Source organism: Malus domestica, chromosome 05, assembly GCF_042453785.1.
Source record: "Malus domestica chromosome 05, GDT2T_hap1".
NCBI lineage: Eukaryota > Viridiplantae > Streptophyta > Magnoliopsida > Rosales > Rosaceae > Malus > Malus domestica.
This window is the reverse complement of record NC_091665.1, coordinates 33,829,230-33,901,318: the sequence shown is the minus strand read 5'-3', so window position 1 is coordinate 33,901,318 and position 72,089 is coordinate 33,829,230. Positions and strand designations below refer to the sequence as shown.

The 72,089-nt window shown below is 37.8% G+C and overlaps 3 protein-coding genes and 3 long non-coding RNA genes across 13 annotated transcripts; 4 read left to right on the top strand and 2 right to left on the bottom strand.

The window, feature by feature from the left end:
- Nucleotides 1–30,349: 30,349 nt before the first annotated feature.
- Nucleotides 30,350–32,355, bottom strand: LOC103445769 (uncharacterized). The gene has a single exon (XM_008384807.4). It carries the CDS (start codon nt 31,905–31,907, stop codon nt 30,648–30,650), a length of 1,260 nt encoding a protein of 419 aa, XP_008383029.2. The 5' UTR covers nt 31,908–32,355; the 3' UTR covers nt 30,350–30,647.
- A 4,614-nt stretch (nt 32,356–36,969) lies between these two features.
- LOC108173448 (uncharacterized) lies at nt 36,970–38,077 on the top strand. Of its 2 annotated transcripts, XR_003773529.2 has the most exons (4): nt 36,970–37,096; nt 37,507–37,568; nt 37,686–37,814; nt 37,941–38,077. It is a non-coding gene; the product is annotated as an uncharacterized lncRNA (long non-coding RNA). The 2 variants fall into 2 exon arrangements; XR_011580671.1 differs by lacking the exon at nt 36,970–37,096 and having other exon boundaries at nt 37,433–37,568.
- A 6,154-nt stretch (nt 38,078–44,231) lies between these two features.
- On the bottom strand, nt 44,232–45,406 carry LOC114824933 (uncharacterized). Its single transcript, XR_011580670.1, has 2 exons — nt 44,786–45,406; nt 44,232–44,691 (listed from the first exon to the last, which is right to left on the bottom strand). It is a non-coding gene; the product is annotated as an uncharacterized lncRNA (long non-coding RNA).
- Nucleotides 45,407–46,288: 882 nt separating this feature from the next.
- LOC103436188 (uncharacterized) lies at nt 46,289–53,152 on the top strand. Of its 5 annotated transcripts, none has more exons than XM_008374614.4 (13): nt 46,289–46,723; nt 46,851–46,946; nt 47,044–47,127; nt 47,413–47,487; nt 47,697–47,777; nt 48,051–48,190; nt 48,634–48,834; nt 49,649–49,823; nt 50,200–50,283; nt 50,478–50,679; nt 50,806–51,008; nt 52,001–52,210; nt 52,905–53,152. In XM_008374614.4, exons 1-12 carry the CDS (start codon nt 46,595–46,597, stop codon nt 52,193–52,195), a joined length of 1,665 nt encoding a protein of 554 aa, XP_008372836.2. In that variant the 5' UTR covers nt 46,289–46,594; the 3' UTR covers nt 52,196–52,210; nt 52,905–53,152. The 5 variants fall into 5 exon arrangements, 4 of the variants coding, with proteins under 4 accessions (XP_008372836.2, XP_008372834.2, XP_008372833.2 ...); XM_008374612.4 differs by lacking the exon at nt 52,905–53,152 and adding an exon at nt 52,552–52,832; XM_008374611.4 differs by lacking the exon at nt 52,905–53,152 and adding an exon at nt 52,459–52,832.
- A 1,103-nt stretch (nt 53,153–54,255) lies between these two features.
- LOC103436187 (uncharacterized) lies at nt 54,256–57,212 on the top strand. 3 transcript variants are annotated; one of them, XR_011580668.1, is made up of 6 exons: nt 54,256–54,398; nt 55,227–55,316; nt 55,432–55,576; nt 55,778–55,904; nt 56,016–56,043; nt 56,983–57,212. It is a non-coding gene; the product is annotated as an uncharacterized lncRNA (long non-coding RNA). The 3 variants fall into 3 exon arrangements; XR_011580669.1 differs by lacking the exon at nt 56,983–57,212 and adding an exon at nt 54,563–54,624 and having other exon boundaries at nt 54,268–54,398; nt 56,016–56,286; XR_011580667.1 differs by lacking the exon at nt 56,983–57,212 and having other exon boundaries at nt 56,016–56,286.
- A 1,173-nt stretch (nt 57,213–58,385) lies between these two features.
- LOC139187455 (uncharacterized) lies at nt 58,386–60,275 on the top strand. Its single transcript, XM_070821892.1, has one exon. It carries the CDS (start codon nt 58,386–58,388, stop codon nt 60,273–60,275), a length of 1,890 nt encoding a protein of 629 aa, XP_070677993.1.
- The last annotated feature ends 11,814 nt before the right edge of the window (nt 60,276–72,089 follow it).

Sequence of the window (72,089 nt, the reverse complement as noted above, 5' to 3'; positions counted from 1 at the left end):
GTTCTCTCTCTATCTCTCTCTCTCTCAACAGTTACAGTCTCACCATAACCAGACTGGAAAAAAAAGGGATTTCAAATCAATCTTCTCTCAGGAAGCCGCAAGAGGCCCTACCTTTACCTGGAGGCATCTGTGAGGCCAGAAACCCCTGAGTTTTAAGCCCCACCCTCTCTCTCCCTCTCTCTCTCCTGTGTGTTATTGTTCTCAATCTTTCCCCCCAATACAGTCAAAACAGCTACTGCAGCTTTCCCTACTCATTTGTCCAGATTACAAAAACAGAAGAATCCAACATACATAACGAAATGGAATGCAACAATGCCATCAGATCATTACCCATTACTCTCCAGTCCCCCCCCCCCCCCCCCCCTCTTCTTTTTCCTCATGCATAGCAACTACATACGCTTTAGGGGAATTCCTAGTGTGATATTAGGGTTTAATCAAAAGATTGAAATCATACGATTCATCATTTCCCAATATCGCTCGTATCAAATATTAAATTAGTCTTTAAAAAGTTAGATGATTTTTAGCGTAATTAGACAGTTTTTGATATCGTCATTAAACCACATCGCATGATGAAAACAAAACGCACGAAAACATAATTGCTAATTGCGTATAGAGGTCAATGAGGTGAGCTTCAATACTAAACAGTGCACCCCCTGATTTGTCGGTGCCCTAGGAAAAAATTTCAGTTGTTTAGAGTCAGCAGCAAAGCACAAACCGTCGAACGAGAGATTTTTCGATATGACGGGAACACGGAATGGTGCATCATTATGTCATTATATAAATAGTGGGATATATATGTGTTGACTCTAAAAACTACCAAACCTACGTGGTACGCATGCCGAGTAATTAATAAGCTAACTACGTCATTCAGTTGTGTGCAGGCGTGCCAACTCGACGGCCGAGCCCAGCCAGTGAGTAAAATGAGTTGATGTTACGTTGGGCACGCTGTTGGCTTCTGAATCTCGCGACTGCGGCCGAGGAAGGAACACGTCTCGGCCTTCGAGTTCTAGAGCTTGAAGACAAGGCTGCTAGGCTCTCAGGGTGCCAAATGTAGTAACCTGGTAACACCTCACTTCGCCGAGAAGGCTGATGAGATGACCTCTGCCAATAAGGATTTGAAAATCCTTCTCGACCAAGACTTGGATAGATAACCAGTCGACCTCGTCTCAGTGCTGTTTATCCAAACTGAAGGTGTTTCACGGCCGGCTGATTCTACAGCAACAGTGTTGTTTATCCAAATTGAAGGTGTTCGCCGGTTGCCTTCACAATGCTGTTTATCTAAACTGAAGATGCATTTGCGAAAGAGAAAATAAAAATCTCAAGGTTGTTGAGAGGTTTCGCGTAGAGCGAGAGTTTGTGCAGGGCAGTTTGTGTGTTGAGTTTGAGAGAGCTTTCAATGTGCCACTGCCTCTGTATTTATAGGGACGAAGTACTTGCTTGGCGCGGCCTAGACGATAAGTAGAGCATTCCAATTGCACCCAAAGACTTCGTAATGGAATATTTTGATGACCACATGCAAATCCAAACGACAAATAGGGACTCTACATGCTAACCCTATTTTATTCCAACTTTGACTTATCTTTATCCCATCATAAGCCTTCTTATCACATCATAGCCTAGCCAAAAAGTAATCATTATCCTCCGTCACAATTAAACTCATCCATGCATGCATCCTGATAGTCTAGATGAATTTCAAGTTCAATTTTGACTAATTATCCCCATATTTTAAATGGACAATAATCAGTTTGCAGCATACCACTTGAATCCATCAATCGACCAAACCGATCCCATCCACACCTTCACACGCTAATCGTGCCGTTATGTTTCCAGCTTGGAGATATATATCTCATCTTTCATAATAAATTATTATTAAAAGATAATTATGATAAAAATCATAACTTTAAAAACCATAACATTATCTTTTAATAATAACAAAATGACTTTTATTTCTTGATCCGACAGTTGGGAGCTGTGCTCACTCAACGGCCTCGATTACATGGGCCGATAATGTAAATTTGGGTCCAAACATAGCCCCCCAGTTTCCTTGAGCTTCGGCTTGTAGGCCGAATGGTTAAGGAAATTTATGCTTGTATTTGAACTTTTGCAGCTGCCAAATAACTCCACCGAATACATACTGATTCGGCAAAAAGCATACTTGATCTCTCATGAATCAAAATCTATGGTGGAGTATCCCAAACCTTTGGTCGAAGCCTTCAAACCAAATGCAATATTTGATGTTATTGGTGACATTTGGATAAACCATGTCTTTTACAAAATATCCCCACCAAGCTAGCATGGGTGAAACAGTGCCAAGGTCATCGAACATGATCCAGTGTCGGTTGAAGTGATTTGTCGGAGTGGCATGCTTCACGGCTATGCGTACTTGCCAACCTGGTGCCTTCTATCTCACAAGCATTATTTTATTTCAACACCATCGAAACTAAGTTGTAACCACTGAGAACCAACAAAACAAACTGCTTGAAGTGTCTCCACAACCAGTCGAAGTCATATCAATAACTCCACTGAATACACCAACCGAGTGGCTATACACCAGCCAAATACGCTAATCGAAGGGCAAGTGAAAACTCAGCGTTCGATGGTGTAATTTTGGTCCACTTCATGCACTGTCCATCGAATGTACTGCAACATCTTGCCAAGTGGGCCGTCTGCCGAGGAAGAAAAGTGGCAATAAACTTAAGAAAATAATTCTGCTCTTCCTTATGGTCATGCACCGAAGACTATGACCACTGGGCTCGGCCTAAAGAACACCCCATGTTCCCTGCCATAGCCTGATAGCTCTTGAAATAATCCTTGAATCATTTTATGACATGACTTGACTTGAAAGCAAATCATGACTCCTCACTAGCCTGGTAACAAATCGTGATTCCTCACACCTCATGTCTATAGGCTGGCTTACTACCTATTTATGTACGTGTTTTTATATACATATTCCCCACTTAAATCATCATCAGCATCATTCTTTATTTCACAAGCAATGGCTGAATGAGTCACATCAAATTTCTTTGCTTACCTACCCTAAGAAAGGATGCAGCATGGCGCTGAATGGCCATCAAAAAGTGGCCTACCTTTTAGATATTATAAAAGGGAACTTTAACGAAAAACCCCTGTTCACTTTAACGAAAAATTACATTTTTACACTAAAAAGTCAATCCTAGTACTATTTACTTTATCCTTTATTTTGTCCTTATCGTTAAAACTCAAAGTTTTCAAGCTCTTTTCATTAGTTTTCCTATTATAAAATAAAGAGCAGAAAGCTGAGAAAATTGAGGGCCGAGACAAACCATTCTTGGCAACTCGGCCCATCACCAATCAAAGTTAACGATACAGCCGAGACAAACCATTCTTGACAGCTCGGCCTGTCATCAATCAATGTCAGCAATGCAACAATCATGGAAGTACACAGTACACAAATACTTTTTCATGTAAGCTATATAAATATATATATATATATATATATATATATTTCCTGTGGGCCGAATGATCTTATGGTAACCTGTGCCAGGCACCAGCTTATGCAAGCCGAGCTTAGCAAACAGTTGGCTATATATACCCACCAGGCAAATAGTTGGGTAGCATATACTCTTATCCACCAAGCTACGTGCATGCATTGAATAGTTCGGCATAATATATCTTTTGGCCGAGACCAATTTGCATGCCATGATACAACTCCTGCTTTAACATCGCAATTGCAAAAAATGTTGGTCATGTTATGCATGTCTATTTTTTTCTTTTTCCCCAAGTTCCTCCACCATATAATGATACAGCTGCTATGCACATAGGTTTGAGCATCATTTGCATTGGTTCGTCACCGAGGGGTCATATGCGCCAACAGATGACTTCCAAGCCTGGTTAAATAATCTCTCGGCAATACCTTAATTGATTGCCAACTCATGGCCTGGCAAATGAAGCCCACATTTTCCTCCTGATCTAACCGACTTCTTCTTGACTCATGGCCTAAGCATCACATCTTCGCAGTAGAACACAATGAAATACATGCTAATATATCTCATGTCTTCTTAGCAAATCTAGGCTTGTCTGCCCCCTATTTTCTTTACATCGGCTTTGCATAGCCGAATGTTTAAGAAAATAATTTATTCTTATTGTTATTATTATTTTTATTATTATTATTATATTTTTTTTAGCAAACGGAAATAAAAGTGGCCAAACCATGAGGAGGAGGCCAACGATGCTTTATTCCGAGCGAAGATCTTTTTGTATTGAGCCGAATAAGAAATGATCTCCAAATGTTTTCAACTTGGCGAAATATTCGGTATCTTCGTCTGCCAACTGCATTGGATAATTATTAAGCCCCCCAAGCATCATAATTTTGCTTTTAACTCGAATAACTTAGCTAAATGGGATTTCTCCATATCAGCTTTATCGCCAATAATCATATCAACTATCATGGTTTCGACGTCTAAGACCATGTCTTGGCCTTGTTAGTCATCGGAGTACTCATTTGACGAATCATTTTCTAAGTCGATTTTTGGCTCATAAACTTGACCTTTTTCTTTTAGGCCAACCAAACTTTCAGTCTCGACCCAAAAAATAGGTGGCCTATGTTTTTCTTCATCCGTCTTGACAATTTTCCTAGGCCAAATTTTGATTGTGGCTAGAATGGAAAATTGCTCCTATCTTCTAGACAACTTCTCAAGGAGTTTTGCTTTCTTCTTGTAGCAATTCTTTACTTGGTGCCAAATCTTGTCCAATGGAACCTGATTGAGATCTTGATCTATCATGTGAACTTCGTAGTTTTAGCATTGTGTCCCATCGAGCATGCCAAAATATTGACCCTAAAAACTACCAAACCTACGTGGTGCGCAGGCTGAGTAATTAATAAGCTAACTACGTCTTTCGGTTGTGTACGGGGCGTGCCAACTCGATGGTCGAGCCTGGCCGATGAGTAAAATGAGTTGATGTTACGTTGGGCGTGCTGTTGACTTCTGAATCTCGAGACTGCGACCGAGGAAGGAACACGTCTCGGTATTCGGGTTCTAGAGTATAAAGACAAGGGTGCTAGTTCTGCGAAGTTCAATATCAAATTTGGCTCCCAAGGTGCCGAATGTAGTAACCTGGTAACACCTCACTTCGTCGAAAAAGCTAATGAGATGACCTTTGCCAATAAAAATTTGAAAATCCTTCTCGACCGAGACTTGGATATATAACCATTTGTCGCAGTACTGTTTATCCAAACTGAAGATATTCGCCAGTTGCCTTCATAATGTTGTTTATCCAAACTGAAGATGTGTTGGTGAAAGAGAAAATAAAAATCTCAAGGTTGTTGAGAGGTTTCGCGTAGAGCGAGAGTTTGCGCAGGGTAGTTTGTGTGTTGAGTTGGAGAGAGCTTTTAATGTGCCACTGCCTCTATATTTATAGGGACGATGTACTTGCTTAGTGCAGCCTGGACGATAAGCAGAGCATTCCAATTGCACCCAAAGACTTCGTAATGGAATATTTTGATTACCACATGCAAATCCGAACGCCAAATAGGGACTCTGCATGCTAACCCTATTTTATTCCAACTTTGACCTATCTTTATCCCATCAAAAGCCTTCCGATCTCATCATAGCTTAGCCAAAAAGTAATCATTATCCTCCATCATAATTAAACTCATCCATGCATGCATCCTGATTGCTGTCTAGATGAATTTCACAATTTTGACTAATTATCCCCATATTTTAAATGGACAATAATAAGTTTGCAGCCCGTGTAATCGAGGTCGTTGAGGGAGCATAGCTCCCAACTGTCGGATCAAGAAAGAAAGGTCATTTTGTTATATTAAAAGATAATGTTATGATTTTTATCATAATTATCTTTTAATAATTATTTATTATGAAAGATGAGCCAAACAATATGTTAAAAAGTTAATAACTTAAAAAATATTTTTTTTCACCACTTATATAAAAACACGTAATGTACCACTCATGTTTGAATCACAATGAAAATTTTCTCTTGTCTAACCCAAGGCCATGATGTGTCATGCAAGCGCGACCAACCATGAGGCTAGGGAGAGGGTCGGTGAAAAAAAAAATTCATTGTATATCAAGTGTCATAATATAAGTAGTTGAATATTTAACAAAAAGAAACTCAATTACATGTACTATGACACTTGGTGTACCAGACTATATTCTCAGTACATTGATACTCTAACTTTAGATCTAGTCTCCGCAAGTGACCCTCTATCACAATAGTGGAGGGGAATGATGCTCTTGTATCATGGTGTGAATGCAAATTGTGTCGCCTCTCTAATCTAACAAATCTAACATATCTATCGTATGACCAAAAAAATAAAATAAAATAAACTTAGATCTAGTCCTGCAGGCTTTGGAATTGCTACAAATTTTTGGGCATTAGTAAATGAATTGCCCTAAATAATGGAATAGAATTCTCTTCTCTCTCATTACCATTTTTTTCTATCCCCTACTCTCACATTCTTCTTTTTGTCTTATTCTTTATATAAAAAATTCAAAACAAGATGTAGACGTGGCATAATCGCAACCGTTTAAATAGGAGGGAATGAAAGGAGAGAGAGATTAGGAGGGGATCCTACTCCCTAAGGCTCATTCCAACCTTGACCTAAAACCTAAAATTCCCTTCCCCCCCCCCCCCGGCCCCAAAACCCAACCCAACTCAACCCATGGCCTAAAACTAACCTTAAACCTAAAACTTCTCCAGGGGCCAAATACCGGCCCAAGTTTAGGCCACAAATTGGAGTGGACCCCACAAGGTGAGACTGAAACCGGGGTTGTGAAGCCCACACCCCAAAACCCAGTCGCCCACGCGCTGCACGTGGGGTTATCCCTCCGAGTGTCAGCCATTTATGTAGCCCAACGGCTACTTTTTTCGATCCAACGACTAGATTTAAATGGGCCGTTGGTTAATCCAACGGTCCAGGTTCAAATTATTATTTTTTAGTTTTATATTTATATATTTATTGAATCTAACGGCTTATATCGAATATAATCAAATCTAACGGTTCAAAATTAAATCCAACAGCTAAAATAATTTTAAAAAATTATTTAACTCAAAATTCACACAAAAACTCTATAGATACCTATGTATTTATTCAAACATCCACACAAAACTCACTTTTCTCCTACAATTCTTCCAATTTTTCTTTCTACCATTTCTTCTCATTTCCAAATTTTTCAAGATGGCAAAAGAGCATGTTAATCGTAATTGGACATTTGACGAAGATATTGCTTTATATTTGGCATGGTTTATTAAATGTCGTTTGTATTAATAAGTTTATGTGGTTTATCATGATTTTCCTGTATTGATTTAGTAATTTTTCAAAATTTATCAGAATTTAAATATTTTTAGGTTAAAATGTTCATAAAATTAATTTAGGATAGTCTACATATTTTTTTTTTAAAGTTAATTTAAAAAAAAACCGAAATTCATTCTTTAATAATCTGGGGCTAAAATTTTAAGCTAGAAGAGATAAAACAGAAAAACTGTTTATGAGTTAAATATATGTATGTTTTAGGCCAAGGTTGAGATGGTTTAAATAATACAATGGGACCTTTTTTTTGTCCGAAAATAATTGAGGACTGTGCGCCCCTAAACCCTAAAGTTTTGATCCTCTTCCCGTCTTCCCCCAACAGTGTAGCACATTCATAGGGTGGACAGATCATGCTCTAAAAATGGAGGTCATTATTATCTTCTTTGTTTTTCAGAAAAATTTATGGGACTGCCGCAATTGAGGGCTTCTTCCAAGACATGATAAACTAAAATATTAAAAAGTTCTCCATAATCCATGATGAACTTTGATCAGGAAATCTAAAAACTCTGAAATCTCAGCCTTCAGAGGCATCATGCCAGGAAAAGAACCCATAGCCCTCTGTTTTGAAGAAAACTTATATTCGACAGGACGTCAGGTATCTTCACCATTATGGCGTGCGAGCAAATTAAAACACATAACGTTTAGTAGTAGCTTAATATACCGCAATTTTAAACTACTCGTAAGTTTCTCATCCCGCTTTGGTTCTTTTAATAGCTTTTGCAATGTCTCAACAGCAACTTAACTACAAGGGTGATCTCTGAGTTCGCCCGCTCCTCCTCCTCCACCTCTCTCTCTCTCTCTCTCTCTCTCTCTCTCTCTCTCTCTCTACCCTATTCACTTTATCTGCACAGCACTCTGACTTCACCAAAGGTTCCTCATCTGAACCCATTTTTAATACCAGAGAAAATAAAAACCAACAACAACAACAACAACAACAAAATCTTTTCCCACTAAGTGGGGTCGGCTATATGAATCCTAGAACGCCATTGCGTTCGGTTTTGTGTCATGTCCTCCGTTAGATCCAAGTACTCAAGTCTTTTCTTAGGGTCTCTTCCAAAGTTTTCCTAGGTCTTCCTCTACCCCTTCAGCCCTGAACATCTGTCCCGTAGTCACATTTTCGAACCGGAGCGTCAGTAGGCCTTCTTTGCACATGTCCAAACCACCGAAACCGATTTTCTCTCATATTTCCTTCAATTTTGGCCACTCCTACTTTACCTCGGATATCATCATTCCCAATCTTATCCTTTCTCGTGTGCCCATACATCCCACGAAGCATCCTCATCTCCGCTACACCCATTTTGTGTACGTGTTGATGCTTCACCGCCCAACATTCTGTGCCATACAACATCGCTGGCCTTATTGCCGTCCTATAAAATTTTACCTTGAGCTTCAGTGGCTTACGACGGTCACACAACACGCCGGATGCACTCTTACACTTCATCCATCCAGCTTGTATTCTATGGTTGAGATCTCCATCTAATTCTCCGTTCTCTTGCAAGATAGATCCTAGGTAGCGAAAATGGTCACTTTTTGTGATCTTCGCTAGATTGCTCCGGTCATTAGTTGGATAAGTATATAAATGGATAGAGATAGGAAAGCAAACACAAGATGTACGTGGTTCACCCAGATTGACTACGTCCACGGAATAGAGGAGTTCTCATTAATTGTGAAGGGTTTAAAAAGTACATAGGTTCAAGCTCTCCTTTAGTGAGTACAAGTGAATGATTTAGTACAAATGACATTAGGAAATATTGTGGGAGAATGATCTCGTAGCCACGAAACTTTTAAGTACCGGAGTGTGGTATCGTCTTGACTTGCCTTATCTGTCTCATAGGTAGATATGGCATCTTCTTTGGAAGTACTCTTCCTCCATCCAGGGGTGATATCTGTAACTGGTGGAGATGCACAAGGTAATGTATCAATTTCACTTGAAGCTTACTTGTAGTTTCATGCTTGGTCAAGCGCGATACAAACCATGTAGTAGGAGTCCCCCAAGTCGCCGAGCTAGGGGATCTGCTGAAAGAGGTGACAGACAAGGTAAGCAATCAGAGCTCCGGCTGATTGTTCACATTCTCCCTATCTTGCAGGCAGCATGAAGGATAAAGAGAAGAAAAATGAGAAGAGATGATATGGGATACTTTTGCTTTTGAAGAAGTAACTTTCCACAGGCTTATTCTTGAACTGGGCTGGAGGGTTTTCTGGTTTCCTCCAGAGTATAAGGTCGACTGAAGAATTTGAGGGTCAAAACAAGTCCATCAAATCTAGAGTACGTTCGACCCTGCTGATATGGGATACTTTTGCTTTTGACAGAGTAGTGGATGTATTGGCACGTGTGCTGTTACGCTTGTCTCCACATGCTTCATTGTATCCTTCTCACTTGCCCTATCTGTTCCTCAGGCAGATGCGGTATCTTCCCTGGAAGCATAAGATGTTGAAGATGAGTACTCGAGAGCAATGCCAGGTAAGTAATCAGGTAAGGGGTTCCAGGCAGTCAGTTCCTGGCTGGAAGCTTGATTCCAAGTGCTGACTGATTGCTCTCTTTCTCCTTGTCTTGCAGGTAAGAACAAGGCCAAAGGAAAAGACAGGGAAAAAGCATGATATGGGATACTCTTGCTTTTAACCCTGATGATATGAGATATTCTTGCTCTAGTATAACTTGTTTACAGAGGTATTATCGGGGGGAAAGAAAGCTGAATATTTCGAAAGGCTTCGTTGGGAGTGCCCTCTCAGATAAGAGAAAGGGTTGAGCATTTTTGCTGGTCTGCCTGTCCATTAGGGATGGAGGTCGACATATATAGGAGTCTCCCTAACATCAAGTAATAATGTTATTCTTTTACCCTGTTTGGTCATAGCACGGTAGTGGGAGCTGCCAGCTTCACATGTTTTAACTCTGTCAGAGCACTTTGAAAAAGTGGTCTGTGGTATCTGGAAAGCTGATGTTGCGTGTGAAGATTACAGACAGGCTTTATCCAAGGAGATCCAGCTCTTGAAGTTGGGAAAGTGGTGCCTCTTCGGTTTTCGAACAAGCAATCCTGTCGGGGATCTGGCTCTCGAGATTCGGAGAACGATGCATCTTCGATTTTTGAGAAAGCAATCCTGCTGGGGGTCTGGCTCTCGAGATTCGGAGAGCGGTGTCTCTTCGATTTTTGAGAAAGTAATCATGTTGGAAGTCTGGCTCTCGAGATTCGGAAGGCTGTGCCTCTTCGATTTTGGAGCAAGCAATCTTGTTGGGAGTGTTTTCTCGAATGTGAGTAAAGGTTGGGCATGTTTGCTAGTCTACCTTGCCACAAAGCACAGAGGTTGACACACAGGGACTTTCCAATTATCCAGCAGTGGTACTGTTCCTTTACCCTCTCTTCGATTTTTGAGAAAGTAATCATGTTGGGAGTCTGGCTCTCGAGATTCGGAGGGCGGTGCCTCTTCGATTTTGGAGCAAGCAATCTTGTTGGGAGTGTTTTCTCGAATGTGAGTAAAGGTTGGGCATGTTTGCTAGTCTACCTTGCCACGAAGCACAAAGGTTGACTCACAGGGACTTTCCAATTATCCAGCAGTGGTACTGTTCCTTTACCCTCTCTTCGATTTTTGAGAAAGTAATCATGTTGGGAGTCTGGCTCTCGAGATTCGGAGGGCGGTGCCTCTTCGATTTTGGAGCAAGCAATCTTGTTGGGAGTGTTTTCTCCAATGTGAGTAAAGGTTGGGTATGTTTGCTAGTCTACCTTGCCACGAAGCACAGAGGTTGACACACCGGGACATTCCAATTATCCAGCAGTGGTACTGTTCCTTTACCCTTGTGGGTAATAATATGGAAGCTAGACCTTCAAAATTTATGTGTCTAAACTTTGTTAGTGTTGTTTCTTTGCAATTCTTTTACCCTTCTTGGTCAGAGCGATGTAGTGGGAGCTGCAAACTTCACATGTCTCAACTTTGTCAGAGAACTTTGGCAAAGTTATATGTGGTACCCATGAGCTACTATTGCGTGTGGGAAGTGGGTGATTGAACAGTACGATTCATGTGCTTTCTACTTCGCCAGAAATCTTCGACAGAATGCCCATAATTTCCGCAAAGCTGAGTGTGCATGTGACAGGTGCTGACAAGGCTAGAAAAGTAGGTGCCTCTTCGATTTCTGAGATCGGCCCTCATGGTCTCTGAGCAGCCCAGCTTTTGAGAAAGCAAGCCTCTTCGATTTCTGAGATCGGCCCTCGTGGTCTCTGAGCAGCCCAGCTTTTGAGAAAGCAAACCTCTTCGATTTCTGAGATCGGCCTTCGTGGTCTTTGAGCAGCCCAGCTTTTGAGAAAGCAAACGCCTCTTCGATTTCTGAGATCGACCCTCGTGGTTTCTGAGCAGCCCAGCTTTTGAGAAAGCAAACGCCTCTTCGATTTCTGAGCAGGCGCCTCTTCGATTTTTGAAGCTTCGTCGAGTGCAAATTTTTATAGGGGCTGACATTAAGTTCCAAAGCACACTTGAAGATCCACTAGTAGAAGCTCCATTCTTGCACTTCTAAGATCTTGATTTGTCCGACCTCTTCTCTCTTCAACACCTTTGAAAATGTCTGGCCCCTCCGACCGTCGTTTTGACTTGAACCTTGTTGAAGAGGCAGCCCCGCCTTCTCCAGACAACATATGGCGCCCATCCTTCGTCTCCCCTACTGGTCCTCTTACCGTTGGGGATTCCGTGATGAAGAATGATATGACCGCTGCGGTAGTGGCCAAGAACCTTCTCACTCCCAAAGATAACAGACTACTTTCCAAACGGTCTGATGAGTTGGCTGTTAAGGATTCTCTGGCTCTCAGTGTTCAGTGTGCAGGTTCAGTGTCTAATATGGCCCAACGCCTATTTGCTCGAACCCGCCAAGTTGAATCATTGGCGGCTGAAGTGATGAGTCTCAAACAGGAGATTAGAGGGCTCAAGCATGAGAATAAACAGTTGCACCGGCTCGCACATGACTATGCTACAAACATGAAGAGGAAGCTTGACCAGATGAAGGAATCTGATGGTCAGGTTTTACTTGATCATCAGAGATTTGTGGGTTTGTTCCAAAGGCATTTATTGCCTTCGTCTTCTGGGGCTGTACCGCGTAATGAAGCTCCAAATGATCAACCTCTGATGCCTCTTCCTTCTAGGGTTTTGTCCAGTACTGAGGCTCCGAATGATCCCCCTCCGGTGCCCTCTCTTTCTGGGGCTCTACCGACTGCTGAGACTTCTCCTAAGCAACCTTTGTGAAGGCTCCCTCTTGTTTGTTTATTTTGACTCAAGTATATGTACATATTTGTAACTTATCGAGGATATCAATAAATAAGCTTTCCTTCATTTCAACGTATTGTGTTAAATACACCAAAGCCTTCTTCGCTAAGTTCTTTGAATTTTCTTTTGTTGAAGCTTGTATGTTGAAGCTTTGTGAGTGGAGCATATAGGTTGAGGTAGTGTTCCCTTAATTTCCCGAGTGAGGAAAACGTCTCGGTTGGAGACTTGGAAAATCCAAGTCACTGAGTGGGATCGGCTATATGAATCTTAAAACGCCATTGTGTTCTGTCCTGTGTCATGTCCTCCGTTAGATCCAAGTACTCTAAGTCTTTTCTTAGGGTCTCTTCCAAAGTTTTCCTAGGTCTTCCTCTACCCCTTCGGCCCTGAACCTCTATCCCATAGTCGCATCTTCTAATCGGAGCGTCAGTAGGCCTTCTTTGCACATGTCCAAACCACCGTAACCGATTTTCTCTCATCTTTCCTTCAATTTCGGCTACTCCTACTTTACCCCGGATATCCTCATTCCTAATCTTATCCTTTCTCGTGTGCCCACACATCCAGCGAAGCATCCTCATCTCCGCTACACCCATTTTGTGTACGTGTTGATGCTTCACCGCCCAACATTCTGTGCCATACAGCATCGCCGGCCTTATTGCCGTCCTATAAAATTTTCCCTTGAGCTTCAGTGGCATACGGCGGTCACACAACACGCCAGATGCACTCTTCCACTTCATCCATCCAGCTTGTATTCTATGGTTGAGATCTCCATCTAATTCTCCGTTCTTTTGCAAGATAGATCCTAGGTAACGAAAACGGTCGCTCTTTGGTATTTCTTGATCTCCAATCCTTACCCCTAACTCGTTTTGGCCTCCATTTGCACTGAACTTGCACTCCATATATTCTGTCTTTGATCGGCTTAGGCGAAGACCTTTAGATTCCAACACTTCTCTCCAAAGGTTAAGCTTTGCATTTACCCCTTCCTAAGTTTCATTTATCAACACTATATCGTCTGCGAAAAGCATACACCAAGGAATATCACCTTGAATATGTCCTGTTAACTCATCCATTACCAACGCAAAAAGGTAAGGACTTAAGGATGAGCCTTGATGTAATCCTACAGTTATGGGAAAGCTTTCGGTTTGTCCTTCATGAGTTCTTACGGCAGTCTTTGCTCCTTCATACATATCATGTATAGCTTGGATATATGCTACTCGTACTCCTTTCTTCTCTAAAATCCTCCAAAGAATGTCTCTTGGGACCCTATCATACGCTTTTTCCAAATCTATAAAGACCATGTGTAAATCCTTTTTCCCATCTCTATATCTTTCCATCAATCTTCGTAAGAGATAGATTGCCTCTATGGTTGAGCGCCCTGGCATGAACCCGAATTGGTTGTCCGAAACCCGTGTCTCTTGCCTCAATCTATGCTCAATGACTCTCTCCCAGAGCTTCATTGTATGACTCATTAGCTTAATACCCCTATAGTTCATGCAATTTTGTACATCACCCTTATTCTTGTAGATAGGCACCAAAGTGCTCATTCGCCACTCATTCGGCATCTTCTTCGTTTTCAAAATCCTATTGAAAAGGTCAGTGAGCCATGTTATACCTGTCTCTCCCAAAACTTTCCACACTTCGATTGGTATATCGTCTGGGCCTACTGCTTTTCTATGCTTCATCTTCTTCAAAGCTACAACCACTTCTTCCTTCCGGATTCTACGATAAAAAGAGTAGTTTCTACACTCTTCTGAGTTACTCAACTCCCCTAAAGAAGCACTCCTTTCATGTCCTTCATTGAAAAGATTATGAAAATAACCTTTCCATCTGTCTTTAACCGCGTTCTCTGTAGCAAGAACCTTTCCATCCTCATCCTTGATGCACCTCACTTGGTTTAGGTCCCTTGTCTTCTTTTCCCTTGCTCTAGCTAGTTTATAGATATCCAACTCTCCTTCTTTGGTATCTAGTCGCTTATACATATCGTCATAAACCACTAACTTAGCTTCTCTCACAGCTTTCTTCGCCTCTTGCTTCGCTTTTCTATACCTTTCACCATTTTCATCGGTCCTATCCTTGTATAAGGCTTTACAACATTCCTTCTTAACCTTCACCTTTGCTTGTACCTCCTCATTCCACCACCAAGATTCCTTTTGGTGTGGGGCAAAGCCCTTGGACTCTCCTAATACCTCTTTTGCTACTTTTCGGATACAACTAGCCATGGAATCCCACATTTGGTTAGCTTCCCCCTCTCTATCCCACACACACTGGGTGATTACTTTCTCTTTGAAAATGACTTGTTTTTCTTCTTTTAGATTCCACCATCTAGTCCTTGGACACTTCCAAGTCTTGTTCTTTTTTCTCACTCTTTTGATATGTACATCCATCACCAACAAGCGATGTTGATTAGCCACGCTCTCTCCTGGTATAACTTTGCAATCCTTACAAGTTATACGATCCCCTTTCCTCATTAGAAGAAAATCTATTTGTATTTTTGACGACCCACTCTTGTAGGTGATCACATGTTCTTCTCTCTTCTTAAAGAAGGTGTTGGCTAAGAAGAGATCATATGCCATTGCAAAATCCAAGATAGCTTCCCCATCCTCGTTTCTCTCCCCAAAACCATGGCCACCATGAAAACCTCCATAGTTGCCTGTCTCCCTGCCCACGTGTCCATTTAAATCTCCTCCAATAAATAACTTCTCCGTCTGAGCAATTCCTTGCACCAAGTCTCCAAGATCTTCCCAAAATTTCTCCTTCGAACTCGTATCCAACCCTACTTGAGGTGCGTACGCACTAATCACATTGATAAGTTCTTGTCCTATTACAATCTTGATTGCCATGATTCTATCTCCTACCCTCTTGACATCTACAATATCTTGTGTCAAGGTCTTGTCCACGATGATGCCAACACCGTTTCTCGTTCTATTTGTGCCCGAATACCATAGTTTAAACCCTGAGTTTTCTAGATCATTTGCCTTACGACCAACCCACTTAGTTTCTTGTAGGCACATAATATTTATCCTTCTCCTCACCATAACTTCTACTACTTCCATAGATTTTCCCGTCAAGGTTCCTATATTCCACGTTCCTAAACGCATTTTGCTCTCTTGAACTCTACCCTTCTGTCCTAGCTTCTTCACCCTTCCCCGTCTAATAGGATCAAAGTACTTCTTTTGTGTGTCCCGTGTAAAGTTGATAAGAGCATATGCTCCCAAACAACTTTGAGTGGAGTCGTTCGAAAAGAAGTTTCTATAGCCCCCTTGCTCATTTAACACTACATCCGGGTGCCGATGGAGATACAGCGACCCTTGCTCACTTATCACTGTGCTCGGGCCACACAGCGCGCCACTTACGGGTGACGCCCTAGCTTTAGCGCGATTTCGTTCTGGATTCATTTTCATAAGGATCCGACGTGATCATGGAGTGCCGGTTGTCGACTACCTGACGCCCTTCCCACCAAAAAATAAAAAATTAATAGGGCTGCTTTTTGTTTTTGGAGAAAATAAATTATAAAACAACACTTTGAGGCACACCTTTTGTTGGAGTGTGTAAGGTTCCTGCCCCCTTTGGAGTGTGATCAGACGCACAAGTACAAATCATTACTGCAAATCATGTTTCAAGAATATGAACACCAAAAAAGTTTAATGCATAATTAATTACAAATAACAATATTTTATATATTTCTTTGTACTTTTGAATGCCGCCATCTTTATGTGAATTTTCTACACAACAAGATGAAAAGTATATTTCAGTTATAATAGAGCATGTGACATTTTTTGTGTACCAGACAAGGTTGACAGAATGGTTAACAAAGTATCGAACATACAAAGCAGAGAGCATAAATCAAGGGAGGAGTTGGTAAATGTATAAAATACATGAAAGGCAGTTAGAATTTGATTATTTCTTTCTTTTTCTTTGGTTTGTTTATGAGACCAATTAGCCGACCTATTTGAGTTTTCAATCGAGTGTTTCAACAAGTCAAAACCTCGTCAAGCACACTGGTTGGTGGCTATTTCAGCTGTGCTATGGAACAACAGAAAACAAGTTAAAGAGTGGCTCTGTTTTCAATGACCCACATCGCATTATATAGGATTTGGAAATGGTTTAGTAATTCATATGAATCAAACACAACGATGGTTCAGTCTTCAAAAATGAATTTTTTTTGAGATGATCTTTTGATGATGATGTAAATAGAAATGCTAGGAGACTCTCTTAAAGTGAAATTTTTCATAGATTTTTTGTCATCTTACAATTTAACGTTAATTTATGTGTCAATATTATAAAACCTGATAAATGCTAAGGAGTCTTGATAGGATTTTTACTGTTTGCACAAATAAGGATAAAAATACTTAAAAATACTTGCAAGAAAATAAGGTAATTGTAGTATAAACAGTTTAAGCAAGGTTTTTCTTCACATGGATTGAATGAATAATTTGTATTGAAAACCAACTCTTACTTAATTATTTAAAACAAAGTTTGAAAAATGTTGATTTTAGAATTTAAAATAATAAAAACGAATTTAATTAAAAAATATAAGAAATCAATTTAAAGAAAATCAATTCAAAGTGGCACTATTTGTAAAAGCACTACGGTTTTACCGTCACCTTAGCAATTATACGTAATTCTTCAAATTACTTATGAATTACTCATGCATATTTTGAAGGTTAGGTTTTCCTAATATATATCCTACTTGGAACCTGCAACATAGAATATATATCTAACATGCAACATATTCGGACGTTCGGATCAAATATGAACATGAAAGACTCATTAAGTTTATGAAAACCCTTTAAAAAACAATGCAACCCTTAAAACGTAGTGTTCATCCTAAGTGAAATTACAATTATTAACCACAAGAAGCCAGCGCCAATTTCAGGAACCTTCAGACCAAAATTGCATCAAATTATTTTTCTAAATATCTTAATGGTCGCGAATCACTAAGATACTTAGATAGTTTAAAACGGTAAATTGAAAAGAAACTACATATTCTTGCTACGGCTCAAAGCTTAGCCCTAGCAAAAGAAATTAATTACGAACAATCATAAAACATAATATTATTAACAACATGGAAAAAAAACACCTTGAAAATAAACTTCAAAAGCTCTCTAAAGTAGTGCGCGTGTAATCCTCCTTTCTTTCCAAAACCCTAATGGCTAAATAACCTTATTTATACTAGTACAAAATAAAACCCTACCTAGAAAATGTCTTAGAATAAAGCTAGCAAACATAATAAAATAATAAAACAGCAAATAAAAAGTTTTCTATTTGAACTGAAATTCAGACTTCTCAGAAAATCAGACTTTTGACTGACCAAATCAACTCCGATTTGGTCCCAGAATGTCTCTTTTGAAAGCTTAACTCGTCCCCTACAAATCCTCAAAAGGAATCTTCCTCAAAATAGCCATCTTGACCTCCAAAATGTCCAAAAACATCAATCTAGAAAAGTTGCACGTTGGGCCTTTATTTCATTGCCACGGTCAAACGACTCAGTAGAAAAATCTGAAACTTTGATACAATCATCTTGAAAGACTCATGAACATCCTCCAATTAGAATTGCTCCAAAATTCGTTCGTTTGATTACTTTATGCTTAAGAGGAAGTCGAATCTCCTACATTAGATCAAAATTTACCAAAATAAACAATAAATTATAACTAAGAATAGGATCAAATACATAATATAAAATCGACTTATCAAGTCTCTCTCATAGCAGACTCTCCATGGACTCTCCGCCACCTCATCTTTTTGGCACTATGTTGTATAATGTTGGCATGAGAATTGTGCCAAAAATATGAGGTGATGGAGAGTCCCACTTTTAAGAGAGTCTCCTTAGCATTTCTCATAAAATATTGTGGTAAAAACATGAGTGGCAAAGAGTATCACTTTTAAGAGTGTTCCTTAGGATTTCTCATGATGATAAAAGGAATGAACATTTCCAATGAAAAATAAAGTTCATTTTGTAAAAGTTGACCAAACTCATTCTTCATTCGATTTATGACAATTAATAACAATTTTATTGTGATTCAACTTATAGGAGTACATTTTTTCGTTTCATGCGCACTCTAATTCCTTCATAACCCTGTTAATTGCTCACTCCAATTTCTTCTTATTTCAATTCCATGTACGTAAATCTAACAAGGATTATATATTATGAGATATAAGACAAACTTTGAACCTCATTCTCACATTAGAAAAGAAACGCCAGTACGCCACTACACCAACTCTTATTGGAATTTAAATCTGTGCTGGCTCGAAGCCTCGAACACTCAAATGACAGGACAACACTACACAACTTAACAAGGGTAATGTCGTTTTTGTTGTTTCTACATATCCTAGTGCATGAAATTAAATCGGGTCCCATGCACGTTGGATTTTAAACATTATTATACAAGTAGAACTACTCCCGAGCCAAGCCAAACCAAGCCAAACCAAGCCAAGGGCTGCAAGTGCACCGCCTGCTACTGCTAGTGCTTGCTTACCTAGGAGTTGTCCCCCAGCTGGAGGGCTATCCCAACGAAAGCAGCAGTCCTTGGTATCGTCTCAGAGCTGAAACATATATGTAGTCCTATCACTGTCGCCCGTAGTCATCAATCGGGGAAGACCTAACCTATAGATACACACCTCTGGAGAGAAATAGAGATACGTAACGGAAACCATGTGGTTCACTGAATATGTAGGCGAGGATGAGTATTAACAAATGTGTGCAAACTTTGCTATATATCCAACATCACCCAATCATTGTTCAATTTGTATGATCTCTCCACCATGTATTTAATTAGCTAGCTACGTACGTGTTTTTGGTTCCGTAAAGTTTTATTTTTTCTCAAAAGTATGTTATCATTTGAGTTCAAATCTCATGAACAATATTGTTGATTGATAAATAAAATAAGGAAAATATGCTAGATAGACCATTTTTTTTATCATATTTTGTAAACCACATGATGTGATGGTTGATAATTGAATTCTTTATATTTAACCATCAACCGTCATATCATGTAGGCTAAAAAATATGATTCAAGTAATGAAATAACACACTTTTTCTCAGTTTACTACATCCGTTAAGCTGGCTGTTAAGTCAGTAGTTAACTGGTAACGTAGCGCCTATGTAAACAATTATTAGGTGCCACGTGTCATTAAGGGCTCACATGGAAATTTTAAAATTTTAAAATAAAAAATCCTAAAAAAATTTAAAAATGAACAAAGAGGCGGCCATTTCTGGGGACGAAGGTGAATGCCATATATAGTGCATCGCCTCCTATCCTCCCATCTGCAACATCTCCCCCTACGTTAACTCGCTCGCACACACGCCCCAATAAAACCTGATCACAGACTTCCTTCGAAACCCACTCGCAGCTCGCAGTTCTCTTCCTGTTTGCAACATCTCCCTCGTCGTCGCTCGCAGCTCATGTGAAATTAGGTACTAGGCGGAACATCCTGCAAATAAAAATTTAACTTTGCACAGTAGACTTGTCAAATGAGTTAGTAAACTATTTACAAGTTAGTCAATGATATGAAGTGCAGTTGTAAGAACAAATCCTAATTGACCAATATGTTCAACTAATCAGAGTTTGCCCATATTAGTTACAACAATAATTCCTAAATTTGAACATGTTTACATATTAGTTCATTATGCAAACAGCAATGACAAAGCAATTGTGAATTAAAGTATGCTGGATTGACTAGTCAAGCTCACCAGTCAACTAAATACAAAATTTTCAGTTAATTAAACGCAAACCTACAAATCAAACTTGGTTCACTACAAGTTATCATAGTCAACAACAATTCAGTTCATTGCTTATAATATGCAGTGTAGTCTCTAGCACATATCAAATAACAATTCATAGGATGCATGAAGCATGTGCAAGTAAATAAAATATGTGGACAAGTTTAAGAGACAAAGAATGCAAGAAGTCTTTGGCCGGAAAACCCACCTTTGGGTTAAAAAATTGAGGACTCACCACTAAGTTCAATCCATAAGTGTAAACAAGATTCTTACACAGTACCATACAAAGCTCAATTCCTAGACCTAGTCTACGGAGCAGTTGTACCTTTGTGCAACTTTGCCTTACACGAAACTGATTCCTTCGGTCTTCACGAAGTGGCAGCTCCTCCTGAGCTCTTCACCTTATGGCACCAAAAAAGGTGTTGTCTCCAGTCTTCACAAGATGGCAACGCCTCCTGAACTCTTCACCTTGTGGCACCGAGACCACCACCAACAAATGCAAATGATATGGAAATGATGATAGTGTGCAATCTAGATTCAATGACTAGTCAATTTTTTCAGTCAAATAGTTGAAAGAAGAAACTGACGAGAATCCAAAAATTGGGTCAGGTTAAAGATTTGAAACTTGAAGAACTTGACCACCAAATTAAAACAAAACCATGAAGACAACCTAATATGCAATAATTTGGTGTTTGATGCATGAATAAGGTTTTGTGGCTAGGGTATCGATGAAGAACACAATAAGTAGCTTAAAACTAAAATCAACTCTTTTCTAAAAATATAAAACTCCTAGCTAAAACATATGAGTATATAAAACGAATTTAAGCAAGCAATTTCAAAGATAGATTTAGAAATATTTGATGAAGAACATTACCCATAAAATATGCTTAACACTCCTAGGAGATTTGAGATGAAGATGAAAAATAAAGCTTTCAAAAATTTTCCAATCTTAAACCCCCAAAAACCAAATGGACCCTAGATTGATCTTTATAAAGATGGTTGATTTTCAGATAAGAAATGGGACAAGAAAAGCCATGTGTCATGTGCAAAAGCAATATGGAAAGGTCTATGGTTGAAAAAAGGATTTTTGGGAAAAAGATGTCAGATGGCCCATGTGGGTTATCTTAAAAGTGTGTGCCCAACTCACCTGAAAAAGCAGTGAGAAGTTTTGACGTGATAGAACCACTAGACAGAATGTACTGGAACTAATAGCATGAAATGCATATGAATAAACAAACCTTTGATGAGAGAAGTTAAGCTATTAAGATGATATTTTTAACAGCCAGATCCCAAAGTAACATTTTAACCATAAATCCAACTCGAGCATAATGGTACAATTTACAACATTTGACAATGGAAGCCAAACAATAATATAGACTTCACATCTTGTCTCCTCTTCCTCTTCCGATTTTGTCAAGACCTGTTGCACTGGCCTAAGAGTTGGCATGTTTGCCAACAAATTCCCCGGCAAATTCGCTACCACTTATTTCACCCCCTCCGACTCCCAGAACTCCCGCTTCACCAACAACTCTAACGTCCTCACCGATTCTGTCGTCGAGATCCTCGACACTTGGCTTAACATCCCTTTCAAATCCCCCTGCCTTGCCTCCGATTCCAAACTCTGATTGCCCGAAATCAAGTCCTTCTGCGACAACTCGATCCAAGAAATGCCCAAAAATAGGAATAAAATTTATGGGGTACAAAATTTTGAGGATTAGGGTTGGGTACAGGTTGATCTAGGGAGAGAGAAGGGAAATGAGGTGAAGATGGTGGAGGAGAGGGAGGAGATGGGTTGGGGAGGTGAAGAGGGAGGGGGGATGGATAAAAAATCGGCATCAAGAAGAGGAAGAGAAAAGTTTTTTTTAAAATTTTTAATTTTTAAATTTTTAATTTTTAAATATCCACGTGGGCCCATATTGACACGTGATGCCCAATCATTATCGAGCGTTGTGTCATCAGTTAATAGAGTTTTTGACAGAAAACTTAACCGATGTATGAAAGTGTCTCAGAATTATGACTTTAGGTACCATACTAGGACAAAAAATCTTCATGTATGAAATGTTGAAAATCACAAAACTTTAGAGTAGTAAACTGACATTAACCCTAAAATATGATAACAAACCATCCATCCATCCGAATGAGGATCCTGGGAATCCTCCAATCATGTTCGTTCATCGTACATCATGCGGTCAATTTTCATCAAGTATTGTTTATATTCAATTTTAAATAAAAAAGTTTACAATGATTTTTTACTGCACAATATACGATAAACAGACGTAATTAAAAAATCTTCGGAATCCTCACAAAGAGAATATGGAGCGGATGCTCATTCCATCCATCCATCTAAAGTCTAAAGTGAAGTGGAGTAGCTAAAGATAGATACGATGATGTGACCTCAAGTAGTTCACATGCCCCCACACTGTGTACCAAATTGTGAGATCAACTTATAATACATAGGATTACGATTTTCTCTTTTTTTTTTTTCTTTTCTCCTTCATTTTTCATCTTCTTCTATTTGAATGGTCGCAATTAAGTAATGTCAACATCTTATATTAATTTTTTATAAAAGAAAAAAGACAAAATAAATAATATAAAAAGAAAAGATGGAAGGGAATGGAAAAAATGGGAGAGAGAATCTTGGTCCAAATATATATAGTTGTCAATCTTAACGATGAGGACAGGAATATATCCAAGTCACCCAACAACAAATGTTGGCCCTCCATCCCCAAACCCTACCCTACACTTTCCCCAGCCCTACCCTATACATTTGTACACACTTTCCCTTGTCTCATACTCTCTTTCTCATCTCTCGTCCCAGCGATTCACATGGAACGAGTTCGTTGCGAGTTTTACTTTATATGATATTACATTATTTGTTTGAAATATTCGTGTACAAGCAACCCGTTGTACGTAAATTGTTCTATTTTACGAGATATCAGCTCAGCAGCATACGAAACAGAAGAGGGTGAATTGGACTGGGAGATGGGGAATCTATTCAGAGGTATGACTGTCCATTAGCACGCTCTTTCTTTGATTCTCCATTTCCAGCCTTTTTTTCTTCATTTTTCAATGGCACGTTCTTTTTAATTATTCACTTTTTTATCCCGCACAACTTTAACTTTGGGATATTTGTCAATCTTAAGAATTTAAAGAAAAATTTTGGAACATTTTTTCGCTAAAAAGTAAAAAGGTGAATGATAAGAATAGAGAAAGTAACGTTTAGCAGTAAACCATCACTTGGCAAATGCACTTTCCATTCCATGGGTTTCATCAAATTAACCTATCCCATCCTAAGAAAAATTTCTCCATTGACGTTGTCTGAGTTAAATGGGCAAGAGTGAAGGACTTGTCCAACCGTAAAGATTTGGTCAATTCAAACTTTGCTACAAAACCCTACGATATTATGGATACATGTCGTTAACGTGGTTATTAGATCGTTAAAATAAAACAAAATCTCGTATTCTCTTCTTTTTTATCATTGGAAAATGGAAGATTTAAATCACTTCAACATTAAAAAGAAAAATATCACCTGAGTCTACTAAACGAACTTATTTGGTTGGTCATGATTTGAGAAAGTTCCTGTCGAACCTAATCAATTTGTGCCCACCCCTAGTTGCACATATGAATAGCATTAGTCTGCACTCTACAAAGATAGGTGCAAAATATCGACACCAGAATAATCTATCATTTTCTACGTCAATCTTGTATATTCTTAAAAATATGCAATTTTGAACATCTTTCTAATTATCTATTGAACATAAATAAGACTTATTTTTTATCCATGCCTCCTGAACTCCACTTCAATCTTACTTTGACCTCTAAAATTAAATTAAGCCACTTTCCCCCTAAAACTTAGTTTTTGCATCACTTTACCACATTCCCCTATTCCGTCACAATGTCTGTTATATCCACTAACATGACATGATTGAGTCCCATCTATTTATATTTACAATTGACCACAGCAAGTAGCCTAACGTTAAGGGCACAGACTGCATATTTCCAAAAAGATAGGTTCTGAGTTCGATGCTCCGAGATGGTGAGTCTGCTTGACTTTGGTCAGGGGGCAGGGTGGAATTCCCCAGAGCCTCTCCAGGCTTTAAAATGGTAGATAACCGTAGTTTGCCATCAGTTGTCTTCCTTTTATGAAAAAAAAGGGAAATAATTTATATTTACAATTACACTGCCATGTAACCGAAATTACTGTTCGGTTCAGTTCGGTTCGGTTTTCTATCGGTTTGTGTTCAGTTCAGTTTGTATTTGGTTCGGTTTTTCTCAGTTCTGTTTCGGCCCGGTTCGGTTTTTCTCCTTTTTTTTTTTTTGGAATTTTGATTTTTCTTTCAATTGAGCCTTGTTGCAGAGAGCAATGCAACAATGGTCCAAACAACCACAGAGAGCAAACATTCAAACCGAAACTCTAAAATTGTATAAGTAGAATAGGAAATTAGACGTAAGAGTATGGGTTCGCCGCTCGGCATAAACACCTTGTTCCTCACCTGCTATTTGCACCAATTTTCAGTTCAATTTTAACCCCAAATTTCAATCTAATTAACAAAATTACATAGGATTCTACGGTAACCTGGAATGACTCGGGCAACCACAGAGAGCAAACATTCAAACCAAACCTCTAAAACTGTATAAGTAGAATAGCAAATTAAAAGTGAGAGTATGGGTTCACCTCTGGGCATAAACACCTTGTTCCTCACCTGCTATTTGCACCAAATTTCAATCTAATTAACCAAATTACAAGGGATTCTATGGTAACCTGGAATGACTCGGGCCCACCCGTCCTTGAACCAAAAGGCGGACGACCTGAACGCCTTCCAACACGACACGAGAAGCTTCTCAGAGACGTCAGAGCCAAAGGCGTCAAGCTCAGGGCCAGAAAAAAAGAGGATCTAGAGGGGGCGGTGCCGTCGAGGAAGTGGAAGACGCGGATGCAAATGGAGGAGGGGCGGGCGGAGATGACAATGTTGAAGAGAGTGGAGTGGGACTGGGCGAATTTGGGGGAGAGGTGGAGTTTGTGGGTTGCTGCGCGAACTGGGAAATGGGAAAAAGGGCGAGACCGAGAGAGGAGGATTAGGACCTAGGTTTAAAACGGTGTCGTTTTAGAATTAGGATTATTAATTAATAAATTAACTTCGGTTCAATTCGGTTTCCAAACCCCAAAAACCGAAACCGAACCAACCAGATTCGGTTCGATTCGGTTTTTTCAGCCTCGGTTCGATTTTCGATTTTTCCAACCCACCGTGCAATGTGTGCAAAAATAATATTAAAAAGTACCTTGATGTTTTGGGCCTATAATACTTTTGTGAAGTGGTTTTATTTGGTTGTTTGATTGAGTTTAGTACAAGTAATAGTTTGTGTTCAAAACTGGGAAGAATGCTGGAGCCTGAACTCTCTGCATGTCGGATGTTATCGCTTTTTCGCCGCGAAAGCGAGGATGAGGAACTTTCAATTCCACCCAGGCACTCCAAGGTCATTGTACTGGAAACAAGGAAACAATAAAACAAAGTCTGGTTTGGTGATTCTTTACGATCCTATGAAACTTTGGTTTCTTGATTCAAATTTTCAAATGGGTTTAACCGAGAACGAATTTTTCTGGAAGTTGTTAGAAAGAAGTTTGATTTCGGTGAGTGGGTGGGTCGTTTGGATTATGGCAAGTTAAGTTAAGGAGGTGCGGAGGTGAAGGGGAAGAAGGAAGGAGGATTTTGAATTTTTTTTTTCTTTTAGTTTCAAAATATTAAATATTTTCAATATTATTTTGTACACTTCAAATCTCAACAGAGGTAAGTGGGTCCAAGTCATGCCACATCTTTAAGTTTGTTTGAACAATGCAAAATTTGAGTTTTAAGAGTAAAATGATATAATTTTAATTTCAGAGACAAAGTGAGACTGAAATAAAATTATAAGGGATGTGGCAAAAAATAAGCTTATAAGTAACTACAAATTTTGGAAAAAATATAACTACAAATTTGAATTGCGTAACATTATTTTATTTTTTAAGCAATTATATTGTATTTTAAGGTAGATTTGTGTCACCTATACAATATACTAGTCATAATCATTATCAAACTCATCATTCATAATCGAACCCGATATCTATTTAGTTAGAATAGAGTCAAGTAGATTTAAAAGGGGATAGTAAAAATACACTCTTTAAAGATCGACTTTACAAAAACCAACCAATTCAATTTCGTTTGATTTGTTCAATTTTCATTCATTGGATAACTGTTAAGTGATTGTACGATTTATATTTAATTAATTGTTTGTAATGAGTATTAATAAAGCTCAATATATGATTTGAATCGTTATGGCAGTGTTATACAATGAAACAAGAAAAGAAGAAGTTGAAGTAAAACGTCCAAGATAAATGCTAATGAGACTCTCTCAAAATTGGGACTCTTCATAACTTTTTGCCACTTCATGTTGTTGGCACAATGTTTATAATATGGTCATCAGAACTGACGTTAAATTATGAGGTGACAGAAAGTCCCACTTGGAGAGATTACACTTAGGATTTCTCAAAGGTCCAATAAAAAGTTGCTACAATTGCTCGAAACGAAAAATTGAGGAAATTGTAGCAATGATCCTTTAATTTTAACTGAATTGGAGTAATAATCCATCGACTAAAAATATGTGACTATTGGTCCCTTAAATCATCAAAATGTGCAGTTATGATCATTTTCGTCCACTCTGTTAGAGCTTCCTTCAAAACGAGTCTCGTGCCACACATGTGAAGCTGAATTAAGGGGCAAATATAAAAAACCAAATGAGAAAAATTATAGTAATTGTCTCTCAACTTTAACCAAATTAAATCAATGATCCCTCATCCTTAGTCCTATTAGAGCAATGATCCATCATCTCTAGTGCAATTGTAGAAATAGCCCTTCCAATGTGACTCATTTTAACGGAATTCTGACGGAATCAACGAAAAGAATAGTTGCACACTTTGATGAGTTAAAGAACTAATAGTTACGATTTTTAGTTAATGAATAATTGCTTCAGTTAAGTTGAAATAAAAAGACTTTTTCTATAATTTCTCGAAAAATGAAGTACAGAATTTTTTATTTCCAAGGAGATGTCGAATAATAAAATGCAAGTGGGTTTTGTCACAGGAGGAAGAAGGGAGGGAGGGAGGAAGCAGGAAGGTAGTCGACCCAGACACGACAGAAAAGATAGGTCCCAAGAAGGCCGGCGAATCCTGGTCAAACACCCACATCATTCGAAATCTAAAATTCCGGGAACGGCACCAAATAAAGTATAACAATAAAATCCAAGAAAATAATATAAAATACTATAAAATCCTAGCTAGGTACTTTTGAATAGGGTTTAGGCCGTAGGGTGTTGGCGTTGGTTGGTGGCTGGGTGGTGATCCAAAGTGACGAGACAAAAACCAGCCTCTGATCTGAACCCAAAAAAGATTCCGAGCAGACCTATGACCGCCCTCAACGTCCTCTGCGCCGCCCTGCCGTGGGAGGTGAGCTATGATGAGTTTTTATGAGACGTGACTGCCTAACTAAAGAGATTTGGAAACCAAAACCTCTCCTCCTCCTCCTCCACTCTACCACTTTCTTTCTCCCTACTCTTCTCTACCACTCACTCCATAATTCCATATACAAGCCCTCTGGACCAGAATTACAATTTAGGCTCTAATTGTTAGAATTTTGTTAGCACAAAAGTGTGACTAATACATTTTTTTTTTTGGGTAACAAAGAGTTTAAGGAGAGATTGGCTTATGCATGGCACTTAACTGTCCACTAATATTATTGGTATGAATTTACATAAGAATTTACAAATTGCACATCACCACGAGAATTATTGACAACATTAATTAAACTTTGCTTGAGAATTAGCCACAAGCACGCTCTTGCCAATTGAACCAACCCTCTTGACAAGTGTGACTAATACTTTGGTTGCCCTAAATGTTAAAACTTTTTTTATTTAATCCCAAATTAACATCTAAACTTTATCACTTAGTACTACGGTATAGTGGTATTCATCTTCACTTATAAGTGAAACGTTTTATATTTGATTCTTACCAAAGGTGAATTTGAACCACATTATTACTAGTCCATTGTAAGGCTAAGCCCACCCTCTATCCCTTAGTATAAATGATATTGTTTGTTCAAAAAAAAAAAATTAAGGATGTATCCAATTAAGATTTTGATGAATTTTGAAAGAATTCATAAATCTATGTGTATTCAATTAAAATTTTAAATGAATCTATTAAATTCTAGTGGTATTCAATCTTGATTTTTGAAGAGTATCAAAATCTGATGGTATTCAATCTCGAGTTTTTTAAAATGTTGCAGAATATGGTTGTATTCAAAATTCAATGAATTTGTAGGAATTTATGAGTTGAAGGATTTTGGTGGATTCTAGAGTGGAAAATATCAATACCAAAAGCCCTCACAAATCATGCCTCTACCCCTAACACTATGTTTGGATATAAAAATTTAAGATTACTAAGAAATTTTAAAATAACAGAAATTGAATTGAAGGGATTTTATTTTCTAGAATTTGTGAATTTCTTGTTTGGTTAACCTAATGGAATTGATACGAAATTTGTTATTTTTAAGCTCTCAATCATAGAAATTAGGAAATACACCTATTTACATGGAATTTAAATTTGGGGATTGGAGGTCCCAAATTCCAAGTTTTTTTCCACACAAAAATTCTAAATTCCTATGTTTATGAATCCAAATAAGGGAATTGGTGCATGTCAAATTACGGATTCTGTCTTTTAACCAAATTCCAAGTTTGTTTTCCTCATCCAAACATAGTGTAAGATTTTATCGCGATTCCTTAATCTACAAAATATGAGCAGATCTGGATATGAACCAACTCTTCTTCTAAGCAAACATGTAAAGGTAACATGCAAAGAAATCTACAAACTTCTTTTTCGATTTTTTGTCTTCTCTCTACGGCCAAATCTTTATCTTGTTTATCTTCAAGGAAGACAACTTGTAATCAACAATGTTCTTGTCTTCTCCTCATGGCCAATTTTGTTTATTATTTGTTTTAGAGAACCTTAAATCTTGATTCAACTCAATCGAATTCTAAGCATCAATTTCCTTGCTTGATCCTTTTTTTATTTGTTCAATTTCCTTACCTGATCTTGGTATCTGATAATCACCCAATATATGTTGTACTTGCCAACACCACTCCCTTTCATCACTGTAGAAATCTTCTTTTCTTTTCTACTTTTCTTTTGGCATCCTCGTTGTGACCTTTGACATCTTCTGTAAATTTTATAAAAGCTCCATTAATATTCATTGAACTTCTTAAAAAAATCGTATAAAATTCCTTTTAAATCCACTTGAAGTCTATGTGAATCCATTAAAATTCATGTGGAGTTTATATGAATCTATTAAAATTCATAGACTCCTTGGGAGTCTATGAGAATTCATCAAATTCTTAATTGAATACATCCTCTAAATAAACTTTTATAATGTGTCAAATTATGGCAACAAACAGGTTGAGGGATTAAGATTTACACTTCAGTAGATGAAAAGCCTTGATTACCGCACATTTAAGAGAAAAACACTATAAATGAAGGCTCGAAAGAATTAGAAACATTGCTTAATAGGTTAATTTTTTTTCATGTTGAAGCCCCCCACACAATTAAACGAGAATTGTACCATTTTTGATCCGTTGGGGTCCCCATGTAAACCGGAGTCTAAATAAAATGGTTTTTAATTTCAGTTTAGCTTCTAATAAAGCATAAAGTGCCCATTAGGGACGTGCCTAACCTCAACCCCTTGCCTAATTTCATGTTACATGCAGTATCTTCAATTGTTTAAGGCCTTAAAATCCTCTTTCCAATTGTTTAAGGCCTTAAAATCCTCTAATTATACGAAATCTTAGATGTCACATGTGGGTCTCCACCGACCCATTAAAACACTGCCAACAGACTAATTAAATCCCTAACATTAACATCACACATTACAAAAGCCTAAAAAAACAAAAAGGAGCTGGCGCCTCTTTCGAATATTTGGCATCATTTCCCAAATTCCGCAAATAATATATATATATATATAGCACTTTTAATGAAAATTAGATTAATTAAAAGCCCAAAAAGAAAATGAAAAATAATGCATGGATAAGCTCAACATGTTGATTCTAGCAGGACCAGTCCGCACAGCCTATTTGCAAGTCCTACGTACATCCGACACGCGTGATCTTCACGCACCACAGTCACAGTCAGAAATAGTGTCTTACACTAACGACGATGGTCGGTTTGATGGATTAAACGACACCATCTAAACTCTAACGACATAGCTAACATCTGGGATCAGAATATCAGAATCTGCCTCGTATTTACATACAACAAAACACGATGAATCAAACGACGCCTTCAAAACGGGTTCCCCCAATTGGGATTCAGGCGGTTCGGTCGGTGCGGTTCTTACTTTGACTATGATGGCCATAATGGCCGTACTGGCCGCGGTTTCCTTCTTTCTTCTGCGGGACCGACCCGGAAAATAGCTGCCCGAACCCGAAAACCGACCCCGACTTGGAAGAACCGCGGAGAGAGCAAACCGGAACGTTGAGAACCGGAGTCACTCTGACGTTGGCCGAGTAGGACCGCTCCATGCCTCTGTGCTTCAACCTGGGCCCACCGTTGAAGCTGCTTGGACTACTCGAGCTACGCTCCAAGCTCTGGAAGATTATTTTCCCCGACGAGTTCATTCTCGGCGAGTCCACCGATACTCCTCTGCTCGCCACTGTACCCGATTCCCCCGTAGCCCTCCGCATCGGGCTCCGTCCCACCCTCGCCTGATCCGCCGCCGATCTCTGCTTCGTCGCCTCCCGAGTCTTCACCGTCCGTACCCGCACTTGTCTCGGGTTGGTCCGGTGGATAGAAATGGTCGGGTTCGGATTTGGCTTGTCCGAATCGAGCGAGAGCCTTGCAAGGTCCTCGTGCTCGTGGCCGGAAGACGAGGAGGAGAGCGAGAGGCGCGACGAAATCGAGACCGATTCGCAGTCCAAGTCTCTAAGCAGCGGCAAGCTCAGGGAAGCGTCGGAGGCGGAGGGGGAGGAGGACAGAGATTTCGAGCTCCGGTGAAGGAAATGCTTCAGAGATTTAGGCGCGCTTGTGCTTACAGTCGCTGCCGTCTTGTGGCTCTCGCTCTTCGAGTTACCGTTGGTGGTGGTGGCGGTGCTGTTCTGGTAGAGCTTCTTTAGGCCTAAGAGCTCCCTCCACCTACTCGAACACCTCGGGGCCTTGGGAGAGAACAGGTACGGGTCCGCACCGATTATTTCAGTTCTCCGGCGGTACTTGGTCGTGTCCGGCGATCTGATCTCCGTCGAAGTCGGATCGTTGACCGTAGCTTTGACCGAGGAGAACTGAAGCGGCATGAGCTTCCCGCCTGAAAAGAGCTCGTCAGCGGGAAGCATCGCCACGGGATCTTCCAACCGGAACTCAAACTCGGCGCAGGAGACCTCCGGATCTGGACCGTCCGGCTGGTTCTTTGCCGGAGACGAGGCTTTGGCCCCGGCTCCCAGCTTTGAAGCGTCGTCTTCGTTGGGAAACTCGCGGCTGAAGGAGATTCTAGGACTCAGCCATCCGTACGACGGGAAAGTCGCTGGAGGGAACTTCTCCGGCGACACCCCGATGTTGTTGACGCAAGCGGAGGCCATCTCAAAAAGGACAATGCGGTTGTGCGTTTGGGGTCGGAATCACATTGCCGGGGAAAATGGGTTGCGGTGGGAGGAGAGATCTAGGGAGGTGTGCGTTGGCGGTTTAGGGTTTGGGAGTTACAAGTGAGATAAGGGGAGAGTTACTCGGTGTCCTTGAATACGGAGCATGCAAAAGATGCGTGCAGATATATACATATAGCACAAGTGGAAACGCTCCATTTTATTTGAGGCCACGTCGCTCTCTATCATTTCATCTTTTGCTGTACCTGTCTTGTTTTTTGGGGTTTTTCCTTCATCTCTAATTAATGATCAAATCTTGCTCCATTTTTGTGCTTTTGCTTTTTAGTGGTTGTTAATTTATTGAAGATAAAGAGGAGAGATTTGGTCATAGATTTGCTTTTGGTGTGAGATGTAACCAATTTTTTTTTTCAATTTGGTCAAAATTGGTGGTGAACTACGAGTTTTTATCCCTTCCGAATCTAGAGAAAGCAACTTGAGAAGGGTATTTTATATGTGACGACGATCAAGCAGATTTACAATCTACAAAGTATCAAACTCAGAGCCTCCTGTTATTTTCTGTAGAAAGCTGTTGTCCGTACTTTTTCAATAAGCCACTAGACTCACCCAACTTGGGTTGGCTTCAGGGTAACATCACAAGTATTTATACGCTTATACCAATTGAGTAAATATATGACTTACACTTAAGAGAGTAATTGGCGGTCACCATTTTCAAGTGCCATTTCACTTCACTAGTGTAGAGCACACCAAGCAGAGAGATCATGTTTTAGGGGTTAGACACACTTAAACCTTCAAGCCCAGCAATTGCACCTCTATTTGGGCTCGGACGAACTTAAACCCATTTACAAATTTGCTTTCCATGTGAGGCATTTCTGATAATGTTTTTGCCACTTTACGCTCTATAAACTACTTGGAATAAGAATTTGACCAACTGTTAGTCATGGTATTAAAGATATTTTAAAGGCCCATAAAAGTTCATTTATTGGCCAGGGCCATAAAGACTATATGAGATCTTAACAACGTCATGACATGCTCAATTATCTATTAATCTAGCTATGTTTAGGATTTTTAACCATTGTTATAGCTTGCCATATGTACTAATGCTCAACCACACAATTAAATTGAGTTTAGTTTGTTTAGCATTTCATTATTGCTCTCAAGCTTTGTAAATGTAATTTTTATTCCCAAGTTGTTTAGATTATGAATGACGAATTGCTTTTGAGATGAGTCATGCACCAAGTACGTAGCGTGTTTTGACAAAATTCCTAATCAACGAAACATGTACATTATCTCTGTACTAAAACCTGGTGAAAAAAACCACTGTTCACTAACAGTGGTCAGTGCCCACCAGGTTTTGCCTCTAATCTAAAGCCCACTTTTTTGGCATTTTGAAGGTGGTACATGAAATGTTGTTTTTACCCCTTTCCTTTATCTTTTTTTTTCCCGCGTGTTGCTCGGCTTTGCCTTCTCTTCTCTCTTATTTTTGCTGATTCCTTTCGCTTTCTGTTCACTTTCACTTTACTTTAGAACCTTGGTTTAAGCTGGTTGTGCGTTTTTCTTCGTTTCAAATTTGGTTGGTTAGTTTTGTTTGCCGTTTCTTTCGTTTTGTTTATGCTTTTTATTTTCGTTTCTGTCTTTTGTTTTTCTTCGTGGTTTCTGCTGTTGCATGACTTCAGTTTGTGCGATCGATTTTCAGCGCCCTTGTTTTCGCTTTCCAATTTTTAATTCGGGACAGGGATCTTTCGATTTGTTCTTTTTTTTATTTCTTACACTCTTTATAGGCTATGACTTTGTGTTTTTTGATGGTTGTTTTTGCAGTGGTTGAACGACTGTCTGATCGCCATTCGGAGGACCGTGTAGTTGCAATTTCCAGTATCCCCGATTGGGTTCTTTGTCAGGTATTAGTTTTTTGAGCGATGTGTTTTTTTTTTCGAACTGAAATGACCATATGATTATTTGTTTCGGTTATTTGAATTTGTAGGGATGTATTTTATTATTTCACGCCATTTGTTGCTTCATTATTTTATTACCAAGCATTCCTATTTCGTCAGAGGGATAAAGTGGGGTATTTCTGTTTTATCACAGAGATAGAGTGTTTTTTCGATGAAAGTTTAAAAGAAATTTTAACAAAACACTTTCGGTATTATTTATTTTTAACGAAAAACCACATTTATACATTTCTCTAATACGATTCACTATACCTTTAAAAATGGTTTTTCACTAAAAGAGAAGTTTTTTTGAATTTTTCGTTAGTTTTTCTAAGTTTTAATTGGTCGCATTTTTAGTTAGGCTATGTTCTGAGTTTTGTCAAATTTTTGGCCTGTTTATGCATGTGGTTTTTATTGTAGACTTGGAAGAAAATGGGATAAAGGGTGAGGGAAAAACAGCAGAAAAAGCATGGAATAAAGAATAGGAATCAGGAATAGGAAAACGGAGAAAAAGAATATGATAGATGAATAGTTTCACTTCATTTATGTTTGTGTGATGACAATGTGCTTCAGTTAAGCAGTGGTCCTGCTATGAGGAAGCAAAATAGCATGTTGTGTTATTTTAATTCTTAATTTTTGTGGATGGGATAAGCAGTATGCGAGTTTTATAGTATAATTCGTCATTTAATACTTTGAAATTTTGAGAAGGAGTTTGGAGCTCAAATGATTACAAGTATTTACCCATGTATCTTAAGTCTTAATTTCGAATCCCCAACCAGTTGACAATTTGGATAATGTTGGTTTTAAAATTGAAATTACTGTAATTTCGTCTTTCAATTTGGTTTGGTTTTACATTTTTTAGTCTCTCATGTTTGCTTGATTGGTGTACAGTGAGGTTTGTGTTAACTTTTAAAACTGAAATGTCAATGTCATTTTCTTCTTTCAACGTGGTAGGATTAATCCAAAAAAAGTAAAATATTTTTTTTTCATTTTTGTGCATAGGATTTTTAATATTTGAATTGACCTTTGCATAATGTCAATTGAGTTAAACATCATCTGTTCTTTGTACAGTTTGCTTTGCTAAATAAAAGTCAGTTTGCTTGAATAGAACTTTTTGTATAATTTGAATACAGTTTGGTTAAACAGTTTTTCTGTTGCATTCTGTTTCCTTTCTTGGACAAAACTAAATTCATGGTTTTGTTCTGTTTATTTTTTAGACAATAATTTTTATCTTTGTGTTAAAATTTTATCAGCTCATATATTTTCTCAAATTGGATGAGTGTGGCTTTGTTTATGTTTCATATCAGTTTGAATTTTCTGTATTTGCCTACCTCCAGTAATTATATGAGAAATTATGTATTTTTAATCTTTATTAATGCTATTTCAGCATCAAATTCATCCTTGCAAACACTGCCATGCTTTGTCCACTATTCTTTGTTCCTGTTTTTTTTCTTTTGGTTTTTATTGAATTTATTGTTCTTTTACACATTTATTTAATTTTTTAAAAAAATTCTTTTCTATTTCAGCTTAAATTATGCTTTGATTTTATCGTTCTTCAGCCTCTTTGAAATTTCTGTGTGCATTATTTCTCAATTTACAAGCGTTAAATCTTATTTCAGCCGTTTCAAATGGAAGATCAAGGTCCAACTCCTCTTAATCGATTGATCTCATATGAAAAAATCCCAAAAATAATAGTCCATGTCTACAGAATATGGAGACCGAGATTTTCAGGCAAGACTGATAAATATGCAAGTCTACACTCTATATTAGTTGATGAAAAAGTCAATAATCAATCTTTAATAATACTCATTGATAAACTTTTGACAACACGTGTTCTTATACACATGGGATGACATTTCTACCGTCTGGGATAAACACAATCTCCATTTCATCTTTAATCTTAGTATTCTTTGATTTTCAATCGCAAAATAACATATTGGTTATCATGCTGCCTCTATGTGATAAAATTTTTTTTTTGGTGCATATCCATTATCTTTAACCTGTTAATTGCACTAATAAATTGACTCTCAATGTTAACTATCCATCTTATTCTCTAATATTTGTGATTTACATTTATTTTCATATTATTTCAAGTATTAAATATATCAGCTCTCATGCTAAGATTTATGTCACATGTAATCATTTTATGGATATCCATTGCCTTTAAACTGTTAATTACAATGATAAATTGGCTTTCAATATTTACCATTCATCTTAGTCTTTAATGTCTGTGATTTGCAGATGTTTTGATGCTATTTCAAGTTTCAAATTCAGTCTTATTTACTCATTCATCATATGTTTGACAATTTCTTTTTCTTGCTTTGCCCATGCTTGATTATCAAGCAACAAGTGATAAAAGCGTCTTCTGACGAAATGGACTATGAAATAATAGTCTCAAAAATTAAAGCAAGTGCTCGCTACGAGATTATGAATTTTCACACCAACAAAATGAGAGGCTAGTATCGAGTGGTGCCGCATGACACTCATTTCCCGCTTATTCCGCATCACAGATTCTTTTTGCAAGATTATAATAGATTGTATCCTAGGCCGAACAAGACTGATACCCTAACAGGTAATAAATATGTACACATTTATATATATTTATATATATATATATATATATATATATTTGTGTGTTAGAATGTATTGGTACATGTTTTATGAAACATTTTGTCCTCACCCGATTATGTTTTGGTTTTTTTTCTTTTTTCAAATTTGCAGATGTTATTGGTCATGTCGTTGCAGTCCAGCGTTTGGAGCCCATAAAAGTGAACCAAAGAAGTGATCACAAGTGTGACGTGGTTATTCAAAATATCAGGTTATTTCCTCCGCACATCACACTTTTTAAAATGTTTTCTGTATCAGTACTGTATATCGTGGATATCCAAACTGTTGTTTTGTTTTATTTTTTTTATTTTTTTTATTTTTTTATCACATTAGGCAATCATATACTTTTCTTAAAAAAAAAAATTTAACACACAACTTTACTTCTTTATCGTACGATTCACTGCTAGAAGCAAGGATTACAGTTTTTACGAGCTTGAAAGTCAAGATATTTGCAGGTATATATTTCAATCAAAAATTCATTTTTTCGTTATTCTTTCTTCCAGATAACTCCGCCTATGTCTTACATGGCCGGTCCCAAGCCCGGATAAAGGAGGAGGGGGAGGGCGTCAGGTAGTCGACAGCCGGCACTCCATGATCACGTCGAATCCTTATGAATTCTTTCTTCCAGATGTTTAGGTGCCTATTTAGTTTTCAAACTTTGTTTTCCCTATCTTTGCTAGACAGTGTTAGATGGTTTTACTCAGTTTTCAACTATTTTTCAAAATAAGTCTAGCTGTTCTATGCCTTTATAATAAGTCTAGCTCTTCTATGCCTTAATAACATAAATATTTTCATCTCTCAAAACAAAAATTGTTATGCTGTTATGCAGTGTTTGAACAACACAATGTTCATACATATACTTTGATCCATATGTTTTAATTTTCTTTTTAAAAAATCAGTGTAGGTTTCAGCTAGACATTTACATAACTGCTTACAATGTCAACTGATGCATCTTTTTTCCTTCTTTCTATCTTCATTTTCTTTTTTATCTTCTTTTCTCTTATTTTTTTTGTTTTTTTTAATACAAACAACATTGTCCTTAACAGCACTGGTGCAACACTTTTCTTGTTGATCCAGAAACTCCAGAATTAAACTCATAAAAATCAGTGTAAGTTCATTCATTATCATACAATCAAAATCATAACACACTTGCAATTATTAAAAAAAAAACATAGCTATTGTTTTTTATGCTCATTTCACTAATGTTAGATCAAAATTGTTCCAGGTTTTCAGGCTTGCCACACCCTGTCACAACACTCCCTCCCTCTAATCAGGCAAGAGAAACTGAGGTTTTCAAAACTGGAAAAAGGTCATAATTGAAGAGTTGGGCTACTTAGACCCGGATTTATATAAGGTATACATAATGCTTTTATTTTATCATATTAAATCAAAATAATCTTATTCAATTTTTACTTCTTTTACACAATCTTTCTGTTTAATAATTATTAACCGTGTAAACATCTTTCTCCGTATTTGATAGGATCATACATTTTTATGCAAGACATCAATTAAGCAGTACAACACAACATATGAATGGTGGTATGCTGCTTGCCCCACATGTGCCAAGCAAATGTATAAGGACCCAACGACTGGTTAACTGATGTGCCAAAAACATACAAATCAAATGCCGACTCCTTGGTAATGACCTAAACACTAAATTTTGGCCTTTTCAATTAATCGTTGCCTCATATCCTTCTTAAACTGAAACTTATCCTTCTTTCTGTTTTTAATTACATATTTTCAATTAATAGTTCATTGATCATGTAACCACATTACAAGCCATAAATTTAATTTAATTTAAAATCAAACTTTACATAGCCATCCTTTTATTTTCCATATGATTAATATTAGCTTTAAAATATAACATAGAAAAATCTATAAGAACGCAATTTTTGACTTATTGCAACTTTTATCCTCTGTGATTAATGTTTTTCCTATTTGAATAAAGGTACAAAGTGTTCTTGGTCATTGAGGACGATACAAATGAAATCAATGCTCTCATTATTGGCAAATCAGGTGAAAAGGTCTTTGGCATGCCATGCAAAGATTTGGTTTTCAATCAAAGATCAACAGATCACAAGCAATTGTCAAGTGAGTTTCTTAGACTTATAGGCCAAAGGAAAAATTTTCACCTTCGGTTTAGAAACCAACGAAATTTGTTGAATTCAAATGATTTCCTTGTCTACAATATTTCTGAGGACACAATGATCCAACCAATAACACCACAGTCTATTATCAAAGAAATTGTAGTGTCTTCCATTCCATGACAGTTTCATCATCTACTACACCAACTGAAAAAATTGGAGAAACGCACAAGAGAAAAAGAGATTCAACCAGGAGAGCCCTTTTTACAGAAGCTGAAAACAGGTTCACAGCATTTTTTTCTAATTCTTATTTTCAATCTGACCGAAATCTATTTACCCAATCTCTTTAATATGTTTGGCATGGTGAGACAGAGGAAATCTCTGAAGTAGATGTGCAGGATCTTGATCGGGTTCCAATCAAATTGTTAATAAAACATCTTCTCCAACTATCATGAAAAAAAAGACCCTGCTATACCCAAAAAAAAAAAAAAAAAAAAACTAGGTAACTTTGCTTCATTCCCTTTTTTTACGTGATGTAACCATATTTATACACATGCTTGATTAAAGCTCAGTTAGCATTGACATCTTTTTTTTTCTCCCTGCACATTCTTTTATTTGCAGTGAATCCCAGAAGGAACAAACTTTTGTTGTTGTAGAAAACACTCTGATCATCTTTTGTTAAAACAACAGTGCTTCTCCATATTTTTTGCATGTAAATAGGCCACCATAACATCAATACCCCTATTTTTTGTGTACATGAACAATCTCCATATTTTTTGCATGTAAATAGGCCACCATAACATCAATACCCCTATTTTTTGTGTACATGAACAATCCGATGTTTTGAAATCTTTCATCTACTAATGCTGATCAAGAACCAACATAGCTACCAGGGGGAAATATCAGACTAATCATTTTTCTACATGTATGCCAAAACCTTTCCTGATGTTTTTTGTCTAGATTGTATAACTATAGACAGTGGCCTGTAAAAATACTGACTACATTTTATATGCAGTCTTTATTATCTTTATTTTAATAATGTTAGTTAGCATTGCTATACATTAGGATTTTTAGAACATCTTATTGGAAAAGTAAATATTTAGAAGAAAAGGAATGTAAATATTTTGTAATTACTAAGTTTTTGTTTAGGAAAGGTTTTATATCCTTTATTTGTTTCCTTTTGTAACAAGGATTGTATGTACCTTATTATTCAGAATTATGGAATACAAAAAACTATCCCGTAAAATTCTATTTGGTGCCAGAGCCAACTGTAACGCTAATCCCACCACTGTGCTGCTTGTGTCGTGAGAAGGAAATTTGCTTGGTTTTTTTCTGCTGCATCTTTGCCGTAGAAAAGCTAATTGCAGTATAAGGGGCCGTGTACTGCTACGGTGTGTGTGTGTGTGTTCTTTGTGGTGTACCATGACGTGATCAATGGCAGGAGATGAGGGTGCGTCAGGGCTGAAGTTGGAGGGTGGGGCATATGACTCTACCCACGGCTCAGCTGTGAATCCGGTTGTTATTCAGAGTGATGCTTCGGTTGTACCAAGTACTGTAAAGCTGAATGGGACAAACTATCCTCTGTGGTCCAAGGTATTAGAGATGCATATCGCTGGACGTGGTAAGAAATGGTTCGCTACAGGGAACGTCAAGGAGCCTAAAGAGAATAGTGCTGAGTATGAAGCTTGGGAGACGGGGAACGCAATTGTGAAAGGGTGGTTGATTAACTCCATGGATCCTACCACCATGGGTTTTTTCATTCATCTTTTATACAGCTAAAGAAGTATGGGACAAGGTTGCTCAAACGTATTATGATGGGTCTGATATTTCTCAGATTTATGAGTTGAAGGTGAAGTCATTTCGACTTTACCAGGAAGGGAGACCTATTGGGGTATACTATGCCGATCTCAAAACAGTTTGGCAAGAGTTGGATCAAATGAGATTAATCAAGATGGAGTGTGCTGCTGACTTGAAGACACTCTGAGAAGAAATTCAACTGGATCGTGTGTATGCCTTCCTAGTAGGGCTTGATGATATTTTTGACAAAGTGCGTAGTGATATTTTGAGAACTCAACCTTTACCATATGTGGATGAGGTGTTCTCCATTGTTAGGCGAGAAGCACAACACCATGCAACTATGATGGGAAGTAGTAATGTGGGGAACCAAGGAGGAGCTCCTCCTGTAGCTATGGTATCACAGCCACCTTCAGGTAGCCGGTTTTTTAACCCATCTCCAATGGCTAATTCTCGGCCATTCACTTGGGGAAAATAAAGATGATCTGAAGTGCACTTTTTGTGGTTAAACTCGTCATACAGAGGATACATGTTTTCAGAAACATGGAGTACCCGAATGGTTCCCCGAATTGAAGAAGAAATTACATGCCAAGGAACGAGCCGTTAATGGAGCAAATGGAAGCTGAGCATCCGTTGCCACTACCACCAAGGATGTCGTGCCCTCCTCAAGTGATCCAAGTCAAAACTTGTTGACCAGGACCACTCCTAGTGAAACCTCGACCACTCCAGGTAGTATAGGGCGTGTTCTTTTAGCCTCTGATATGGAGCATCATACAGGTTGGATTCTAGACTCGGGTGCAACTAATCATATGACTTTTGATAAGAATTTATTTTCTAGTATGACAACAAGTCCACGGAAATATATAGCAACTGCTAACGGAACAACAACACCGGTTTTGGGGGTCGGCATAGTGCATCTCACGCCGACCCTTCCCCTTCATCACTGCTTGCTTGTTCCCTCGTTATCTCATAATTTGTTATCTATTCCTTAAGTTACTGAGCAATTAGATTGTGTTGTACTTATGTATCCAATGGTTTGTTTGCTTCAAGATATTTAGACCAAGGAGATAATTGGGCGTGACACTAAGAGAGAGGGGTTATATTATGTGGATGACGTCGTTTCTGGCTGAGCCAATGCAGTTTGAGCATCCCGTACTAATAATTTACAAGAAGTGTGGTTATTGTATCGTCGGTTGGGACATGCTTCCTTTGGTTATTTAAGGCATATGTTGCCTAGTTTATTTCATGAAATAAAAAAATCAGACTTGCATTGTGAAGTATGTATTCTCATGAAGAGTCATCGCGCTTCGTTTCCTCCTAGTATGAATAAAAGATTGTTTCCTTTTGATCTTGTGCATTCAAATGTTTGGGGTCCCTCTCCTGTTAGTACTACGTCTGGAGTTAAATGGTTTCTTACTTTTGTTGATGATTGCACTCGTATGACGTGGATTTATGTGATAAAAAATAAAAGTGATGTGAGTAAGATGTTTCGGTCTTTTTCTCAAATGGTAGCAACACAATATTCCTCTGTTATTAAAGTTCTCCGTTTTGATAATGGAGGCGGGTATATTGGTTCTAAGTTGTCCGGCTTTCTTCGGGATCAAGGAATCCTACATGAGACTACTTGTCTTCATACCCCACAAAAAAATGAGGTTGCTGAGAGAAAGAACCGTCATATCCTGGAGACTGCCCGTGCTTTGCTCATTGGTGCATTCGTACCTAAACGGTTCTAGCCTAAAGCCGTCACCTATGCAGTGTACATTATTAATCGTATACCTTCCCGGGTTGTGGACTTTAGAACACATTTTCAAGTATTGACCGATTTTGTACCCATCGTATCAAGTAATCATCTTACTCCTCATGTATTCGAGTGTGTAGCTTATGTTCATATCCACAAGATTCATCGGAGTAAGTTAGATCTGTGTGCTCATCGGTGCGTTTTTCTGGGATTTGCTCCTCAACAAAAAGGGTATAAGTGCTACCATCCTAAAACTCGCCATATGTATGTGACCATGGATGTTACTTTTTCTGAATCCGAGTTATTTTATGCTTCGGTTTCAACACTTTTCGATCACCAGGGGGAGACTACTAATGGTGATCTCAGGTGGTTGGAAATAAGTAGCTTAGGGGAAGCATTTGGTGATAAACATAGTAACAGAGACTCTCAGCAAGAAAGTGCCGAGAATGTGGATAGTGGGTCTCGGCAACAAGCCGAGTGTGATGCAGGAAAGGGTGCTGCCGAGTGTGATGAAAGGGTTCCCCAGGAAATTGCCGAGTGTGATGCAGGGGCTCAACAAGAAAATGCCGATCCAGGTACGCCACTCCAACATCAAGTAGCTACCGAACCACACAACCCCCTCTCTTTCGTGCTCGATAGTGTCACCCCATGTGTCTTCTCTGAATATTCCTGAGGTAAGTACTACTAATGCTCATGTAACTAATCAAGATAATATTATGAGTACATATCAGTTGCCGCCAAGGAAAAATCGTGGTGTTCCCCCTGATAGGTTTTCTCCTGAAGAGAAAGTGAAGTACCCAATAGCTAACTATGTGTCATGTTCGAGCCTTGCACCGGAACGTCAAGCCTGGGTTAACAATGTGGAAGCAATCCAAGTACCAACCTGAGTTGATGAGGCATTAAAGGATCCTAAATGGGCTGCTACAATGGATGAGGAAATGATGGCACTACATAAGAATAATACATGGGAGATAATGGAGCTACCCAAAGGAAAGAAGCTAGTTGGGTGTAGATGGGTCTTTACAGTTAAATACAAGGCGGATGGTTCGGTAGACAGATATAAAGCAAGGTTAGTAGCAAAAGGCTATACTCAAACTTATGGTATTGATTATCAGGAGACTTTTTCTCCAATAGCAAAGATGAATATGGTACGTGTTCTAATTTCTTTAGCTGCAAACTTGAATTGGCTACTAAAACAGTTTGATGTGAAAAATGCCTTTCTTCATGGGTACTTGGAAGAAGAGGTATATATGGATTTTCCTCCTGGGTACAATGCCAGAGGGAAGACCAGAGTGTGTAGATTGCGAAAGTCACTCTATGGACTTAAGCAATCACCTCGTGCTTGGTTTGGTAGACTTACTCAGGTTATGAGGATGATTGGGTATTATCAAAGCCATTCGGATCATACATTATTTGTGAAATGGGGAAGTGGTAAAGTGACTGCTTTAATCATTTATGTAGATGACATGATAATAACTGGTGATGATTCGGAAGAGATGGTGAAGCTTGAACAAAACCTAGCTGCAGAATTTGAGATGAAAAGTTTGGGAGACTTAAAGTATTTTCTTGGAGTGGAAGTCGCTCGATCATCTAGAGGTATTTTCTCGTCTTAACGTAAATATGTTTTGGATTTATTAAAGGAAACAGACATGCTGGGGTGTAAGCCTGTGGACACTTCTATTGTAGAGAAACATTATTTGGGGATTTATCCAGATTAGGAACTGGTTGATAAAGGTAGATATCAAAGACTAGTGGGGAGATTGATTTATTTATCTCACACTCGTCCAGATATTGCATATGCGGTAAGTGTGGTCAGTCAATTTATGCATTCACCAAGTATGGATCATATGGCGGCAGTAATGAGAATCTTGGCATACTTGAAGTCTGCTCCGGGTAAATGAATTTTGTATGAATGTCATGGACATATGAAGATCGAGGGATTTACAGACGCTGATTAGGCAGGTGATGTGACTGATAGAAGATCTACATCTGGGTATTTTACATTCGTTGGAGGTAATTTGGTTACGTGGCGAAGTAAGAATCAAAATGCGGTATCAAGATCTTTCGCTGAAGCCGAATATAGGGGAATGGCACATGGTGTGTGCGAGATGTTGTGGTTACGAACGTTACTTTGGAGTTTTGGTTTCAAACAAAATGAGGCAATGAAGTTGTATTGTGATAATAAGTCTGCTATAGAGATAGCCGAGAATCCGGTACATCATGATAGGACTAAGCATGTTGAAGTTGATAGACAATTTATCAAAGAAAAGTTGGAGAAGAAGATTGTGTCGATACCATTTGTGAATTCAGATGAACAGCTTGCAGATGTTCTTACCCATGCTGTATGTAGTAGAAGTTTTGGTGATTCGCTTGTCAAGTTGGGCATGAGTGATATTTATTAGGGCTGGTTTGGTATGGGATACCGAACCAAAAATGACATATCAAATCCCGAACCGAAAATTTTCGGGACGTAAATCTCATAACCGATCCCGAACCAAAATTTCGGATTCCCAAATTTCGGGATTCCCGAAATATTTTCGGTATTTCGGAATTTCCCGAAACCAAACATCATCAGAATCCAAATCATCTTAGATTAATATTGAAATCATCCGAACCTGCATTAAAAATCCAAATTGAAATCAGAGACATAGTGATAGTGAATTAGTGAAAGATTTATGGTCGAGAGAGAAGCAGAGTGAAGAGAGGGACCTCCTCCTGACCCGAGCCCCCCCCCAATTCGAAACCCTAAGCCCCAATTCAAAACCCTAACCTCAATTCGAAATCCCACACACACAGAGAATCACTGGAGAGAACCGGAGGTGGGGATGAAGCCATGAGGTGTGGTGGTGGCCGGAGTGGAGATAGTTCGTCGGAGTCAGATTGCTAGACGGTGGGTGGCTGCTGAGCTTCAAATCTGAGAAAGAGAGGGAGAGTCTGAGACTGAGTGAAAGAAGATGAGAGGCGAAATGAAATGAGAGAGAGTGAATAGGGATGTTCGGCTTGGTTCTGGGTTGTAGAGAGAGAGAGAGATGAGACAGAAAAAATGAGAGAGATAAAGGATTAGGTGGGTTATGAGTTGTAGAGAGAGACGAGACAAAAAATAAGAGAGAGATGAAAGGTTAGGTTATGGGTTGTAGAGAGAGGGAGTCTGGGAGATAATTGAGAGAGATGACTGATGAGACAGAAAATAGGGAAGAGAGAGAGAGACGGCTCTATCTTCAGAAAGCAAGCACCCCTGCCTTGCTTGACCCATCCCTTCCCATGTGCTTGATGCAATGTTTGTCAGCACCACACCGCACATACACTGACACACACTGACACATATACATATATATATACACACACACACATTCCAACCCACACACAGACGCACACAGACACACATATACATATATATATATATATAATATACCCAATATAATATTAATAAAGTTCGGTTCGGGATCGGGAATCCCGAATATTTCAAATTGTAAGACCGAATCCCATACCAAACGATTCAGGATCGGTTCAGTTTCGGTACTAAAATTTTTGGGATTTTTGGTTCGGTATGGTTTCGGTATGGTTTGGGATTTTCGGTATTTTTTTCCAGCCCTAATATTTATGCTCCAACTTGAGGGGGAGTATTGGAAAAGTAAATATTTAGAAGAAAAGGAATGTAAATATTTTGTAATTACTAAGTTTTTGTTTAGGAAAGGTTTTATGTCCTTTATTTGTTTCATTTTGTAACAAGGATTGTATGTACCTTATTATTCAGAATTATGGAATACAGAAAACTATCTCGTAAAATTATATTCATCTTCTATACTTTTATTTTTGTTCCCGCAACAACGTGCGGGCACAACTTCCTAATTTACACCTAAACACCTATTTAATAATTATTTATTTTTAATTTTTAGTTTTCACTTTTAATTCATCATTTTCCCTAGGTATTTTCATACTGTAACTGAAGTGAAAACCAAAAATAAAATACAAAATGTTTCAAAAAGCCCTACAAAAATGAATCTTTTTCTAGTTTAATTAGTTATTCAGATACTGATAGAGGAGTCTAGATTCTCGCCGGATCCTCTTTGTGAGAATTTCGAAGATCTAAATTTTAATAGGATGACTCAGCGTCAGGAAAAGTAAGCCCCCTTGCCTTGATTTAATTTGGCCTCGCTGCACCCTAAATCAATCAATAAGTTTTTTGATTTAATCCATCCCATTTCAATTGCTACCCCATCTATTTACGCTTGGACTTGGGAAACTCGATCCACCGGGTATGGATCCGAATCATAAACTCGCTATGGGATTGCCACTTCAACAAAAGCGTATCGCCCACTTCTTACATTCCGGCTTGAACCTTTGGGTATGAATCGTTTGTTTATCGTATAATTAAAAATAATTTTAAATATTTTTATTTAAAAATAAATATAAACGGTATTTGAAAAAAAACTCCATGATCCTCACCAACGGATCCGGAGAGATCCTTTTGGCTGACAGAGGGAGAAAGAGTCGAGTCCGCTTTGGACGTTGAGGAGAATGTCCAGCAATGGCCGCAAGTACTCGTGCGAAACGGCGAGCCAGACCCTGGAATGGATCAACGCCATCGTCGACTTCATAAGACCCTACACTTTCCTAACCAACGCCCACGTCGTCAATTTCTTCAAGGTTCGTTCTTCTAAATTTCCCTATGCCTCCTCCTCAGTCCCCTCAATAATCTGTTTGGATGCTGAGAAAATACCAGACCGGAAAATCAAAATTCATATCCCCAGATAAAAAGTATATTGCTTTTCAGGACCGGCTGTGGGAAGCTGTCGACGAGGAATGGATGGACTGCTTGCGCAAAGAAGCAGTGGAGAATCTCCTGCAGATTCCTTGTGGAGTGGTCCAGGTACTCTTTTTCTTGTTTTCTTTGTGGATTGAATTGAATCGTTGGCCATTGTTTGTAGCTTGATGCGGATTATTTGTGTTTGCGCTTGTGTTGTTAGGATCATTGGCCTGCTTCGCTTAAGAATTTTATTGTCACTTTGAGCTCTCTTGTGCTTCCTCGACAACAAGCAGACTTGCAGACGGTATGCATTCATTTCTCAGTTTTGGTTTTGCATTCGCATCCAAATTTGAAGTTCGATAATCAGATGTTGTAGTAAGAAAACCTGAAAAATTCAACATCTCATAATAACAATCATGTGAAAATGTGGGATAGGAAGTCATGGATTAAGATGATGACAAACTAATAAACTATTGTGGTATAGTCGAAATAAAACTGAATCATCGGAACAATTGAAAGTCAGAAGAGCAAATTTTGTATCAGTACAAGATACTATTTCCTTATGGTACTTTCATCTCTGTCATTGCAGGTATTACCTGGCATGGACATGACTTCACTCAATAGCGTTCTCTCCACAGGCATGAATGCGAAGAAAAAACATGAAGTAAGTTGTTGACTTGTTTAAAGAATTGGATAGCGATGGCTCTGTTGGTTTGACCGTCTTCCTGTTGTGAAACATTGGGGGTCAGAGAGATGTGTCTATATGGTCTTTGATTTCTAGATAGGAGTTTCTGATTCCAAACTTCCTTTTTGCATATTTGAACAATGAATGCATATCGTTATTCTATTAAAAACATGAGCTTGTATCTGCAGGTAGAAGTCCTTTCTGCGGTTGTTAATTCTATTGCTAGCAGTGTCAGGGCTAATGCAATAATTGATGTTGGCTCTGGTCAGGTAGTCCTGCAATCTTCTGTCTGCATTCATTGGTCCACAGTATCTGCTCATTTGTCTGTTGTTTTGTTTGATTCACATTCACTTTCTTTCACTTATAACCAAATTGCTAAAGGTATTTCCTTTTGCCTAGATTAAAATTGCATTATTCAGAAAATAATGGAAGGCAATGACTTTTCGTTTCTTTTCTTTTTTCTCTTATAGTATGATGGTAGCAATTAGTCTTACAGATTACTTTTTTTAGTTTTTCATTCTCTTAAAAACTATCTTTTTCAGGGGTATCTTGCACAAGTACTTTCCTTTCACTACCAACATGCAGTATTTGCAATTGATGCATGTTCTCATCATGGAAGGGTTACTGATGCACGTGCAGAACAAATCAAGAAATATTATGCTTCTCAAATCCGTAAATCTGTGTACGATTCCTTCTTGTTTTATTTTCTTGTCGCAGTAGTTCCTACTTGAACATTATTTGATGTTTTCACTTGCGATTTTGCTAATTTGATCAGTCGACCTAAAATTTCCATCTCAAACCTCAAAGAGAAATGAATAAGGCATATTATTCTGTTGGAATTACCCATTTCTCAGCTCCATTTCCCATATGTAGACTATTTTTCTTTTGAAAAGCCCAAGGTGGACATTTTTAGTTTGGAAAGCCTAAGTCAGATATTTTTTTCTTTTGAAAAGCCTAAGTTAGACCTATTGATTACTTGCTGTTGTTTTTTTGCGTTATTTTCACACATCCTATGATCTAACTAGCACATTTAAGCAATTTCATTGCTGATTTGGATTGAGTAATTATTTTTTAGTCACTTTTTGCACACACTGGACTTATAGTTTACTTTTGTTTTGGGGTTAGATCAGAAAACAGGAGTTTGACTGTGCCTAAGACAATCACATGCAATGTGATGTCTATTGACACGTTGAAAGCTTTGGCTGACATACCACTGGATGAAGATAATGTCTCTTCATTACAAACTTCCTGCAAGGGAGACAGTGGAACTTCACTGGTTCTTGCTGGCCTTCATGCTTGCGGAGATCTTTCAGTAACAATGCTCAAGTGAGTTCTTCAGTGTGCTTTACACCTTATATTTCTATCTTTCAGAAATGAGGTTCCTTCCATATAATCTTGAGGATAGAGTGATTTATACCCATAAACCCCAATAGAAGTTCCTTATGATTGATTGAAATCTCTAGCCTGTATAAGTCTTGTATGTATTCCACCAATAAGAAGAGTTGCAAGTCGTGTCATATTTGTGATGAATTGGTGATGTACATGAAGCAGTGTCCAAGTTGCTTTCATACCATACAAGAATTTGATTTAAGCGAAAAAATGAATAGCTGATATGATTAAAGGGGGATACAAAATGGTTGCATACAATGGTTTCATAACTAGGTTATCCATGGTATTTGATATTTCATAAGTCTCAATCAGTTCTATATTACAATTGGGCCTTTACTCATCTTTTCTCTGTTTGTCAAATAACTCTATTGCATTAGTAGATTCTTTGATGCAGTCTGCATATTTTAAATGGGTGGCATCCCTATACTTCATTGACCATTTTTTATCTTTAGTTGTATCTTTTTTCATTACCACCCACCCATCCTTTTAAATAACTGATTCAAGATTTCCATAATGATCACCTGCAAATATTTTTTTACCATCAGTTAACCGTCTTCCCAGATTTTAATTATACCAAGTTTGATTGGCACTTGCTTGGGGTTCTACATGATCCATAAATTGGTCTTACTGTTTTCAGTAGTCTATAGAGCCAACAAAAGATTGTATTTGTTTGGTTATATGTATTTTACAGCGTCATATGTTCTTATCTGTCAGTATTTTTATGGAAGTGATGCTTAACTTTATGAATCAGGACCTTTATGGAGTGCAAAGAAGTTAAAGCAGTTGTTAGCGTTGGCTGCTGTTACAACCTATTATCTGAAGAAGGTTCCAACCATGTGGGTTCTCAATGTGGTTTTCCAATGAGTCATGGTGTTAAATCTGCTGGTTTGTCACTTGGAAAAAGTTCACGTGACCTTGCATGTCAGGTAAGTCTTGCTTCTCTCGAAAGAGAAAAGTACAGGAAATAGAAAAGTAAGAGGATAAAACGAGTTTTAAAAGTTTTTCTTATGGTTAAAAACATGCAAATAATGACTAATTGTCAAAGGGACATTAAGTTATCTGAGGGTTCTTAGAAAATCTAGAAAGTTTTCCCAAGAGGATAAGGAAGTTTATTCTTCAATTAATAAATGGTATAGATCTAAAGTCCGTGGGAGTCTGGGACTGATGACAACAAAGTGGGGTGAGGTTAACTAGAAGGATTGTAGATCATTCTGTATGCTGGGGAGAGGCGTTAAGTTAATTTTTTTCCAAGGATATTTATTCTAGAGTGCTTTATCTTGTGTTCCTGCTTTACTTTCCTAGAGTGCGGAGAGGTGGAGATGCTTGGAAAATGATGCTGGCGTCCATAACTTTGAGCTGCATGCTTTCCGTGCTGCTTTTCAGATGGTATGCATTACTTACACCATTGCAGTTAGCCAGCAATTTAAGTTTTTTAAATGCATGGACATTTGTAAAATTTATTTCAGTCATTCCTATTCTGCTTTCATCTCTCTCTGATTCTGAGTTCCGCTCAACCTCCTTGTTTGATGTTACCCTTAAAGTCCTGCGTGGTATAAATAACATACTCTTGACTTCTGCAGGTTCTCAGTGTATATTATCCCAAAGTGATGACTACAAGTCCATCAATTGGGCGTCAAGGAAAGGCTTTGCGTCGCCGACAGCAGAGGGTCGCCCCAGACTCCTCGCTGCATCATAAAGAAAGCACATGTTCATCCCTTTCCCAAATAAACTCTGCTATGAAAGGAAGCTGGTCTCACATAAAACCTACAGTACAGGAAGCAGGTGACAAAACATTATTGTAATCTGAATGGAACTTTTTATACTACTTAATTATTATTGTTTTGCTGCTGCAGCAACCTTTTGAACTAATTAGAGTGAAACACATAACTAGATAAACATATGACACAGATGGCAGTTTTGACACGGTGTTAGAGACAACGACCATAACTAATGAAAATTCCTTCAAGGCCACCCAATGTGGGAGGAGCAAGTTCATCGGCAAGTATCCACTTTTCCAGAAATATTGCTTATCTGGTTTATCTCGCCTTGGTCTTGAGCCTCTGAAGGAAATGGATGTTCATGGAATATGGAAGGAAGTTGAATCATCTGCTGTATGTTACTTTCACCCATATAATAAGCTGTACTGATACTTTGCTTGCTTATTCACATCCCATATGGCATATCACCTAAACTGCTTGCTCCAACTAGTTTTTGAGTCTCTGTTTCTGAACCAATGTGACATCCCTTCTGTTTATAAAGTTACACAGATGCGGATGCAATTATTTTGTATTTTATATGGATGATGCAAGAATCAAGATTAATGTAGCTTTTATTTTTTCTGATGACGTAAAATTAGGATAGCTCTGATGCAGATATTACTGGGGCTTCTGATTAAATATGCAGGGCCAGTTAATATTGTCGTAGCAGGGTCGGAAGGGCTTTTGGCTGTTAGGTTGTATAGCAATAGGAAGGACCAATTGGCCTTAGGATTAGTTTTAGTTGTGGGAAGGAGAATCATATTTTGAGCTGCAGAATTTCCGTCCACATCATTGTATAGGGATGGAAATTTTATAGAGATTTTGTTGTATGCCTCTGTTAGGTTAGTATTCAAAATGATGAAAGAAAATAATGTTGGTTCTTAGCATTGAAGATTCAAAAGAAAGTGAAGTTTTGGAGAGATGTGCGTAAAATAAATTACATATGCCAAGTCCTGTATTTCGTTGTTTGGATTAAGTGTATAGTAATTAGTAAATGCTATCTGAATAATTTATTGTGTTGACACATTGCAGGACTGCGTAATTGAAATTTGCATTAGGTTCCCTCATCCTGCTAATTTCTTTGCTGGTTCCTCTTTAGTCGGTGAAAGATATATCTATGGTTTTTGTTAAAATTCTGTAACTAAATGATAAATTTTCAGTTATTTTTTATTTTTGGTCCTTTGCCTCCCACCTCCATCTCCCCCAAACCCGGTCTTTCACTTGATGAGTTATGTATTGTGAGTGCAAAGCTCTTTTCACATAATGTTTGCTGTTAGTTTTTGTTGAAAGAATATATAAGTTTACCATATGCATTATACTTGCTGACCAATTATTTGTATGAACAGGAACTTATTGGACCTTATTGGTCTCTTCGAGCTGCTTTCGGGCCTCTTTTAGAAACTTTCCTTTTGCTTGATAGATTGTTGTTCCTCCAAGAGCAAGGGAGTTCAATTGAAGCAGAAATGCAACCAATTTTTAATCCTGCGTTGTCCCCAAGGAATGTGGCCATTATTGCTAAAAAGTTGACGACACAGATGTGACTGGCATGAAATACGGTAAGTCATCAAACATCAAGTCTTTTTCAATCCGTCCTCCCCTGCCGCTGTGGCTCTGTGTGCGCATCATACATGTTTGCGTCAAGAATGCTATATTGTACCTGTTAAAAGTAGTAAAAAACTGATAGCTTCTTGTGAATGTACTTCTCCATATCTCATACGGATATTTGGTTTAAATACAAAAAAAGAGAGGCATTCAGTGCCACAGATTGTGTTGTTGAATCTGAACCTTTCATGTGATGAGCCAGAGGTCATTAAGAGCCCAGTGGTGAACGACGCTGGTGATGCTGTGGGTTTGATCATTACTGGTCCTACTGACAATCTTCTAAGTTTGTTTTCAGGAGGAGATCCAGATCCGACAACTTATGCAACGCAGTTGCAAGAACGTGTCGATGCATCATCATTACTGAAATTATTGCCAAAGGCAGAAGATGTGTTGAAATGTGCAGTCTCGGGAGAAGAACTCAAGGACTTGCTTGTACTGGATGGATGTAATCAAATTGATTAAATGATTTAAAACTTTGATTGAATAGATGTATTAAACCCATTACACAAAATTGAAGAAAAACTGAACTCCCAAATCCTAATTAATCTCAATTTAAACTTGATCCTTTTCTTGGTAGTGTTCTATTGCCTCCTAACTCCAGTTTGTATCCCTTTTAGAAGTATCTGATCAAATCAGTTTTTGTCGCAGAGGATGCTTTAAAGCCATCTTCATTACTACGAGGTCCGGGCTTTTTTGGAGCTGGCGGGCACGGTACATTTTCTTGTCGCATAAGTTTTGGTTCCTATACCTGTTGGGGTTGTCGAGTTTGCTCCTGACATCTCGATCACTGAAATTTGCTAAAACGTACGTACACTAGCCCAACAAATAAACACAAGACGTATTGCAAACGTTCAAACTCAAGTAAATCAAAGGTGTATGATTGTTGAGAATACTAAGGCATGTATTTATGCTGCGTTGTAGGTTTGTTTCGTTTCCCAAAACCAAAGGAAATCCTAACTAGGCTGGAGACGGGTTCAAAACTAAAGCTTCCTAACCATAACAGGAATATAGCTTAATCCTAGAGAGAAGGGGAGAGAGTTTTAAGATGTAAAATACCTAAAGGGCATTGAAAAAACCAAGCAAAGAAAGAAAAAAATAAAAAACTTTATTCATTAAATTCAAGACTAACTAAGGTCACAATATTCCGTTACGGCCTTTTTTTTTCTTTAATCCTAAGTTAATTTCGAAAAAAAAAAATTTGTTAAATAATTTGGGTAAAAGTTGAATATGTTCAAAAAACAGAGAGAGAGTAATTTCACCCTGTAATTGCATATGCCCAAATATTCAAAACCTAACCCCGGTATTGTCTCCATGGTCCATACCCAAACATGGCTCCTCCTCCACGGCCTAGTGTATCAACGTTTACACAATTTTTCTACTTTTTCATCAGTAATTCAAACAATCACGGTGGGAGTGGACTGGTGGTTGGGGACAAATTCTATGACACGTTTTGGGTTCGATTGGTGAATCACACGATGATGGTTAGAGGGAGACCATGCTTCTGTGAGTCTTTCTAGCTCGTGCTGGTGAATCACACTACGGTAGCCTCTGCGAGTTTTTCCGACCCCTGAAAGAATGGATTGTCATGTCAAAGTCACCAGCTACTCTCCTTTAAGAATAAAAATAAAAATCAATAATTTAAACAAATCTATTAACAGTGTATTAACGTCTAAACAATTTTTCTAGTCTTCATAGTAAAAAAATCTTTTTTTGTTACTCTGCATCTCCCTTTGTGAAATAATTAATCATAGAAAAATGAAAAATAGAAACCGATACACACAAAAAAGTTGATAATAAAAGTCAAGACTTGTTGCCCAAGAAATTCTATCTATACTAAACGTTGGTGGAAAAACACTGTTCATTAACAGTGCCGTTCCTGTTTTGTCCCTCATCTAACGCACGGTTTTCAGCCTTTTAAAAGATGCTACAGAAATTGTCGATTTTGCCCCTCTGTACAATGAGCCTACATACGGAAAGGTGCTCGAACCTTCTCTCATTTTCTTCCGTTGCTTTTTCCTTTCGCTTGCTCTCTGTTTTTCTGCTTTTCTCCCTGTTCGATCTTGGTGTTTCCCTGCTTCTCTGTTTGTGTTCATCGTCTGCCGTCTAAAAAGGTGGTTTTTCTGGCTGATTGCGGTGTTTCAGGTGGTTTGTCTATTTAATTCTTTTTCTCTTTTCTTTGATTAGGAAGAAAAATTGTAGATCGATTGGTGTAAAATTAAAATCTTTGCGTTTTTTTATCAGTTCTGTCCTAATTTTTTCGTGTTTTTAGCATCGTTGTTTAATCTGATTGCATTTTTTCTTTCAAGATATACTGCTCTATCAATTTTAGGGTTTCTCTGTGCAATCTTGGAAGCCCTTTTCGATTAAGGTCTGTGGGTTTTTTATTTGGAATGTTTTATGCATTTTTTCTGATATTTGTGTTTGGTTGTTCCATCTAATTGCATTTTTCATCTTGGGAAATTTTGGTCTGTTAGGTTAGGGTTTTCCTGTACATCGATTGTCTGTGCATCGATCCTTCCCTAAAACTTAAAAAAAAAAAAAAGAGGGATGGTCATCCTTAATTTTTGGGTTTTGCTTTGCATGTTTCGGTTTTTTGATGTGGGTGAGGGATTTTTTTTTTTTTTTTTTTTTTTTTTGTGTTTTAGCTAAATGGCTTAACATTTCTCAGAAACACATGTGGATGATCAGAAAGAGAGAGAGACAGTTAAAAAACGTAGTCTATGTGAGTTCATTGTTGAATATATTAAGAATGATGTGATAAACCGGAGAGGGAATCATCAGCTTATGGATGTGTTAACACATCCAATGTGTTGTAATCTTTTTGCTACTTAAACATGTTAACACATCAATTCTAAAAAAACTTGGTCTGCTACTTTACTTACGATGGTATTGGTTTACTCCAACGATAATGGCTAGCTAGGATAGCCTTTCTTTATGTCTTAATTATTGATAGTGCTATCATCATGGCAGGCTATGTTGGAGCAAAAACTGTGCAGGCAAAGACATAAGAGTGATGGATTTTGGAATGAAATGCAGAGGATATCCTTTTGCGCCGCTTAAGTAAAAGTTTCTTCTTCTGTTATGTTTGTGTGTTGGATATTGTAGAAAATTAATATAAGTTGTATATTCATGATAACTGACTGATTAAGATTACTTACAAGAAGTATTTATGCAGAGAAGAGCTCAACATGAGGGTGCAAGAGAGCTATTGGTACAATAAAGAAAGGAAAAGTTGTACGCTACTACAGCACTACGCTGGGTGCTAGCCAACATGATAACAGCACTTACAAGATAACAATAACAATATAAAAATGATTAAGGTGGGAAGCATACATTACGTCCAATAGATATCTTTTTCTTGAGACTAATATATGTTTACTGTTCTATTAATTCATTTATTAATTTTATGTGCTGGTCCTTTTAGCTGTTTAGGTTTGGGTTTTAATCTAAAATGCTTTTACCCAATTATTTTGGGGTTTGATTTAAGAGTGTTATATCTTTTTCAATTTTTATTTATACAGATAGTGAAGGAATGGTGAGGATTGGAAGGCAGATGAGTGTACAAGTGACAGGAAGATTGAAGAAGAAAGCAGTAAAATGCAGTTGGGTCCTTAATGCACTCCTAAAGAATAGATTGAGAAGTTTAAGGTGTGTGTTTTCTGCTCAACTTTGGGAAAAAATTTGCATCTTTTTTACAGTATGTTATTTTCTGTATCTGATTTATGTTTGTTGCATTGTTGATTTTCTTTATTGTTTCAGGATGTTGAGAGTTTGAGAAATGATGGAGGTATCATCATCTCAGCTTCTGATTTTTAAAACTATCCATCATGGAACCTTGAATTTTTTTTTTAATTTTTTTATTTATATACAATAAGGTCCGGATAGTATAGGTATAATTTTTAATTAAATTCTTGAATCTTTGAATTTTATGTCAATTTCATTTGACGTTAATCAGTCATTGTTTGTAGATTGCCAATAATCAAAGTGATTAATCACTAATTGGAAATATTTAAAGTGTAATTTTCTATAACCTCTTTTCCTTTTGTACTTTTATTGAATACGTTATCAATTTTCTGTTTAATTATATGATTTCTTATCTTAAGAATGTTTGCATCTTAATACTTAGCTTAAATATGTTAATCTGTCCCTTTTTTATATAGAATTTAGTGCAAGTTATTCTCAATCACACAGGCATCCGTAACATCAGGTTGGCATCCGCAGCTTCACGTGGACATCCTTTCACACAGTGTTGTTACATCTTTTTTATTTGATCAAGCTTTGTGATTGTGTATATATTGGTTGTTCTGTTTTTTAAAATGGTGGTTAAAAGAAACTTTTTGTATTCTTATCAGGAGCGGCTAAGTAGTTTTATAGTTTAATGTCTAAAATATTATCCTCGGATATAAATCTTTACTGCTTTGTATTCTAGCTGATTTTGATAACATTTATAATGATATATAAATTTGCTCGATTAATATTGTAGTTTAAAAGTCTTGCTTATTCTGTATGACAAGTTATTTTAGTAACATTTACACTGTATTCTGTCATCATTAGACTTTCAGTTTTGTGCTTAAATTGAATTATGCTAATCTGTATAAAATTGAGAGTCATGTTGATAAAAGCTTCGTTTTTATTCTCCTGTTTTTGAAAGTACCCTGGAAATATTTTAAGTTTGTTTTATCTTTATTTGAAAATGAATTATTTTTGTGTTTGCAATCATTTGCAGATTAATTTCAATTTGAAAAAATCTCTGCTGCATCTCGGTTCCTACAGTAATTTCAGCTGCTGAAGTAGCTTTCAGCTGTCAAGGTTACTAGCAATTGAGTGTGTTTGTAAGTGCCTTTTGCTTTTGTAAAATTGTGTGAAAGATTATATTTCTTCCTTTTGTTTGATAATTGTCTGGTTGCTGTCAATACTATGGCTTTAAATTGTATATGGAATCATTATTTTCACATATTTCTTTGCTTTAAGTTATAATCTAGAGCTACTTTTACGTTATAGTTTTATAACTGTATGTAAAATTAATTAATACTTTATTAATTTTTTTTATTGACGTTTTACATTTAATTACAATTTTTGTCAAGCTTTCTCTTTAGGGGAATTAGCTATTACTAATATATATATACAAATTATCTTTTCACATGATCTAAATACATGGCAAATTACCTGCTTGCATATTGAAAGGTTAAATTGGATATCGAAAAGTATAAAAGTAGACATTTGTACTAGAGATATACCCTCTCCTCATATTTTAATCTAATATGTTCTTTCACAAATTTAGAAAATATGGACAAGGTTTATCTTTAGTGGTACGATGTCTATATAAATTGGTAATAGTTAATTCCTCTGAAGAGAAGACGGAAATGATGATTTTTACTCCAGATGATCAAAACTGAGTTTACCAATTTACATAAATCTGATCCATCTTTGTTGTACTAAATTGCAACAAACTTATCTTTTCTAAGACGTTATCCAAATTCTCAACCCAGGTATGTATCCAATTTCACTTACTCTTTATATCTCAATGCATTTGTTTGTATAAATTAATATAACGTTAGTCAAAACTGAACAATTTACAAATTATGCTCAATCTATTTTTAATAATTTTTTAGTTGTTATTACCTACGAATTTTCTTATCCCGCAGCAACGTGGGCACCACTTCCTAGTCTGATCCTATATACAAGCCACAAAGCAAGCCAATATCTCTCACCCAACGGGTCCTCATCTTCCGACTCTTATCTCTTAAAAACTAATTCTGCAAACCCTCATCACAACTCAAACATGACTTCTCCATAAACATTACTGGGTCCACCGGAGCTCTACCGGCCTAATTCTCCATAAACCGCCGCGAAACTCCCACCATCACAACCTTCAAACAAGGCCCTCAACTGGGTCAAAAACGGTCTAATCATTCATCCACATTCCCACACTTCTTGAACCCATGCCTAAAATTATTCTTCAATGCCGGCACGAAGAATAATAGTGACGCCCCAATACCAGCCACGACCCCTTCCAGTTACAGCTACTATGGCCGGCACGAGCAGGGGCGGAAGGATCTGATCCACTATGTAGAGAGGGCATGGAATTTTGACCCTCTCACCACTCTCAGACTTACTTTTGCTCTAAGAATGGCGGGGAAGATCGGCAAAGAAGGGTTTTACAAATCCATGTTGTGGGTGCACGAAAACCACCCCTTAACCCTTTCTTTGAATGTCATGGTTTTTGTGGAATTAGGGTTAGTCAAAGATCTTTTGGGGATCCTTTATATGGTTTTGAAGGACTCCATAGCAAAGGAAAACCAACCGTTGAATACGGTGAACACCGTGGTTACGAATACGATGGGTGCTATGGCTATGAATAAAATGGACGCTATGCCATACTATGGCTATGAATTATACGATGGACACTATTCTTGTGAATACAATGGATTATACTATGGCTACGACGGATTCTATGGCTGTGGATATGAGGGATACTGTGGCTATGGCTACAACGGACACTATGGCTATGGCTGCAACGGATGCTATAGCTATGGCGGGGACGGATTCTATGGCTATGGATACCGTGGATACTATGTTTATGACCCATATGGCTATTATTGGTTAGGGGAGGAAGAATGTGTCTATGAGGAAGAGAATAGAAAAGAGATAGATGGAATAGAAATTCAAATTGACAGTGCCAAAATCGCGGTTGAGAGGTACCAAAATGACCGTCATTTTCGAAACTTGCATGATCGAATATCAGGTATGTTTGCTGAGCTATTGATATCAGATCTCGTGTTTATGGAGGCTGGTGAGATTGAAAAGATCAGTTTTGCTTCTAAATTATGTCCTTCAATTTTTTCTAAATTTGATAGAGCAACCCTGCTATGTGAAAACATAGCAAAGAGAGTTTTCCCACGCCACAGCTATGAGGAGTACAAATATGTTGAAGAAGCTCATTACACTTACAGTGTTCGTTATCGTTTGCACAAACAAGTGCTTGTTCCTCTGCGCAAAGCCTTAAAGTCATTGTCAGTGAAGACAAATGCAGCTGTTGTGCAAAAGAATGAGAATGCTGCTACCGAAACAAAGAAGTGCTCGTCTTCCCCAAATCTTGAGGCCCTGATTGCTATGCAAGGGTACAGGAAGATCCTTAAGAAAGAAAAGGAAAGCAAAATACCCTTTGAGCTTTACATGAAGATAGATGCAATTTTTGGGATAAGCATTGGAAACTGGCTAAAACTTCCTCACCAAGTCACAGCTTACTTGGATAAGGAAAAGGGTAGTGATGAAATTGCTGAGCTTCAATGGCGGCAACTAGTCCAAGAGTTGTCAAGCAAAGGGAAGCTCAAGAACTGTATTGCAATATGTGACGTCACAGGCATGAGAGGGACAAGCAAGGAAATGGAGTGCATTGCAATGGGCTTATTAATTTCAGAACTGAGCGAAAATCCATGGAAAGGAATGGTTTTCTCATTCAGTGATACTCCCAAGCTTCATAAGATTGAAGGAGACAATCTTCGGTCCAAATGTGAGTTAATGAGGCAGATAGAGTGTGCTGAGAAACTGGATTTCTTAGAGATTTACAACAGAGTTTTGGACATTGCAGTCCCACAAAAGCTAAGCCATGACAAGATGCCCCGGCGGATTTTTGTGTTCACCTGCAGGGATTTCAATGAGGCCTTCAAATATGATTGGTGGGATGACTATAAGGAGGCTTCGAGTCGTTACAGAAGAAAAGGGTATAATCTGACTGTGCCAGATATGGTGTTTTGGAATCTTAAAGGAGAGATTGCTGAGCCAGAGGTCATTTATAGCCCAGTGAAGGAGAACCATAAAGTTGGGTTAATTATAAGTGGGTTTTCAGACAATCTGCTCAGCATGTTCTTCAATGGAGAGACGGATTCAAGAACATACGCAGCTCAGTTCCGAGCACCTTACGGTATTGATGTACCGGATTTCATTCCTAAAGCTGAGGATATGATGAAATGTGTAGTTTCAAGAGAAGAACTCAATAACTTGCTCGTATTAGATTGATGAAAAGTACGACTTTATAGGTGCATTTTGTTGGGATGCACAATGAGGAGACCTTGTTATAAATTTTGTTCAATCATAGCTCTGTCATGAGGAACAGATGATCTGGTCTTGAAATAGAAGAGCTTCAATGGCGGTAACTTCAAGTGCATACATGTTGAAACTACAATTAAGCACCTTCGACCTAACTTGTGTTGGATAGAAATTGCTTTTCACTCTTTTGTGCTCAGAGAAAGAAATTCTTTTTCCATCCTAACTTGAATCTTCTTGTCTAGAAGAAGGCAATTGTTATGGAAACCAAACCACATTCAAAAGATAAAGGAAACTTGTGTCTTTCTGAATAGATGTTATTCTGATCGAAATGCATAAATTCCTCGATTATGTACTTTTTAAATCCTTACTGCTGCAAGCATTTCTCATTTGGATTCTGAATCAATCTCTCTTACTCAGATGAGAATGACTAACTAGATATACAAGTCTAAATTTTTCGGTAAAAAGTTCGTTTCAACAAGCACGACTCCTATTTAACGAAGTTGCAATATATATTAGTCCCCTTCTACTCCCCTCTCCGTATGTTTCTTCAACGATGCGAAACAATTTGTACAGAAAATCAATAAAGTCCTTGATTGAAATTGACAATGAAAAAAACATAGAGGTTCATCCTTTATTACATAATATACATTCGAGATCATAATTCAATCCATTGCAAGCAGGCTCTTCAACTCTTCTAATTCAACTGCCCATTTTATCATGTCATCTGCCTTTGGAGCAAGTTTCATCAGAGGCAGCACGTCAATACCATAAACTGAATGAAACTGAGCTGCATATGATCTCGAATCCGCCTCGCCTTTGAAGAAAATACTGAGCAGATTGTTGGAAAACCCAATAATAATCATCCCCCCTTCTGATTCTTCATCACTGGGCTATTAAACACCTCTGGCTCAGCAATTGGGTCCTTCGGATTCACAAAACACCAACTCTCCAAAAGTGATTGTTTTAATCTCTGAAATCCTTCAATTTTATCCCCTGTTTTTCAATATCCTTCGAGTTTCCACCAACAGCCACCACAGCCAATGCAGCCAACTCACAACTACAAAACGCTGAAGGGTAGTGCTATCCACACTCCTATTTTCACTCCTCACATACTTATCTTAATTTTCAGCCGTCGAATCAAATGGATTGACGAATATCAAAGGCAAAAAAGTTAACAAGGATGTGTAGTAGATAAAAAAGGTACGTGAATAACACTATTCAACTCTACACGTAAAATTCAAAACAAGAAATCGTGAAAGAGAGCAAATGAAAGTACGAAATCAAATTAAAATTTACACAACATTAAAAAAAATATATGATAAATCCCATTGGAATTCAAACATCTGACTATTGTTGGGTTTTCCACTATTGCCACTAACATGCACTCGACCTACAAACCCATTCCCCTCATTTCTAGCAACCCCCTCCGAGCTTCTTCTTGGTTGAACAATCCCAAAGCTTTGAACAAAAGAGATGATGATGTCGACCAGAAGATTTCCTAAAAACTATGAATTTAAGATAAATAATTTAAAGAGATGGTGATGTCGACGAGAAAATTTCAGAACGAAAGAGGTGGTGATATCGTTAACGGCGTTGCAAAACATGAACCAAGAAGGTAGCGGAGAACTGACGGTGCTCCAAGTTTCGTGAAGAAAATCGATTATTTTCCGTCTTCTTCTAGTCCGTTTAATCTCTTAGTACAACTTAAAGCTATTGGACGGTATGGTATCTCATTTGTTCTTTTTAAGACTAACTTAATTAAGATGCATGAACTTATTTGGTACAAAATGGACGATTGTACATTCTGAGCTAATTTGAGAATACTTTAAAACTACATGTACATAATATTCTGTAGCAAGATAGGTGTTGGAAACCCCACATTGGGAGTTCGACAAAACAATTTACAAATTATAATTACATGGTTTCACTTGTGATTATACTGAAACATTTTAGGATAAAACATTACTCCTGCAGTCCTACGTGGCTAGTAGGTGGATAAGTTTAAAACAAATATTGGTGTTGGATCATAGACGTCTCTCTAAAAACTTTAACAATAGGAATGCACCCACTGAACACAGTCGCCTCATCAAATCCCTGTTGGCTAAGCATGCGGGAATTGAGAAAGACAGATTATTTGTCTGCTTTCATTGTGTCACCTTCCCCTCCCAAATGATTAGTTCTCTTAAAAAGATCTATAACACTAAGAAACAACTCTACGCATATTCTTTGAAGAAGCTTTTTCGGCAGCATTGCATGGGAAAAATAAAGATCTGAAGCCTGTGTGGAAAGTGGAGAGCCTCTCATCTCATTTAAGGCAGGTTTAGTTTTAATGGAATAAGCAAGCTTGGCTTGCCTTGGTTAATTTGTCTATTCAGGTACTACTGTTTGTGTCGTAACACTTGGATGGTCTTGAGAGAGGACATGTGTAAGTTCACGTTTGACTGGTTTTCGTCGTTTACGTTCCTTAGACCGCATGGTCACAGCCCACTACACCACTCATAACGGTATGAGGTTTTCCTTATCTGAAAACGGCACTGTATGAATCTTCCTTCCTTTCGTTGCAGGTAAAACAACAAAAGAAGTAAACATCAGCGGAACTAATCGGTCAAATTAATCTATATATCTTCGGATAGACATGCACAATGGCTAGCTCTCATGTGGTTGTCCAAAGTTAACTACTCACAACTCTTTTGGAATTGAAAAGGATGTTTTCTGCTTCCTTCTGATCCAGGAAGATGTTCTCATCTTCAAAACGGCATCGTCTTAGTTAGGTTTAGAGTTTGTTCTAGCCTTCTAGGAAGATTAAATCCATGTTTAAAAGTATGTTTTCTTCTGTTATGCACAATATATTATCAGCAAACAAAGAATACCAAGTCAGCTTTTCCCATCAAAAGCCGTATCCAAATTTTTGATCACGTCTCCTTTAATCACGTCTTTCTGAAAGCTAGTTTTTGTAGTGGACTGTGGATGCCTTGGCATCTCAAGGTCATTTCGTACATTTGGGGTGAAAATTTGGTTTTTTTCTCTTCCCGGTTCTACCGAACGGCCGGGTTTGTAGCAGTTGGGTGTTGGAATCTTCAGTTGTCCCACATCGGCCAGAGGGCCAAAGAGAAAACAATTTAAATAAAATTAACCCACTCTAACTAACACCAAAACCTTTTGTGATAAAATCTCACACCTGAGGATTGGGCAGGTGGTAAAGTGGAGATAATATCGGTGTTGTTGGAGTGGGCCCTTGGCCTGTCGACCTGGAAAATTCTACATGATATCAGTGCCAGAGATGGGCCCATGGATCCTTGTTTGGCCCCGCACGATGGGTGAGTCCTGACATGCCCGATGTCGATTTGCACTTGAGACCCCATTTTGCAGGGTAGTGTTGGAATCTCCATTTGTCCCACATCGGCCAGAGAGCCAAAGAGAAAGCAATTTAAATAGAATTTTAGGTTGCGCCTACATGGATTCTCAGTTCGTTGAACTGAAAAATTCTACATTGGGTGACCTAGGGCTCTCCATTTGTCCCGCATCGGCCAGATGGCCAAAGAAAAAACAATTTAAATAGAATTTTAGGTTGGGCCCACATGGACTCTCAATCCGTCGACCTGAAAAATTCTACATTGGGTGGGTGACCTAGGGCTCTTGTAATGTTTTTCTTCTTTGAAAACGAGGGAGCTTCTAACATGAGGGGCCGGCCCGGCCGGGTTTTCTAAGTAGTTGTAGGCTGCGTTTGAATAAAATCAGGCGGCTAAAATGTTAAAATGCACGTCGGTCTGTTCTCTAAAGGAGCCAACTGGTAGAATATCAATTTCTTGTCCAAATTTTATAACGTCAGTCTCTTTCATGGCTTTTAGCGTTTTTGCTTTTTGACAACAAAATAAAAATAAAAAGAAAAAGAAAAGAAACATTTTTGGTGCTGTAGATAGTTCTGTTGTGGTCAACAGTTGATCTACGGAAACCCACCACAAAATGATTTATTCTACCTTTATTAGCCTTGAATTGGTCATTCAAATCTGCTGTTTTGCTAAAGAAAACGGTCGACGAACTGGGCATTTTGTCCATTGATGTTATTTTCACCCCAAAGAAAGTTGCACTACTCCAAAAGGAGTGACATTTTATTGTGGCTCCAATCCAAAGACTCCATGCCATAATTCAATTTCATCGGGGCATAAATATGTGCAAGAGTTGCTAAATGGACATCCTGATAAGGTGTTTGACCAAGGGCCCATTTAGTGGGCAATGAGTTGTGACCAATTAAATATGTATTTCAACAGTTGTACATGTCAAACCTAGAAACTGTAGTGCTAATTCAATTCACAACATAATATTAGGCATGTCACATGTGGGTGTTCAAGAAAGCGGTGGAAATTATGAGTTAGGGTTAAGGTTTATTTAGCGTTTTGGCTCTTTTTGGGGTTCGTTGGTTCAAGTTTGGTTATGTATACGAATGTAGTCCAATTTAATTTAGCATTTGAGGTTGTTGCTTTTACAATCATGTTGAGATTTTTGTCTTTATACATATCACACCTTTGACGACTCGTGAAGTTTTATTAATGACTTTTTTTTTTCATTTTGGTTCTTAAAAAAATTTGAATCACCTATTTCTTAAATGTAATCACACTCGTGAAGTTTGACAATTACTTAATCCATTTAGAGATGACATTCCTCATCCATATTTAAACCTTGTTACTTGGCTAAAACATAAATGGAGTACTTGAGAAAATTCTTCATAGAAAATATCTTCATTACCTGTTAAAAAAATATAAAAAAGAAACAAAGTTTAGTATCCTGGTTTAGTGATATTCTTTTTTATTTATAAGTGAGATATGTCATGTTCGATTCTTGGCAAAGCAAATTTGAACTAATTTATCATGGCTAGCTCATTTTGAGGTTTACCCCACTCCACCACCGCTTAAGATGGATAAATATCGAATGTATTAAAAAAAGAAATAAAGCTTTCTCTGAACGAAAAAATACATAATACACTAGAGGCATTCTTACATATTAAGAAATAGGATTACGTACCTAAACTCCCCTAACTTTTTAGTGTCATTCCAAATTGATCTCAACCTTTTTAAATATTTTAAACAAGTACCAAACCTACTGAAAATGTCACATTCGTTAAGCCCTTGTTAAATTTCTCTTAAATTAACCAAGGCTCACTTTGTATATAAAATCAATAGAAGAGCATAGAAGCATGATCTCCACCAATTAACGGTCACCACCACCCCCACCAGACCATCACCTCCAAACCCAACGATCAACCACTAACTCCACCCTACAACTCAAGCCACCAACATCAAGAAGAAGGTCATGGAGGTTGCTAAAATGCTATGGAACGTCATGATGTAGTCATTGTCATCTTCACCGCGCGCGCGCACACACACACACACACAAAAAGGAAGTTCTACAAGCCGAGAATTGGCGAATGAGGAAATCACATGAGAAAAAAACAAGCTCCTTCTTAAGCTATCTAAATGCTTAACCCTCTTCTTTATTGGAGATTGCATTTCTGATGTAATTTCAATTTGGTGTGTCCATTTTTTATTCAATTTAATACATGTTTGATCATTGGGTTCCATATTATATAATCTATGTTCGAAATTTAGATTTTGAGGCAACTATATTAATGTTGACCATGATATACCGAGTTGGTGGGTTTTGAATATAAAGATTGGGATGGGGTATCGGTGGTCATAGGTTGAGCTTGGAGGTGGCATGGCTTTGGTATTTTCTGATCTTCATTTTTGTTTTCCATTTTATTTGAATTTGTTTATTTATTTTGATATTTTCATCTTTATGTCTTTTTTGAAATTATTTTTATTATTATTTAGTATCCATGTAAGTTAACAAGTGAGACCCATGGTTACCACATGTACATTTAACTCATAATTAAGTAGGGCTTAACAAATGTGACATTTTCAATAAGTTGGATACTCGTTTGGAATGTTTAAAAATGTTCAAACCAATTTGAAATAACACTAGTACTTAATCCTAAGAAAATTTTAACCGATTTCTGAAAAGCTAACAAATATTAAAAGTCGAAAGATGAAGCAAAAAGATACCCGTCAAATTGGTAGGATTCCTCCTCGTCCAAATTGGTACAAAAATTAAATTTTGATGGTTTTGTCAAACCCAATGGGATTAGTCTGTTGGATTTGTCACCATATTTGATATGTGTTGTTCATGTGTTTGACTTTAGTTTCATCACATATGAAGAAAATGTATGGAGACACAGAATGACGTTCCAAATAAAATGTTAAAAGACTTTACATATACTTACAAGAAATTAGACTATTTACCTTATTACCAATTTATTTTAGGTTTTGTTTGGTTTCTCAAAATATATCAACTATATGGCTAGGTTTGGTATTGGGTTAAAAAAAGGAAAAGTGAAAAATTCTTCCACCATAGATTCATGGGAAATAAACAAAAACGACTCATTTTCTTAATTGACAGAAATAGGACAAACCGGCCATGCACAAGTCATGAACAAAATCGAAATTACTAAAATACCCACATATAAATACTAAAAACCCTCAGCTCATTGCATCATTTTTCTCATTTGGAAGAGATGGATGTCGTGAGAGCTCTGTGAGCTCTGAGTTTTTGGGTTGAGCTCAAATTTTGAAGTGAGGGAAGTCGAGAGTGAAGTTTCGAAGTGAGGGTTTCTAGTTTGCATTAGTGTTTGATCCTTAAAGATATGACCTTTGTACCAGATTTTTCCGGCGAGTGAAGCTTTGGCAGCCATATTTCCACAGCCATCTGGTTTGTCTCTCTCTCGTCTCCTTCTTTCTAACTCGGTCATCGTCTCCATTTATGCATCTAATTACTTGTTTTTTCAATTGGTTTTTTGATTTGTAGAGATGGGAAGTCGAAGAAAATAGGGATAGGGAATAAAGGGCTCAGAATGTGTTCTGGAAATTTTCATTTGTTTGTGGGTTTTGTTATTCTAGTTCCAAGTTTCTACATCAATGATTTATGGAATAAATGGGTTGCTTGTAAGATGAATTAATACTTAGAAGTTAAATTAGGGTTTGTGTTTCATGTTGGGGCATATGGATTGTGGAATAAACTTTACTTTTTGACGTACTACAAAACTGGAATGGAACAATTTCTGGTTCAAGTGTTCAATTGCAAAAATTTGTGAAATTTTTTCCGCAATGTGCATGTGGTGTGCATATGGTGTGCATGGCTACAATTTAATATGAGAAGTAGGAATGTTCACTAGTTATAATGCATGTATGTTGGGCCCCGAAATTTACCGAGTATGACCACAACCTAGTTGGCCTTAGCAAAAAATAAAATTAAGAAAAAAACTTAGAGGACGTTAAGGGTCATGTGTGTCCATGAGATAACGACAATGAGTATCATGTTTTCCACATGCATGGTTGATGACACGCCCAGATCCCGATGTCTGAGGGACATCGGGATGGCCACGTGATGGCTGACACCCGAGGGTGACACAAGCCATTTAATGAATGCATATGCTGAGAACATGTAAATCGTGTGTATAAATTTTGTTCGAACTACATAAAATAATATACTGATATTCAACTGCCAACAATGATAAAGATAGTGATAGTGCATGAAATGTTCAGAGCATACATCTAATTCAGAATACAACAGAAGGTGTTATTACAATGATGTCAAAACAGAGATGATGACACGATATCACTGGTAGGGGAATGCCTCGTAGCTCGGATTATACGCCTCGTTCCTATGTCCTGAGGGGGCGTAAAACAAACATGAGTGGACCAAGTTGATATATATATATATATATATATATATATATATATATATATATAATACTGAAACAGTTATCAACACACTAACCCCCAAAGTTTTATGAAAACTCAATAGCATAATATGTAATAGGTTTTTCGAAAACCCTAGCATGCCATAAAACCTTCATAAAACATATATCATATAGTGTGCTACGTAGTGGTATCATAGTGACCCGTGGTACTACATTTCCCAGCCCAAAGCCAACAACTATATTTCCCGGCCCAAAGCCAACAAACAAGTATATTCGCCCGTAGGCAGAACAGTGACCACTAGATAAGCACAAAAACATTGAATATACTCTTTCCAACATAAATCCATATATCTCAAAAACATCTTCACAACATATAGTCATCCATCATATATACTACAAAGAAGTGTAAAAACATGTTCATAAATAGTATATAGTCATCCATCATATATACTAGGGTGAAGTGCCGATTTAGTCCCTAAACTATCACCTCAGTGAAAATTAGGTCCCTGAATTATTTTTTCGGTAAAATAAGTCCCTAAATTCATTACAAATTGCTAATTTCATCCCTACTATTATATTCAAAGTTATTTTATCCAATTTTTCGTCAACTTAAGTCACTTGGCACACTTTTACCATCATTTTCTTGTCTATAAGCCCTTAACATTTCATATAGGTTGCGAATTTAATGTCTAATTTACCCTCAAAAGTTAACTTACACTATTTCTTTATGAAAAACTATCAATTTATCCTCCAAAGTTAACTCCATACACTATTTCTTTATGAAAAACTACCAATCTACCTTCAATGTGTATCACATGCAAGTAACGTGACTTAAATTGACGAAAAATTGAATATTGTAGCTTCGAATATAACATTAGGGATGTAATTGGCATTTTTTATAATTCAAGGACTAATTTTTCTAAAAACAAATAGTTTAGGGACCTAATTTTCACTAGGGTGATAATTCAGGGACTAAATTGGCTGTTTACCCTATATACTATAAAGAACATAAATTCGATAAAGTATGTTATTCCAAAATATTCTTAGTAAAGCACGATAATCATAAAGTGTAAATCTATTTTACTCATAAAACGTTTTACAAAATGTAATCATTAAATCATGTTTTCCATGTATGCATTTTTAATATTAAAACATGCATTTTAGAAGGGGTCCACTCACAGTTACTTCGTCATCGAAGAGCCGTACAAAATAGGAAGAACGGAATCGCCGTTAATAATTGCACCTAAGCACATAAAGGGCCCAATTAAGAAAACTATACTCAAACGATTGAATATGGGAAAACAGATGTCATAAACGGATTTAGGATGTCGAAAAACATAAAAGGAGACCTCGGGTACCCCCACCCGCCACCCCATGCACCCTCACGCTTCGCCGTCGATTATCTGAAAATTCGTCGTCGTGGACGGTGGTGCGTGTGCTTCACGTGCCGGCATCAACAGGCACCCACACGTAGCCCACGTGCAGGCTCATGGACGGCTAGTCTTCTAGGTTGGACCAGGTTTGGGCTTGGGCCTAAAGGGTTTATGAGTTTGGGTTTCTTGGGCCGAAAGCCCAATCTTGCATGACCCAAAGGCTTGGGTCCATAGGGTTTTGAGTTTGGGCTCTATCAGGCCTTGGGCTTGAAGGCCCGAGCTGGTATGGCCCCAAGGGCCTGGGTCTCTTTGGGTTTGGGTCGTTGACCCATTTCTTCGTCGGGAACGAAAGCCGAAACCTCCCGAGCTTCAGTCAACGGCGATCAACCAAACTAACCTACGATCTAACACCCAAATTAAAGGTAGAGATGAGAGAGAGAGTGTTTGTTACCTAAGATTCTTCGTGAAACAGCCGGAGGTGGTCGAACTTGAGCTCGTACACCCACAGCTCGTCGGACCTGGGTTGGGTGTCCTCTGAGTGCCTCTGAGCTACACGGAGGTGATGGAGAGATAGATGATAGGTCATCGGTTTGAGGGTTGGTGTCTGTAGGGTATGGGTTCGAAGGTTGGTGTGTGTGTGTGTAGATCGGGGAGAGAATGAGAGTCTGTGCGAGAGAAAGAGAGTGAGAGTAAGCTGAGAGAGATCCGAGAGAGGAGGAAAAATGTTAGGAAATCCCAAAAGGGATCCAGATAGGGTAAAAGTTCAGGGTAGAAATGTAATTTCGTAGTCTTTGATATAAATTTACACAAAAATTTGGGGAGGGTTTTACAATTAAGCGGTGGTTGATATACGTAACAAGACTTTTCAAACTGCCACAGTAACCTTATATACATAACAATTATGTTTTAAGTCACCGTTAAAGTTTCTTATTAATGCGAAAAGCAGCTCATTGCTCGATCTTCAATTCTATGCATATCATGTGCATGTACTGTACATATGATGTGCATGTCGAGTGCATATAGTGTATATGGTGGTGACATCACAGGTGATGACGTCATTTTTCTGATTTCGAAGATAGAGTTGTGAGCTCTGGGTTTTTGGGTTGGCTCATATCTCTGAGCATATCATGTGCATGTCACTGGAAATAGATGATTTTTAATGGGATTTCCATAATCTAGGTTCAGGTCAAAGATTTGTAAACTATAGATCTTTAATGGATTTCCAGAATCTAGGCCCCATATATCCCCGTTAATTACACGATGCACGTCCACAACAAAACCGACGTCATTGCACGTATTGTTACAGATAACAAATTTGGGATTTTTTTTCGAACTTAAAGGGAGCATGCATGCATCGGTGGAGGAGAGAGAGACTGCAGCAGAAAAATGGTGTCTTTAGTTTTTCATAATGGATTTTCTTCGACTTCTGAAAAAATTTGGATTGCAAATTGGTTTTGACCTAGATGGGTTTTAAATGGGATTTCAAATTTGGGGAAGAAGATGATGATTTGAGGAAGAAATCCCTAATCTGCAATCTATAAATGCAAGCACATAAATGTATTCATTTCCCAAAAGGGCCAATCAACAAACACAAGCAATCTCCAAATAAATCTTTCACTAATCTAAAACAGCCCATAAATATCAATTTTAGAGAGAGAGGGATTGACACGCCTCGACCCTGATATCTGAAATATCAGGGTAGGCACATGCTGGACGACGCCCAAAGGTGACGAAGTCATTTTAAACATGCATGCAGACAAAATATGTAATTAGAAAGAATTATGCTAAATATGGAAATGTGTTCAGAGCATACAACTAATCAAAATATGTGAAAGGATTATTATGAAATAACTGAGATTACAAAGAAAGTAGGTCCTACACTAAGAAGACTCGAAGATACCTATGTGGAGGTATCTTGACTCTGAGATCGTGTGTCTCGATTCTAACTCCTGAAGAGGGCGCAAAACAAAGGATGAGTGGACCAAAGTTTATAATATTAATAATAATACTAATAATAAGAAAACCATTTTCTTTATGAACATACTAATCCCCTGTTTTGAAAACACATATATAGTACTACATATTAGGTTTTCTTAAAACTCTAGCATGCCATAAAAAACATTTGTAAAACATGTACATGTAAATCGGTGCTTAGTAATGGTAGTATCGTCGCCCAAAGGCAAATCCATAAAACATCCGTAAATCATATCCATGATGTACTCAACTAGGGGTATTATAGTGGCCCGAAGGCATAACCATCACCAAAGGTGAAGTTGTACCCGAGTTACGCCAGTGAAGAAAATAGGGGTCCATCACCCGAAGATGAAGCTGTACGACTCTGGGTTACGCCAGAGAAGAAATACATATATATATATACACACACACATAACACATCGACACTAGCCCTGGGCTAGTGAAGCTGGGAGTATGTCATAAATCTCATAAACTGTCCTATGGCCATAGACGTCTACATACTCGGTTGTGTGTATGTGTTGTATGATAACCCACTAGATAAGCACCGAAAATATATCTCAAAATCTCATATCAAATCACCATAGCTCAAAAGCTCAAAGCATCATCTCATAAATCCATAATAAAACGTATTCGTAAATCAGTAGAATTTCATATATGAAAATCCAATAATTCATAACCTTTCGT

Bases quoted from the DNA above. Each gene is read 5' to 3' on its own strand.
- LOC139187455 (XM_070821892.1), top strand. From the start codon at position 58,386: ATGGCGGGGAAGATCGGCAAAGAAGGGTTTTACAAATCCATGTTGTGG.
- LOC103436188 (XM_008374614.4), top strand. From the start codon at position 46,595: ATGTCCAGCAATGGCCGCAAGTACTCGTGCGAAACGGCGAGCCAGACC. The intron at 50,680-50,805 runs GTGACAAAACAT...CATATGACACAG, and splicing joins ACCTACAGTACAGGAAGCAG to ATGGCAGTTTTGACACGGTG. The intron at 51,009-52,000 runs GTATGTTACTTT...TTGTATGAACAG, and splicing joins AGGAAGTTGAATCATCTGCT to GAACTTATTGGACCTTATTG.
- LOC103445769 (XM_008384807.4), bottom strand. From the start codon at position 31,907: ATGGCCTCCGCTTGCGTCAACAACATCGGGGTGTCGCCGGAGAAGTTC.